At 44.1% G+C, this 72,089-nt stretch overlaps 3 protein-coding genes across 3 annotated transcripts; all 3 read left to right on the forward strand.

Annotated features, from left to right (window-relative positions):
• Positions 1-8,100: 8,100 nt before the first annotated feature.
• Positions 8,101-42,149, forward strand: tmprss3 (transmembrane serine protease 3). Its single transcript, XM_031896468.1, has 13 exons — positions 8,101-8,280; positions 10,684-10,825; positions 15,393-15,509; positions 18,766-18,882; positions 20,224-20,347; positions 25,944-26,072; positions 28,921-28,964; positions 29,054-29,225; positions 30,258-30,430; positions 33,343-33,438; positions 36,799-36,941; positions 37,928-38,080; positions 41,947-42,149. Exons 1-13 carry the CDS (start codon positions 8,263-8,265, stop codon positions 41,968-41,970), a joined length of 1,452 nt encoding a protein of 483 aa, XP_031752328.1. The 5' UTR covers positions 8,101-8,262; the 3' UTR covers positions 41,971-42,149.
• A 3,284-nt stretch (positions 42,150-45,433) lies between these two features.
• tff3.1 (trefoil factor 3, gene 1) lies at positions 45,434-51,649 on the forward strand. The gene is made up of 3 exons (XM_002940462.3): positions 45,434-45,576; positions 47,866-48,012; positions 51,430-51,649. Exons 1-3 carry the CDS (start codon positions 45,495-45,497, stop codon positions 51,435-51,437), a joined length of 237 nt encoding a protein of 78 aa, XP_002940508.1. The 5' UTR covers positions 45,434-45,494; the 3' UTR covers positions 51,438-51,649.
• Positions 51,650-54,449: 2,800 nt separating this feature from the next.
• tff3.2 (trefoil factor 3, gene 2) lies at positions 54,450-62,863 on the forward strand. The gene is made up of 3 exons (XM_004918207.2): positions 54,450-54,581; positions 60,402-60,548; positions 62,653-62,863. Exons 1-3 carry the CDS (start codon positions 54,509-54,511, stop codon positions 62,664-62,666), a joined length of 234 nt encoding a protein of 77 aa, XP_004918264.1. The 5' UTR covers positions 54,450-54,508; the 3' UTR covers positions 62,667-62,863.
• The last annotated feature ends 9,226 nt before the right edge of the window (positions 62,864-72,089 follow it).

Genomic DNA, 72,089 nt, shown 5'->3' on the forward strand with positions numbered 1-72,089 from the left:
ATATTGGTGCCTGTATGGTGGGCAGTTTAACTGAGACAGGGCAAGTATAATGGTCACTACTTTGAATATGACTTGCACGCACACTGTTAGGGTGAAGACACACAGAGCTACTTAGTAGCAGCTACTTGTCACGGCTACTAAATGCCAGAAAATCCCCTGCCATAGACAATACTGAGAATTGCCTCTGCTAAACACACGTAGAGACCATTATCAGTAAATGATCAGCATTGTCTATTTTAGTAGCCGTGACAAGTAGCTGCTACTAGTAGCTCTATGTGTCTTCACCCTTAGGATTTCACTTGTCCTACAAGGTACAGAATGAACTAGATTGTCTGTTAGCTGAGTGTTTGTGACTGACTGGGACACTGTTAGGGTGAAGACACACAGAGCTACTTAGTAGCAGCTACTTGTCACGGCTACTAAATGCCAGAAAATCCCCTGCCATAGACAATACTGAGAATTGCCTCTGCTAAACACACGTAGAGACCATTATCAGTAAATGATCAGCATTGTCTATTTTAGTAGCCATGACAAGTAGCTGCTACTAGTAGCTCTATGTGTCTTCACCCTTAGGATTTCACTTGTCCTACAAGGTACAGAATGAACTAGATTGTCTGTTAGCTGAGTGTTTGTGACTGACTGGGAAACGGTTAGGGTGAAGACACACAGAGCTACGTAGTAGCAGCTACTTGTCACGGCTACTAAATGCCAGAAAATTCCCTGCCATAGTCAATACTGAGAATTGCCTCTGCTAAACACACGTAGAGACAATTATCAGTAAATGATCAGCATTGTCTGTTTTAGTAGCTGTGACAAGTAGCTTCTACAAGTAGCTCTGTGTGTCTTCACCCTTAGGGTGAAGACACACAGAGCTACTAGTAGCAGCTACTTGTTACGGCTACTAAAATACCCTGTCATAGACATTACTGAGAATTTCCTCTGATAAAAAAACATGTAGAGACAATTATCAGTAAATGATCAGCATTGTCTTTTTTAGTAGCCGTGACAAGTAGCTGCTACTAGTAGCTCCGTGTGTCTTCAGCCTTAGAGGCTCATGGGTCAGAGGGCAGCTCACTGGGATTCCCTCCTCTAACATGTTCAATTGCAACCCCCAGTAATTCCCAACCACCCAGTGGAGCTCATGGATAACATGATATTTCACCTGCAAGCAGCATGGCAGCTGCCGCTCGAAGGGCTTTTATTTATACCTGCTGCTGCTGTTACTTTCATGCCACATTCCAACATCAACATCACTCAAGGGGTGACGAGGCAGCCTGATTCTGCAAAGAAATGAGCTCTAGGTTTTGGGAAAATAAATGTATAGGTTAGAAATTCCTCCATGTGTATCATTATTACCAGCCTTGCTTTGTTGCACAGGGATAATTATTTGCGCCTGTGACTCGTCAGCCGCCTCGTACATAATTAGCAGCTGCAGCCATCCTTCAGGCTCCCGAATGCTACAAATCAGGAACAGCCTTCTCCTCTTTGGCAGCATTGTAATGCTAATCATGGATGTTGTTTGTTTATCTGCGCCATTGGACACAGCTGTGTAGCCTGCCCCCTAGTGGTCAGTGAGCCAGTGCAAAGCTCGCAGCATTCCTTCATAGAGAGCAGCATAGGTATCTAACAAGACAGACAGTAGTATTGCCTTGGGCCTCCTCTCTGTCTCTTGGGTCTCCTCTCTGCAATGGGGCCTCTGATTGGAGTCCCCCTGTAGCTGCCTGATGGCAACCACCTTAAACCTATGACTTCCGGTAACCCTAGGGGTAACTCAGTACTTATAGGGGTTGTGCTGAAGGGAGGCTGCAATCAGTCAGAGCTGACTTTGATATCATGAAGAAACAGTTATTGCTTTAACATTCTTTAATCAGATTTTTATACACACGAAGACACACAGGGAGATTAGTCGCAGCAACTTTCAACTAACTCAGTCGCCGCAACTAATTGCGGCGACTTCCCGCACATAGAATCGTGAGCGCATATTCGTTGCACAGATTATTTACCGTGACTTTTCAAAAAAGTTGCAGCAACTAATTGCCCCACGTGTCCGCATGTCCGTCTGAGTTCTGTTAATTCTCTTTTGTGAAGTTTTTAATAAAAACACATAAAAACCCTAAGAAGGTTTTTGAGTCCCTAACCAGGGTGCAAAGATGTTGGTGTCTTCTAGAGCTGTCAAAGGGGTCTTTTAACAAAGTTTTAAAAATGATGTAGACTAGAGAGTGCTATTCCAAAACAATTTGCAATTGGTCTTTATTTTTTTTATCATTTGTAGTTTTTTTACCTGTTTATTTAGACTTTTTGCAGCTATCTGGTTGGTTGGCTAGCAAGCAGGCAGTGGTTTGAATGGGAAACTGGAATATGTATAGTAGGGGGGACTGAATTCAAATATATAAGTAAATTGAAAGTAACCAAATCAATAAAAAAGTTGTTTAGAATTGGCCAATCCCTTCTTCAGGCATGCAATGTGGCACCATTGCATATGCGCACAATGCCCCTATCGGGATACCCGGCCGCGTCCCCCGCACCCCCTAACCCCCTAACCCCCCGCAGAGCCTTCCTTACCCCCATAGAGCCTCCCTAACCCCCCGCACCCCCTAACATTCCGCAGAGCCTCCCTTACCCCCCACAGAGCCACAATAAACCCCCGCAGGGGCCCTTGCTGAGCCTTCCTTATCCCCCACAGGGGCCCCCGTTGAGCCTCCCTAACCTCCTGCAGGGTCCCCCACCCAAAATCTTCTCTGAGTGCGTCAGGGAAGGAACAGTTGGCCAGGGAAGTGCCAGCAAGGGTCGGGTCTGGGCTGCCAGGGGGCCCACTGGGTTTTTTCCCGGGGGCCCCCCAGCCTATACCGACCCTGCCTCTGGTCTTCCCTGACCTATAATTCATCCCGTGTCTGTGTCAATAAAAAACTGCTCATCTATTATGAGGCATAATTACCCCCTTTTGTAATAAAAAATGTGATTTTTGAGCCCAAGTTACCAGATCCAGCCAGTTTCTCCTCCCTTAGTCCTGTATTCTGCCTTATTTTTTAATCCCGCTAAATCTATTGAGAGCCAGGCAGCACAAAGGCAAATTTGTGCTGAAAACATAAAAATGTGACTTTTATGTACAGAATGAGGCCTAAAGCCAAGATGAATTGCGCATAAAGGATATTTATTTCTGCTGATTTTACCAACCCACCATGGCTGGAAACTGGCTGCACCCCAGAAAATAAATGAGCGGCCTGTAACGCAGCTCCAGCTTCTCATAAAAAAAGGAAAATAATAACTCAGGCTTTTCCGAGCCTCCATACAGAATGGTAAAGGCTTTTCTGTTGCTGCCACATAGTGGGTCTGCTTCTCATTTTCCTGAGGTTTTGCCGTCTCACAAACACCACTCTGTGCAACACTGTCCCTTCTCTATCCCTCCCAATGTCCTCCCTGCTCACCCCTCGCCCCACCGTGAAACTGCCAATAAAAGCTCTACTCTGTGCCTGCCACTTTGCTGTATGACCACTATTAAAGGGGCAGTTCACCTTTACATTGACTTTAAGTATATTATAGAATGTCCTATTCCTAGCAACTTTGCAATTGGTCTTCTTTATTTTTTTTTTTTATAGTTTTTAAATTCTTTGCCTTCTACTTCTGCATCTTTCCAGCTTTCCAATAGGGGTCACTGACCCCGGCAGCCAAAAAAACATATCTCTTTGATCTTAGACAGGGTCAGACCGGGACACCGGGAAAAATCCCAGTGGGGCCCGGTGGCCCAGACCCGACCATTGACGGCCAACCGTTCCTCCCCTGACGCGTTAAACTTATGCGTACTCAGGGGAGGATGTTGGGTGGGGGACGCGGGGGGGGGGGATGCGGCCCGGCAGGGGCACCCCCCAACCCTGATCTTAGAAATGTATTAGTATTGTTACTTTTTATTACTTATCTTTCTATTCTGTCTTTCTCCTATTAATATTCTGGTCTTTCATTTAACCCACTGCCTGGTTGCTAAGGTAAACAAGATCCTAGCAACCAGATAGCTGCTGAAATTCCAAATTAAAAAAAATAAGCTAAATAAGTGAAAAAAAAAAAAAAATGAAGACCAATTGCAAATTGTCTCTAAATATCTGTGTCTACATCATACTACAGTTGAATTTTAAGGTGAACAAGGTCTGAAAGGGCCACCTGATGCTGCTTATGCTGATATCATGATATGAAGAGTTAAACATTACTTTTCCTATTCCTCTCACAGTTACTCAGAAGGACCAAGGGAGTTGGAAAATGCAAGAAATAACAAACACCATGGATTCTATTTAGTTATATCAAGAAGTAAAAAGTATTGATTATCATAAGCCTTATACATTGGACTCTGAATACAGGTACAAATTGCTCTGTGTCTGGGTGGGTTTCCATCCACACTCCTAAAACATACAGGCAGGTTGATTGGCTCCAGATAAAACTGCCCAATAGACTTAATATACCATATCAAATGTTGGAACTGAGAAATTGTAGTATTCTCTGAAAAATATCTTCTTATTTTGAATTTGATGCAAGCAACACTTTTCGAAAATACACATATGGTCACAGACCCCTCAGTGACTGCTAATATCCTTATCATTTACAGTAGGGGGTACATTATCCCTTATAATACATGAGTGATACTCAGAGTTCCCTGTATAACTCAGCCTGCAGCCTTGTGCCTTTATATGGGCACAGAACCCCTCAGTGGCTGCTAATATCCTTATCATTTACAGTAGGGGGTACATTATCCCTTATAATACATGAGTGATACTCAGAGTTCCCTGTATAACTCAGCCTGCAGCCTTGTGCCTTTATATGGGCACAGAACCCCTCAGTGGCTGCTAATATCCTTATCATTTACAGTAGGGGGTACATTATCCCTTATAATACATGAGTGATACTCAGAGTTCCCTGTATAACTCAGCCTGCAGCCTTGTGCCTTTATATGGTCACAGACCCCTCAGTGACTGCTAATATCCTTATCATTTACAGTAGGGGGTACAGTATCCCTTATAATACATGAGTGATACTCAGAGTTCCCTGTATAACTCAGCCTGCAGCCTTGTGCCTTTATATGGGCACAGAACCCCTCAGTGACTGCTAATATCCTTATCATTTACAGTAGGGGGTACATTATCCCTTATAATACATGAGTGATACTCAGAGTTCCCTGTATAACTCAGCCTGCAGCCTTGTGCCTTTATATGGTCACAGAACCCTCAGTGACTTCTAATATCCTTATCATTTACAGTAGGGGGTACATTATCCCTTATAATACATGAGTGATACTCAGAGTTCCCTGTATAACTCAGCCTGCAGCCTTGTGCCTTTATATGGGCACAGAACCCCTCAGTGACTGCTAATATCCTTATCATTTACAGTAGGGGGTACATTATCCCTTATAATACATGAGTGATCCTCACTTTCCCTCATACTTTTTAGGTGAGCAGCCCCTGGTTTTAGCTGTGTGTGTATATTTTGTTTTTAAAATGAAATAGTGGTCTCTTAAGAGAAGGGCTGAACTTGATACAAACTCATAGAAAGGCACCTTGGAAAAAATACTTCCCCTTCTTCAGGCTCAAGTAAAAATCAGCCACAAGGGGGCAGCAGAGTTATTTTTTTAAAAAAATCATTAGGTTCCGAAAAAGTTCATGGAATTAAAACAACGAAATGAACCGGGATACAGATTTAAAGTAGATTTTGTAGCCTGATATTTTCGACCTCTTGATATTTGGCCATTGTAGATAGTCTGGGGGTGAAAATACAGTATAAATAATAACATGAAAGTAATCTGCCCCTGCAAAATCATTCAAAGGCCCCATGTTTCACAAACCTATATTAAATAAAGTATGTATTTTGTGCTCTCGATGCTGTTTTTTTTCTCTTCCATTATTTTTGTTTTTATTTATTAGATAACAATACCTATAGCCGCCCCTCCCCGCTGTGCGCATATCCCCTGCTGCTCTCCGCCATGTAAATAATTCAGCGCTCTTATCGTGTCTCCAGTTTAGCTTTCACAGATACTCTGAGTCTGAAGAGGGTCCTTAATATTATGTTCATCCCTTACCTGATTGAACATCGTATCGCGCCGATACTCCAGCTTCCCAGAAATCCCATTTGTCATTTATAAACTTCTTTTATGCACAGGGAAAGCACAGGTGGGAAGGCTTGTATTCGCCTGCTATGAGAAGGGTTATAAAAATCACATTTAAGGGGGACCTGTCATTGTAAGAAATAATTCCAAATTCTTTTTTATTGCGTTTCTAAAGCAAAATACAGTGACTAACACTATTATTATTAACATTTATTTATAAAGCGCCAACATATCCCGCAGCGCTGTACAATAAGTGGGTTTCATACACTGGACATACAGAGTAACATATAAAGCAATCAGTAACCGATACAGGAGGGGAAGAGAGCCCTGCCCAAAAGAGCTTACACTCTACAAGGAGTAACATATAAAGCAACCAGTAACCGATACAGGAGGGGAAGAGAGCCCTGCCCAAAAGAGCTTACACTCTACAAGGAGTAACATATAAAGCAATCAGTAACCGATACAGGAGGGGAAGAGAGCCCTGCCCAAAAGAGCTTACACTCTACAAGGAGTAACATATAAAGCAATCAGTAACCGATACAGGAGGGGAAGAGAGCCCTGCCCAAAAGAGCTTACACTCTACAAGGAGTAACATATAAAGCAATCAGTAACCGATACAGGAGGTAAAGGGAGCCCTGCCCAAAAGAGCTTACACTCTACAAGGAGTAACATATAAAGCAATCAGTAACCGATACAAGAGGTGAAGAGAGCCCTGCCCCAAAGAGCTTACAATCTACAAGGAGTAACATATAAAGCAATCAGTAACCGATACAAGAGGTGAAGAGAGCCCTGCCCAAAAGAGCTTACAATCTACTATATAAATAATATAAATCTTGTTTCCTTTAGTCTTGGAATTACACAATCACAACAAGCAGGGAGGTGCCATTTTGCAGACACTGTTATTAAGGCAATCTTGGTATTACCCCCAAAATTTTGTGTATGTACCAGAATGGGGGGGTCCTGATGCCCATGCCCAAGCATTGGCTACACAATTAAATGGTGAGGAGCGAGGGGGGAAAAGTGAGTGCTGAATAGAAAGTGAAAGTAATTTTCTGCCTAAGGCACAGAGTCGGACTGGGCTGCCAGGGCACCGGGAAAAAAACCTGGTGAGACCCGGCCCTTTTGGGCCCCAGTGGCCCAAACCTGGCCCCTGACGGTGCCCCCCGGCTGATGGTGTCCCTCCCGACCCGGCCCCTGACGGTGCCCCCCGGCTGACGGTGTCCCTCCCGACCCGGCCCCTGACGGTGCTCCCCCGGCTGACGGTGTCCCTCCCCTGACGCATCACTTACATGCGCTCGGGGGGGAACCCAGTGGGCCCAGTGGCCCAGACCCGGCCCCTGACGATGCTCCCCCAGCTGACGGTGTCCCTCCCCTGACGCATCACTTACGAGCGCTTGGGGGGGTAACCCAGTGGGCCCCAGCGGCCCAGACCCAGCCCCTGATGGTGCTCCCCCGGCTGACGGGCGGGGGCCCCTATGGGGGGTTAGGGAGGCGCGGTTGGGGGGGATGCGGCCAGTGCACCAAGGAGGGTGCAGGGCCTCTGGAGCAGCAGCCCCGGCGGGCCCTCACCCCCTAGTCCGACCCTGCTAAGGCATAGAGGCAGGGCAGGCAATATATGATTGACAGCTGAGATTTTTGAATGCCTTTATAATGGGTATGGATGTGTTAATAAAAAAAAGGAATTTGGGTTTCATTTTTAATTTGAAAAGTAGTGTTCTGGCTATTATGTTATACATCTGCTCACTCCAGCCTTTATAGATGACATTTTTGCCTAACTAACTAAAAACATTTTTTATTTTTATCTACCCTATTTCATTTTTACACTGAACTGTTCCTTCATACCTGTGTGTGTATTATGAGACTGTAACTTTAATGTCAAACTGGTTAATTGCCACAGACGTTTGTACTTCTGTTAACCCTTGAGGGTCACAGACTTGGCCTACATCTCCTTCTCTTTATATTCTAATCCATAGTGCTACTGATTTGCCCCTTTCTGGTCTCTATAGTGACCGGTGACCATGCTGCATATCGGATATCCCCGGCCGGCATCGGTTACAAGGTATCGTTTCCAGCAAGCCGGTTCATCCCTCCTAGATAGTGTTTTTATCAATTGAGAGTGCCCAGGCTTCCCATATGCTCCTGGTTTACAATGCAAGAAACGCTCGCCTTCAGGATTAAGCATGGACCCTGAGCAGAAGGTAAGCTCTGCCTACGAATGATAATAAAAACTGTTTTTCGTTTAAGTTTAAGTACTGTTTTCTGTTGTATATGTTGTAAGTGCCAGCTCTGGGGCCAAATGGATTATGAAGTTGACCTATGGCCCTACAACTAATAGGCTTTTGGTAAAAGGCTAAAATTTGGGCAAGATATAAAGTGCCCTTCTGATTCCATCACCTTTTTCAGTCCTACTGTCGGTTTTATGTCCTTTTGTCCCATCTTAACTTCTGTGCCTACCTACCTGGGCTCTCGTGGTCATTAGTATGGGTGGGGCCCCATGGCAGTCACCCCCATCTGAATCCCCCAAAGAAAGTTCTGCATTTAATAATAAGCAGGTTATATTACCTATATAAAAGGTAGCTCGGCTGCTTTCATATTTAGGTCAATGGAGGTGTATGTGTTAAAATGAACCTTTAGTATTAGACCAACTTTATCAAATAAGTCAAAGGGATTCTGGGAACAAATTTCTCCTAGAAAAATCCCATTTACATAGGTTTATCCTATAGGCCAGGGATCCCCAACCTTTTGAACCCCTGAGCAACAATCAAACATAAAAAGAGTTGGGGAGCAACACAAGAATGAAAAATGTACCCGGGGGTACCAAATAAGGGCTGTGATTGGTTATTTGTAGCCCCTATGTGGACTGGTAGCCTACAGTAGGCTCTGTTGGGCAATACACATGGTCTTTATGCCTCCAAACTTACCAATAAAACAAAAATTCACTGCTTTAAAAACCCAGTGGGTGAGCTTTAGCCTATAGGATAAACCCATGCAAATGGGATTTTTCTAGGAGCCTTAAGGAATTTGTTCCCAGAATCCCTTTGACTTATTTGCATACGTATGAGGCGGTCTCCTCAACCCGTTTGACTTGTTCATGAACCACCAACTTTATCCAATCACATGCCTTTTCATCTGTGTATACGATTGGCCATAACCATAACTGTTTATCCTCATAATCAATCCGCTTGATGGTTACTGGGGCCCATGGTCCATAGAAACAAGATTATATAGTAAATTCCAGTTTTGATGATAATAGACTAAGGAGTAATAGTTAGTCACACTAGGGGGTATATTTATCATGCTGTGTAAAAAGTGGAGTAAAACATTACAGGTATTGTTGCTGATAGCGGCCAATCAGATGCTTTGCTTTGGTTTTCTAACTGTTGAAATCTAATTGCTGATTGGTTACCCTGGGCAACATCACCGGTAATGCTTCACTCCACTTTTTACACAGCATGATAAATATACCCCTAGGTCTAGTAACCTATAGCAACGAATCAGAGGTAACCAGTAAATGCTGTCTGTTGATTGGTTGCTGTGCATACATAACTAGATTAAATGACTTGCTTTACATCACCAGCTACAGGATACGTGCAGGGGATAGAGATGTAGCGAACTGTTCGCCGGCGAACTAATTCGCGCGAACATCGGGTGTTCGCAAACTTTTCGTAATGTTCGCAATTTGGGTTCGCCTTAGGCGTTTTTCCACTGCGTTTTTTCGCTGTGTTTTTTCTCGGCCTAAAAACGCCGCACAAGCCACACATGGCGTTTTTCAGCCTAGTACTGGTGTAAGCAAATCCCATTTCCATGGTGCTAATAGTGCGAAATAGCAAAAAACGCCGCGTATTTCCGCTAGGTCTGCCAGCTGCCTTTGCGTATACATAGGAATAGCTTGCGTTTTTACGCAAGAAATTTTTGCCCTTGATGCCCCTCCTGCATGCCACTGTCCAGGTCGTGGCACCCTTTAAACAACTTTAAAATCAGTTTTCTGGCCAGAAATGGCTTTTCTAGGTTTTAAAGTTCGCCTTCCCATTGAAGTCTATGGGGTTCGCAAAGTTCGGGAATATTCGCACTTTTTGGCGTAAGTTCGCAAACGCGTTCGTGAACTTTTTGTTTGAGGTTCGCTACATCCCTAACAGGGGAATGTATTAAATATATATTCAGTGCAAACGATGTTTCCTCTGTGGATATTTAATAGGGATTCTTTTTATACCATTTAGGCCGCGTATGAGTTGTATTATATTCCTCCCAAAAGTTTAGGTTAACTTACCACTTTTATATGACCGGGGCATATGTTACTGATTATTTCTGTCCTTAACTGAACCTTTAAACTGTGCCCCCCCATTATTCCTAACTAGCTCATATTTCAGTGAAATGTAAAACTCTCGTGAACAGTTTGACTCATTCCCTTGCCATCTATTCTAAGATATTGTCTCGGAGATAAGGAAATTCCCAGTGAGTCAGATATAATTGCACCCCACAATTACACTGGGATTAAAGGGGAAACTGCATTATTGGGGTACACAGATCTGCCCCCCTCTGATGTATGCAATGCTATCTGCCCTCCCGACTACACTAACATTTTTACAATTATTAAATTCCAGGCCACAGAGAGCGCTCCTGCTATTGGCAGTTTGGAGATCGTGTCTGTTACCAGAGAAGAACTGCCAGGTGTGGATATAGCCTTTTCCTTCTTCAGGTTATTCTTTATCCAGACAAAAGTCAATCCTGGTACGGGGCCATCAGGTAGGTGGGATTCACTCATGTTACATAGTTACATAGGGTTGAGAAAAGACCAGAGTCTATCAAGTTCAACCCTTCCAAGTGTGATCAACAATATATCACTTGCTCATATACATTTATTAATTCTGCTGTGCTATAGGCACCATCTCTCCCTACTATACCTGCTATCCCACAGCCCCAGTCCCTTCCCAGAGGCTATTATCCCCCCACTGCTACTATAGGCACCATCTCTCCCTACTATACCTGCTATCCCACAGCCCCAGTCCCTTCCCAGAGGCTATTATCCCCCCACTGCTACTATAGGCACCATCTCTCCCTACTATACCTGCTATCCCACAGCCCCAGTCCCTTCCCAGAGGCTATTATCCCCCCACTGCTACTATAGGCACCATCTCTCCCTACTATACCTGCTATCCCACAGCCCCAGTCCCTTCCCAGGGGCTATTATCCCCCCACTGCTACTATAGGCACCATCTCTCCCTACTATACCTGCTATCCCACAGCCCCAGTCCCTTCCCAGGGGCTATTATCCCCCCACTGCTACTATAGGCACCATCTCTCCCTACTATACCTGCTATCCCACAGCCCCAGTCCCTTCCCAGGGGCTATTATCCCCCCACTGCTACTATAGGCACCATCTCTCCCTACTATACCTGCTATCCCACAGCCCCAGTCCCTTCCCAGAGGCTATTATCCCCCACTGCTACTATAGGTACCATCTCTCCCTACTATACCTGCTATCCCACAGCCCCAGTCCCTTCCTAGAGGCTATTATCCCCCCACTGCTACTATAGGCACCATCTCTCCCTACTATACCTGCTATCCCACAGCCCCAGTCCCTTCCCAGAGGCTATTATCCCCCCACTGCTACTATAGGCACCATCTCTCCCTACTATACCTGCTATCCCACAGCCCCAGTCCCTTCCCAGAGGCTATTATCCCCCCACTGCTACTATAGGCACCATCTCTCCCTACTATACCTGCTATCCCACAGCCCCAGTCCCTTCCCAGAGGCTATTATCCCACTGCTACTATAGGCACCATCTCTCCCTACTATACCTGCTATCCCACAGCCCCAGTCCCTTCCCAGAGGCTATTATCCCCCCACTGCTACTATAGGCACCATCTCTCCCTACTATACTTGCTATTCCCACAGCCACAGCTGGCTGCACAGTTAAAAGATAACAATATTGCTGTGCTACTTCCTATGTACAATTGTGGCTGTACATGGCATCTCTATAAGACAAGCTTAGACCCCTGTAAGGACAGCTCTGTGCTTAATGAGGACAGAAAATGGATTATGCCAAGTTTTCCGAGGTTGCCGGAGTCTGGCTGACAGCAGCTTGAGAAACAGACAAATTAATCTCATTGTAACCTCAACCCACCCGATTTCTTGTCAGAACAAGAGAAAATTAGAGGCGAATTGTGAATTCTAGACTTAACCTGCAGCAGCTTTTTAGCTTGGCCCTGCTGGGAGTCAAAAGCACAACAATGAAGAATGAGGCTTCTATGCAGTCAGTTCTCCCTTGATCCGAGGATAATAAAGGCACCCAGGGATGGTGTCACGGCAGAGGAAATGTATTGGGCTCCCATATGCCAACAAATGTCTCCATCTTACATGTGGGCACTGAGTACTGAACTACTCGCTCCCCCACTAATCATGCAGCAAACTGGCCTTGTACCCTTATTATCTGTTTTATTGATGAATTAAACCTACCTGTTACTAAAGCCGTATGACACACCACATTGGTCTGTAAAGGGCAACTAAATGTTTGTGGTACTAACCCACAGGGAGTTAGTCGCCCGTGATTAATCTCTGCTACCCCAAAAAGCCTTTCCACCCCTTTCCAATAATCTCCCAGTGGGGCATTACCCTTAATAGGTCCCCGGGACAGCATTTGCATTAATAACAGCATATAAATCAGTATATATGGGTTGAGGTGGCCATACATGGTCCAATCGGGCACAGTATTCAACCAAATTAAATGGGGGCTGGACTGATATATGTACAGACATGTATGCCCACCTTCCAGGTGTTCCTTTTGTTAGGTCTGACAGCTGTTATTCTCCCTAAATGTATGTAATATGTTATATGTGTAATATGTATGTATGTATATCTTTATTTATAAAGTGCTACTTATGTACCCAGCGCTGTACAGTAGAATACATTAATACAGACAGGGGGTTAATAAGATAATAATAGATAAATACAAAGTACAACAATAAATACAGATAAATACAAGATATAGTTGCAATAAGATAAGAGCCAAAGACACAAGAGGATGGAGGTCCCTGCCCCGTAGAGCTTACAATCTAGATGTAAAATGGGCTGTAATTTTCCATTTGTTGCACCCAAATCCCATATTCACTATTTCAAAACCTTACAAATACCCCATTAGTATAAATGCCTTTTCACTTTTAATCGCCGGACCTTTTATTTTCCTATAAAATTGCTTCGCTGAAAACAAAAGTTGTTTTTTTTTCCTTGAGAAACTGGGGACTGGGGAAATCTGTGCCATCCTGAAATCGTTTTCATTAACTTTCCAGCTGCTCGAGGGTTTGCATGGTGTAATGTGCTGGGCCGGCACGTACAGATGTTGCATTTCCAGACAGCCATAAAATACAGCTCTTCATCCCTTCCCATCTGTCCGCTCTCCTTTCCCCCCTCATTAATAGCAACTCCGGAGAAGGTAGCAGTGTGCTGTGTAAGGAGAGAGAAAGATCCTTACTGTATATGTGATGTAGTTCATGCACACAAGGTTAGTAGTAATGTCACCATTGGTACATCTAAAGTGGTCACATGTTGCTTAGCAAGCTGCCATCAGAGTATGCTAGCCCCGCCCAAAGCTTGAGTTACAGACATCCTTTCCACACCTATTAAACTGGCAGCCTAATATTCTACTTCCCACCCCTTGTAAACTTCCATCAGAGTATGCTAGCCCCGCCCAAAGCTTGAGTTACAGACATCCTTGCCACACTTATTAAACTGGCAGCCTAATATTTTACTTCCCACCCCTTGTAAACTTCCATCAGAGTATGCTAGCCCCGCCCAAAGCTTGAGTTACAGACATCCTTGCCACACCTATTAAACTGGCAGCCTAATATTCTACTTCCCACCCCTTGTAAACTGCCATCAGAGTATGCTAGCCCCGCCCAAAGCTTGAGTTACAGACATCCTTGCCACACCTATTAAACTGGCAGCCTAATATTCTACTTCCCACCCCTTGTAAACTGCCATCAGAGTATGCTAGCCCCGCCCAAAGCTTGAGTTACAGACATCCTTGCCACACCTATTAAACTGGCAGCCTAATATTCTACTTCCCACCCCTTGTAAAATGCCATCAGAGTATGCTAGCCCCGCCCAAAGCTTGAGTTACAGACATCCTTGCCACGCCTATTAAACTGTCAGCCTAATACACTAATTGAGTTATGAAGTTCTTCCCACCCCTTGTAAACTGCCATCAGAGTGTTCTAGCCCCACCCACTGCTTGAGTTACAGAACCCCTTCTCACCACTTGTAAACTGAGAATATTCTAGTCCCACCCACTGCCTACAAACTCCATTCCAACCCCCTACAAGTTTCCATAAGAATGTTCTACCCCCACCCCCTGCCTCTCCACCTGTTCAGGCTTTTTATACATATCTATATATATATATACACTCCATAAATAGCACTCACGGCTTGTAAATCAAATAAAAAGCTTTTATTGATATTCCATATCGACGCGTTTCGACCCGCTAGGGATCGTCATCAGGATCCTGATGACGATCCCTAGCGGGTCGAAACGCGTCGATATGGAATATCAATAAAAGCTTTTTATTTGATTTACAAGCCGTGAGTGCTATTTATGGAGTGGATGTAAGATTTGATATGCACCCGGCTCCTGCTCTCTGCGTATGGTGAGTGCCGCTAAATCGGACTTTATATATATATATATATATATATATATATGTGTGTGTGTATTACGGTTGCCACCTCTGCCGGCTTCCTTCTTCAGGCAGCGGGCGGGGGGTTAAGACACAGGAGGCGGGGAGGGGTAGCCAGTGACATCACAGGGGTCGGTTGGTGACATCACAGGGGCGGGCTATGCTGTGCCGATTGGAGGTTGCCCGATCTGCGCCAATTCAAATTAGGAAAACCAGGCAGGCGGTTTTGAACCGGACAGCCCTTCTAAAAACCAGGCTGTCCGGGTCAAAACTGGACAGAGGAGCACAACCCTTTACAAACAAGCCAACGCCCTGGGTGCAGGTCAAAACATAAATATATAGAGACAGAGCACCAAGAGCGCCCTTCCTCAGGGACAAACCTATAATTATTTTCAATAAATGTCCAATAAAAGTCCCCGTGCTTGCACTACCTGCTGATTGGTTGCTATGGGTTACTGCTCTTGGGCAAACTTAGTGCCTTTTACTACATAACCCCCCCTTGTGTATTTACCAAGAGCAGCCAATCATCATTTATATTAGGTCAGTCAAGAACTGAAAGCATAGACCTGATTGGTTGCTGTGGGGAGCAGCCCTGGAGTTATTTACTGTGCTCATAAGTGGGTCCCTCTGCCTTTTTTTACAGAAAACAGTGGGAACGATGAGTCGCCCAAGTGCCATCCTATTCTGCCGGCCAAGTACCTGATCCTCATTGTGGCCCTTCTTCTCCTCACTGTGTTGGCGGTGGCCATTGGTCTAACAGGTGGGTGTATATTGACTAATGTAATAGGCTCTTTATACTTTTACTAGCCAAAATGAATTGGCCTACAGACCTGTCTCTGCTGAATCCTAAGCCAGAGACTCTGGAGCAGCAACGTGAGTTACATCACCAAATTACCCACAATGCATGTAGAACTGCAGTGCCACTGTTGGTAGCCACCATCTTTGGCCACGTCACTTCCGTTCCCAGCATGGATCTAAGTGATCAGGGGATCTATGCTTAGCAACACGGCAGTTCTACATGCAGTACGGGGGCCTGTCTTTCCCATAAGTGCAATATTAATTTTAGTCCAGCTGGGGTACCATGGCATTTAAAGGGGACCTGTCACCCTAAGAAATAATTCCAAATCCTTTTGAATCGGGTTAGTAGAGCAAAATAAACTTTACTTACACTATTTCAATGATTGAATTTATTTTCCCTTCAGTCTTGGAATTAGTAGTCACAGCCAGCAGGCCGGCGCCATTTTGTGTGAAAAGCTTTGTATCATGCCAAAATCTTATGCATTTGCCATTTAGGTGATGTATAGGAAGTGCTGAATGGAAAGGTAAAGTAATTGTTACTAAAAATCTGAGCTGTCAATCATATATTGCCTGCCCCGCCTCTATGCCGCAGGCATAGAGGCGGGGCAGGCAATATATGATTGACAGCTCAGATTTTTAAATACATTTATAACAGGTATAGATGGTTTAATAAGCACAGACAGTCTTCAGTTTCCTATCAGGTCAGCCTAGCTGCTGATTGGTTCCTATCCTACAGTGCCGCCACCCCCCTGCACAGCCTGGGAAAGGAAGCAGCAGGAAGTGGAACAGATGGGCGGGGCTAGTGGGGTTTTTGGATACATTTTTCAATAAATCAGCCTGAAACATTACTTTTTAAAGCCCATTCCTTCTGTATTTATATGAGTACAATTCATTGGCACAATATTCTTTTTCCACGCCAAATGTCCCCTTTAAAATGGGCAAATATAGGGTAACACAGCCGTCCATTTCAAGCCAATCAGCCGTCTGTTAGCTCTCGCCGCTCGGCCTCATTTAGATATTCCTTCATCTCCGCTGTGAGTAAATTTCAGAGTAATTGTGTTCCGAAGTCGGAGAGAGAAATCAATGGCAGCTTAATTAGTCAGACGCCAGGGACCTTTTCCCTCTCTTTTCTTGAGTTAAAACAACTCTGTAAAGCGGGCGAGCGGCTCAGATACGGCGCAGATTGCTTGGGCTTCGGCTGAATTCTCCGGGAATTGCCGGTCGCGCAGCACAATCCTGCTCCGTAATAGGGACTATGGGGCACAGCGGAGAGATTAAGTCTAGGCTATATATCCTACCTAATAAACTGGGATTAAAGGGAAAGTAACAGTGAAATACATCATCTGGTTATTTCTGTGAAACAATAGTTTGATCCCAACTAAGATATAATTACCCCCTATTGGGGGCAGAACAGCCCTATTGGGTTTATTTCATGGTTAAATGATTCCCTTTTCTCTGTAATAATAAAACAGTACCTGTACTTGATCCCAACTAAGATATAATTACCCCTTATTGGGGCAGAACAGCCCTATTGGGTTTATTTAATGGTTAAATGATTCCCTTTTCTCTGTAATAATAAAACAGTACCTGTACTTGATCCCAACTAAGATATAATTACCCCTTATTGGGGCAGAACAGCCCTATTGGGTTTATTTAATGGTTAAATGATTCCCTTTTCTCTGTAATAATAAAATAGTACCTGTACTTGATCCCAACTAAGATATAATTACCCCTTATTGGGGGCAGAACAGCCCTATTGGGTTTATTTAATGGTTAAATGATTCCCTTTTCTCTGTAATAATAAAACAGTACCTGTACTTGATCCCAACTAAGATATAATTACCCCTTATTGGGGCAGAACAGTCCTATTGGGTTTATTTCATGGTTAAATGATTCCCTTTTCTCTGTAATAATAAAACAGTACCTGTACTTGATCCCAACTAAGATATAATTACCCCTTATTGGGGCAGAACAGCCCTATTGGGTTTATTTAATGGTTAAATGATTCCCTTTTCTCTGTAATAATAAAACAGTACCTGTACTTGATCCCAACTAAGATATAATTACCCCTTATTGGGGCAGAACAGCCCTATTGGGTTTATTTAATGGTTAAATGATTCCCTTTTCTCTGTAATAATAAAACAGTACCTGTACTTGATCCCAACTAAGATATAATTACCCCTTATTGGGGGCAGAAGAGTCCTATTGGGTTTAATTAATGTTTTATTAATTTTTAGTAGACTTAAGGTATAGAGACCCAAATTACGTAAATACCCCTTATCCGGAATACCCTTGGTCCTGAGCATTCTGTATAACGGGTCCTATACCTGTAATGGCCCTCTGGGTAACTGGGGCCCCTCAGTTGGGAGCCCTGCCAACAAGCAATGCCTCTTACATGAGTGGTAGCACCAGGGCTCGTCTTATAATTGGGACCATTTTGTCCCCTACACAAGGTGTTGGCAGCTGGCACAGGGGGGGGGGCAAATAGTCCCTCCCTCTCGCTTTTTCCATGTAACGGATGGTGTAACCCCGCCTTTTCACCTCTCTTTCTCTTGTTCCATTGGCCCCCAACATTTCATGGCACAATGTGGCGCCCAAGTACTGGGCACACTAAGCATACTATATACTATATACTATCCTGCCCTATTGGGCCCAATAGGTCCAACTGACCTAAGGCTGGCCCTGTGTAGGACCCCTGACACCCTCAGATTAACCCAACACTTTGTCCATGTTCCCCAAACTCCGCCCACTCCCCTACACAAGCCCTGCCCCTATCATGGTCTGCAAATCTTGCTTTTTGATAATTGAACCGCTGAGTGCAGTACCCCCTGTAACCCCCTGATGGCAGCTTTGAGTCTGCACACTAATAGTGCGCTGGGTGGATGTTTTGGGAGAAATCCCTCTGTGTGGGCACTGCCAGGCCGATGCATTAAATGGCATTAGACTCTGACTGTCATGGGGGTTAGTGGCATTTCTTAACCTGCATTTTTGTGTGAGCAGAAAAAACACTGCAGGAAGGGGGCGTATTTTCTATTTAGACACCCACGGGCACATACCTATGGCTACCGCTTTAGAGGCATGGCCCTATAGCCAAAAACCTATATTCATCATTATAGTAATCCCTTTATTAATTATTATAGGAATCACTGTACCACTCGCTACATTAATGACTATATTAATGACTATATTAATGGCTACACATTGATCTTTCTCTCCAGTTCACTTCACTTGCCCAGGAAAGATTCGCTGCCAGTCGTCCTCTAAATGTATAAAAAGAACAGAAAGGTGCAACGGGGTTTTCGACTGCCCAGAAGGAGATGACGAATACAGATGTGGTATTGTTCCTGCCCTGCCTCCCCTCCAATACCCACCTTTTGCCCCCCATTAGCAGGCAAATTAATTGCACCCTACCTACTACAGACTGACGTTATGATGGTTTCTGCACATAAAATGGCCACAGCTGCCATACTGCTTGTCTCACTTGAGGCATTCTTTGTCACCCAGGGATTCTTTACCTTTGGGTTACTAGTCAGCGCATCTCACCATGATTGCATTTTAATGGGGCGGTACACCTTTAAGTTAACTTTTAAAATGTTATACAATGGCAAATTCTAAGCAACTTTTCAATTGGTCTTCATTTTTTACCTTTTTATCGTTTTATTTTTTTTTTATAGTTTTATGAATTATTTACCTTCTTCTTCTGCTTCTTTCCAGCTTTCAAAAGGGAGGGGTCACTGACCCCGGCAGCCAAAAAAATATATCTCTTTGAGGCTCCAGTTTTATTGTTATCGTTACTTTTTATTACTTATCTTTCTATACAGCCCCCTCTCCTATTCATATATCAGTCACTCTCTCAAACCGCTCCCTGGTTACTAAGGTAAGTTGGACCCTAGCAACCAGATAGCTGCTGAAGTTTCAAACTGGAGAGCTGTGGAATAAAAATCATTACAAAACTACCATTAATAAAAAGTAAAGACCAGCTGCAAATTGCCTCAGAATATTACTCTCTACATCATACTAAAAGCAAACTCCCCCTTTAAACCATGAAACATGTAGTTCAATAACAGAAATATAAACTCTCATAACAAATGCATGTAAAATTGCTCGGACTGCACAGTTTACAGTTAATTATTTTTTCCCTAGTTTTCAATATATTAGCAGTTTTTATACTGCTAAATGTGTCAGGTCAGCTAAATTGACATCAGGTGGCGCTGTTTAAAATTCATTGTATTGGGTATGTGAAACTCCTAACATCTTGAAAATTAGGGAAAAAAATAACTGCAAATGTGCTTAGGGTATGATTTATTTGTTTTGGGGTTTATCTTTTCTTTCTTGTTGTTGTTGTTATTGTTATTATTAATGATAACAACAACAACAACAACAACAATAATAATAAAAAAAAATTAAGTAAATCAAAAACTAGCCAAAACATGACTCCCATTTGGACCATTTAAGCTATTGAATGTAGTACCAGTCAGGCTGTTTATATTTTCTGCACTACTGGTTCTGACTCCTGAAACAATGTAGAAAAACCAGCTAAATACTATAGACAGGGTAACCATACTTCTGGTACATTGTTCCCAAAACAGTCTTTGGGTGTAGTTCCCCTTTAATGACACTTTCTGCCCTACGTGTCCCGTTCCCTCGCCCATACCCCTGCCCACGTTCTGTTTCAGCGAGGCTGAGTGGAAGGAATTCCGTGCTACAAGCTTACACAGCGGGGTCGTGGAGAACAGTCTGCTCGGATGAATGGAAAGGCTTGTATGGGAATCTGACGTGTAAGCAATTAGGTTTCTCAAGGTAATAAGCGGTACTGCCGCTTTAATGATCTTGCTGAATGTCCCTCTGTTCGATGGGGAGGAACGTGCTGTAACTTTCAGCAAAACCTGGGAGACCCACAGAGCGGTAGCCATTTAAAGGGCCACTATATTGTGCATGTATGAGCTTAGGGGGCTGTTCCTGCTGAACTGTTCTCAGTACATCCTACTGATGCTTTCACTCCCTTCTCTCCTCTTGTACCTCTCTACCCTCTTCTGTGCTTTATCCCACTTTCTTCCTTTCTCCTTTATCTCACTTGAAAGCCAATCCTGTACCTGGGGGTTAATGAGAGCCATTCTGGTACCTGGGGGTTAATGAGAGCCATTCTGGTACCTGGGGTTAATGAGAGCCATTCTGGTACCTGGGGTTAATGAGAGCCATTCTGGTACCTGGGGTTAATGAGAGCCATTCTGGTACCTGGGGTTAATGAGAGCCATTCTGGTACCTGGGGGTTAATGAGAGCCATTCTGGTACCTGGGATTAATGAGAGCCATTCTGGTACCTGGGATTAATGAGAGCCATTCTGGTACCTGGGGTTAATGAGAGCCATTCTGGTACCTGGGGTTAATGAGAGCCATTCTGGTACCTGGGGTTAATGAGAGCCATTCTGGTACCTGGGGGTTAATGAGAGCCATTCTGGTACCTGGGATTAATGAGAGCCATTCTGGTACCTGGGGTTAATGAGAGCCATTCTGGTACCTGGGGTTAATGAGAGCCATTCTGGTACCTGGGGGTTAACGAAAGCCATTCTGGTACCTGGGGTTAATGAGAGCCATTCAGGTACCTGGGGTTAATGAGAGCCATTCTGGTACCTAGGGGTTAATGAGAGCCATTCTGGTACCTGGGGTTAATGAGAGCCATTCTGGTAGCTGGGGTTAATGAGAGCCATTCTGGTAGCTGGGGTTAATGAGAGCCATTCTGGTACCTGGGGTTAATGAGAGCCATTCTGGTACCTGGGGGTTAACGAAAGTCATTCTGGTACCTGGGTTTTAATGAGAGCCATTCTGGTACCTGGGGTTAATGAGAGCCATTCAGGTACCTGGGGTTAATGAGAGCCATTCTGGTACCTGGGGTTAATGAGAGCCATTCTGGAACCTGGGGGTTAATGAGAGCCATTCTGGTACCTGGGGTTAATGAGAGCCATTCTGGTACCTGGGGGTTAATGAGAGCCATTCAGGTACCTTGGGGTTAATGAGAGCCATTCTGGTACCTGGGGGTTAATGAGAGCCATTCTGGTACCTGGGGTTAATGAGAGCCATTCTGGAACCTGGGGGTTAATGAGAGCCATTCTGGTACCTGGGGGTTAATGAGAGCCATTCTGGTGCCTGGGGTTAATGAGAGCCATTCTGGAACCTGGGGGTTAATGAGAGCTATTCAGGTACCTGGGGGTTAATGAGAGCCATTCTGGTACCTGGGGGTTAATGAGAGCCATTCTGGTACCTGGGGTTAATGAGAGCCATTCTGGTACCTTCGGTTAATGAGAGCCATTCTGGTACCTGGGGGTTAATGAGAGCCATTCTGGTACCTGGGGGTTAATGAGAGCCATTCTGGTACCTGGGGTTAATGAGAGCCATTCTGGAACCTGGGGGTTAATGAGAGCCAATCAGGTACCTGGGGGTTAATGAGAGCCATTCTGGTACCTGGGGGTTAATGAGAGCCATTCTGGTACCTGGGGGTTAATGAGAGCCATTCTGGTACCTGGGGTTAATGAGAGCCATTCTGGTACCTGGGGTTAATGAGAGCCATTCTGGTACCTGGGGGTTAATGAGAGCCATTCTGGTACCTGGGGTTAATGAGAGCCATTCTGGTACCTGGGGGTTAATGAGAGCCATTCTGGTACCTGGGGTTAATGAGAGCCATTCTTGAACCTGGGGGTTAATGAGAGCCAATCAGGTACCTGGGGGTTAATGAGAGCCATTCTGGTACCTGGGGGTTAATGAGAGCCATTCTGTTACCTTGGGGTTAACGAAAGTCATTCTGGTACCTGGGGTTAATGAGAGCCATTCTGGTACCTGGGGGTTAACGAAAGTCATTCTGGTACCTGGGGTTAATGAGAGCCATTCTGGTACCTGGGGTTAATGAGAGCCATTCTGGTACCTGGGGTTAATGAGAGCCATTCTGGTACCTGGGGTTAATGAGAGCCATTCTGGTACCTGGGGTTAATGAGAGCCATTCTGGTACCTGGGGGTTAATGAGAGCCATTCTGGTACCTGGGATTAATGAGAGCCATTCTGGTACCTGGGGTTAATGAGAGCCATTCTGGTACCTGGGGTTAATGAGAGCCATTCTGGTACCTGGGGTTAATGAGAGTCATTCTGGTACCTGGGGTTAATGAGAGCCATTCTGGTACCTGGGGGTTAATGAGAGCCATTCTGGTACCTGGGATTAATGAGAGCCATTCTGGTACCTGGGGTTAATGAGAGCCATTCTGGTACCTGGGGTTAATGAGAGCCATTCTGGTACCTGGGGGTTAACGAAAGCCATTCTGGTACCTGGGGTTAATGAGAGCCATTCAGGTACCTGGGGTTAATGAGAGCCATTCTGGTACCTGGGGGTTAATGAGAGCCATTCTGGTACCTGGGGTTAATGAGAGCCATTCTGGTACCTGGGGTTAATGAGAGCCATTCTGGTAGCTGGGGTTAATGAGAGCCATTCTGGTACCTGGGGTTAATGAGAGCCATTCTGGTACCTGGGGGTTAATGAAAGTCATTCTGGTACCTGGGTTTTAATGAGAGCCATTCTGGTACCTGGGGTTAATGAGAGCCATTCAGGTACCTGGGGTTAATGAGAGCCATTCTGGTACCTGGGGTTAATGAGAGCCATTCTGGTAGCTGGGGTTAATGAGAGCCATTCTGGTACCTGGGGTTAATGAGAGCCATTCTGGTACCTGGGGGTTAATGAGAGCCATTCAGGTACCTGGGGGTTAATGAGAGCCATTCTGGTACCTGGGGGTTAATGAGAGCCATTCTGGTACCTGGGGTTAATGAGAGCCATTCTGGAACCTGGGGGTTAATGAGAGCCATTCAGGTACCTGGGGGTTAATGAGAGCCATTCAGGTACCTGGGGGTTAATGAGAGCCATTCTGGTACCTGGGGTTAATGAGAGCCATTCTGGAACCTGGGGGTTAATGAGAGCCATTCAGGTACCTGGGGGTTAATGAGAGCCATTCTGGTACCTGGGGGTTATTGAGAGCCATTCTGGTGCCTGGGGTTAATGAGAGCCATTCTGGAACCTGGGGGTTAATGAGAGCTATTCAGGTACCTGGGGGTTAATGAGAGCCATTCTGGTACCTGGGGGTTAATGAGAGCCATTCTGGTACCTGGGGTTAATGAGAGCCATTCTGGTACCTTCGGTTAATGAGAGCCATTCTGGTACCTGGGGGTTAATGAGAGCCATTCTGGTACCTGGGGGTTAATGAGAGCCATTCTGGTGCCTGGGGTTAATGAGAGCCATTCTGGTGCCTGGGGTTAATGAGAGCCATTCTGGAACCTGGGGGTTAATGAGAGCCAATCAGGTACCTGGGGGTTAATGAGAGCCATTCTGGTACCTGGGGGTTAATGAGAGCCATTCTGTTACCTTGGGGTTAACGAAAGTCATTCTGGTACCTGGGGTTAATGAGAGCCATTCTGGTACCTGGGGGTTAACGAAAGTCATTCTGGTACCTGGGGTTAATGAGAGCCATTCTGGTACCTGGGGTTAATGAGAGCCATTCTGGTACCTGGGGTTAATGAGAGCCATTCTGGTACCTGGGGTTAATGAGAGCCATTCTGGTACCTGGGGTTAATGAGAGCCATTCTGGTACCTGGGGGTTAATGAGAGCCATTCTGGTACCTGGGATTAATGAGAGCCATTCTGGTACCTGGGGGTTAATGAGAGCCATTCTGGTACCTGGGATTAATGAGAGCCATTCTGGTACCTGGGGTTAATGAGAGCCATTCTGGTACCTGGGGGTTAACGAAAGCCATTCTGGTACCTGGGGTTAATGAGAGCCATTCAGGTACCTGGGGTTAATGAGAGCCATTCTGGTACCTGGGGGTTAATGAGAGCCATTCTGGTACCTGGGGTTAATGAGAGCCATTCTGGTACCTGGGGTTGATGAGAGCCATTCTGGTAGCTGGGGTTAATGAGAGCCATTCTGGTACCTGGGGTTAATGAGAGCCATTCTGGTACCTGGGGGTTAATGAAAGCCATTCTGGTACCTGGGGGTTAATGAGAGCCATTCTGGTACCTGGGGGTTAATGAGAGCCATTCAGGTACCTGGGGTTAATGAGAGCCATTCTGGTACCTGGGGTTAATGAGAGCCATTCTGGTAGCTGGGGTTAATGAGAGCCATTCTGGTACCTGGGGTTAATGAGAGCCATTCTGGTACCTGGGGGTTAATGAGAGCCATTCAGGTACCTTGGGGTTAATGAGAGCCATTCTGGTACCTGGGGGTTAATGAGAGCCATTCTGGTACCTGGGGTTAATGAGAGCCATTCTGGAACCTGGGGGTTAATGAGAGCCATTCAGGTACCTGGGGGTTAATGAGAGCCATTCAGGTACCTGGGGGTTAATGAGAGCCATTCTGGTACCTGGGGTTAATGAGAGCCATTCTGGAACCTGGGGGTTAATGAGAGCCATTCAGGTACCTGGGGGTTAATGAGAGCCATTCTGGTACCTGGGGGTTAATGAGAGCCATTCTGGTGCCTGGGGTTAATGAGAGCCATTCTGGAACCTGGGGGTTAATGAGAGCTATTCAGGTACCTGGGGGTTAATGAGAGCCATTCTGGTACCTGGGGGTTAATGAGAGCCATTCTGGTACCTGGGGTTAATGAGAGCCATTCTGGTACCTTCGGTTAATGAGAGCCATTCTGGTACCTGGGGGTTAATGAGAGCCATTCTGGTACCTGGGGGTTAATGAGAGCCATTCTGGTGCCTGGGGTTAATGAGAGCCATTCTGGAACCTGGGGGTTAATGAGAGCCAATCAGGTACCTGGGGGTTAATGAGAGCCATTCTGGTACCTGGGGTTAATGAGAGCCATTCTGGTACCTGGGGTTAATGAGAGCCATTCTGGTACCTGGGGTTAATGAGAGCCATTCTGGTACCTGGGGTTAATGAAAGCCATTGCGGTACCTGGGATTAATGATCTGGGGGTTAATGAGAGTCATGGTGGTACCTGGGGGTTAATGAGAGTCATGGTGGTACCTGGGGGTTAATGAGAGTCATGGTGGTACCTGGGGGTTAATAAGAGTCATTGTGGTACCTGGGGGTTAATGAGAGTCATGGTGGTACCTGGGGGTTAATGAGAGTCATGGTGGTACCTGGGGGTTAATGAGAGTCATGGTGGTACCTGGGGGTTAATGAGAGTCATGGTGGTACCTGGGGGTTAATGAGAGTCATGGTGGTACCTGGGGGTTAATGAGAGTCATGGTGGTACCTGGGGGTTAATGAGAAGTCATGGTGGTACCTGGGGGTTAATGAGAGTCATGGTGGTACCTGGGGGTTAATGAGACTGCAGTAAGAAGCTTTACTATTATTTATTTTCTATCATTTGTTGAATTTTGTGTTGCTGTTCTGATACCGACTGTCACTTTGCAGCTACGTGAGTTCTATTTATTTGCCTGTGGAGGCTGTTGAAGAACAATTTAGGAGACATTTTGTCTCGGTTACACCATCTCCAAAGTTTGCTGGCCAAACCAGTTTGTTACAGCAGCTAATAAACCCAAGGTAAGATTGGTACTGATAAGGAACATAAAGAAATAGATTATTATATTTGCATAGTTTTATGGTATCTCTCTGTACTTAGGGGGCTGTCCCTGCTGAATTGTGCTTAGTACAGGGGGAATCCCTATGTGCCATAGTTTTATGGTATCTCTCTGTACAGGCTATGAGCAAACTTAGGGGGCTGTTCCTGCTGAATTGTGCTTAGTACAGGGGGAATCCCTATGTGCCATAGTTTTATGGTATCTCTCTGTACAGGCTATGAGCAAACTTAGGGGGCTGTTCCTGCTGAATTGTGCTTAGTACAGGGGAATCCCTATGTGCCATAGTTTTATGGTATCTCTCTGTACAGGCTATGAGCAAACTTAGGGGGCTGTTCCTGCTGAATTGTGCTTAGTACAGGGGAATCTCTATGTGCCATAGTTTTATGGTATCTCTCTGTACAGGCTATGGGCAAACTTAGGGGGCTGTTCCTGCTGAATTGTGCTTAGTACAGGGGAATCCCTATGTGCCATAGTTTTATGGTATCTCTCTGTACAGGCTATGGGCAAACTTAGGGGGCTGTTCCTGCTGAATTGTGCTTAGTACAGGGGAATCCCTATGTGCCATAGTTTTATGGTATCTCTCTGTACAGGCTATGAGCAAACTTAGGGGGCTGTTCCTGCTGAATTGTGCTTAGTACAGGGGAATCCTTATGTGCCATAGTTTTATGGTATCTCTCTGTACAGGCTATGAGCAAACTTAGGGGGCTGTTCCTGCTGAATTGTGCTTAGTACAGGGGAATCCTTATGTGCCATAGTTTTATGGTATCTCTCTGTACAGGCTATGAGCAAACTTAGGGGGCTGTTCCTGCTGAATTGTGCTTAGTACAGGGGAATCCCTATGTGCCATAGTTTTATGGTATCTCTCTGTACAGGCTATGAGCAAACTTAGGGGGCTGTTCCTGCTGAATTGTGCTTAGTACAGGGGAATCCCTATGCTGCCATAGTTTTATGGTATCTCTCTGTACAGGCTATGAGCAAACTTAGGGGGCTGTTCCTGCTGGAAGGACAGAAACACAATGGGAGATAATGGAGGTTTGCGTAAGAATGAAACTGCCAGTTCAGTAACAGCACTGGATACCCCCTTGATTTCTTTAATCCTCCCCAACCAGGGGGGAGACGCACATTTCCTACACAGCTTGTCTCCCCCCAAACTGCCACAAGCGACAATCAAAGCTCCCAGTCGCCTTTGTTCCCACAGAAATACAGACGTTCTGAAGCCGTTTCAGATAAAAATGGAAATGATGATATTCAGTGGAACTGCATAAATCCCCGGCGCTGCTGCCGTTACCCTCACAGTCAGGCCGCTGCCAATAGAATTCCGTGAATAATCCGCCAGTCCCGCTGCCTGTTCGCTAACTGCCTCCCGTGGGCTCTTATTGAGAGCGAGGGGGACATTCTGCTTCTATGGAGAGATTTAACAACATTTATACAATTTCCCAAGCCATAAATATTTTTTTAGTAATCAAAATGCCTTTTTTTCCTATAAATATCTGCAATTGGGGCCTCACTTGTCAAGGCTCTTTTACTAATACAGGTTCGGGATCCCTTATCCGGAAACCTGTTATCCAGAAAGTTCCAAATTATGGAAAGGTCGTCTCCCATAGACTCCATTATAAGCAATTCATTTTAATTTTATAAAATGATTCCCTTTTCTCTGTAATAATAAAACAGTACCTGTACTTGATCCCAACTAAGATATAATTACCCCTTATTGGGGGCAGAACAGCCCTATTGGGTTTATTTAATGGTTAAATGATTCCCTTTTCTCTGTAATAATAAAACAGTACCTGTACTTGATCCCAACTAAGATATAATTACCCCTTATTGGGGGCAGAACAGCCCTATTGGGTTTATTTAATGGTTAAATGATTCCCTTTTCTCTGTAATAATAAAACAGTACCTGTACTTGATCCCAACTAAGATATAATTACCCCTTATTGGGGCAGAACAGCCCTATTGGGTTTATTTAATGGTTAAATGATTCCCTTTTCTCTGTAATAATAAAACAGTACCTGTACTTGATCCCAACTAAGATATAATTACCCCTTATTGGGGCAGAACAGCCCTATTGGGTTTATTTCATGGTTAAATGATTCCCTTTTCTCTGTAATAATAAAACAGTACCTGTACTTGATCCCAACTAAGATATAATTACCCCTTATTGGGGCAGAACTGTCCTATTGGGTTTATTCAATATTTAAATAATTTAAAAGATCCCCATCTGGAAAACCCCAGGTCCCAAGCATTCTGGATACCAGGTCCCATACCTGTACTGGCTAATCTGCAACCAATCAGGTTTTTACTTTTATTCCCCTACCTGAATTTAGTTGAGCACTGTTTGGTTGCTAGGGGTTACTGCCCAGGTGCAAACAGGTGCAGTGTTAGTGGATGAGCTTTAGTTTAGATTAATTTTCTTTTCTTCTGGGACAGATTTGCTCATTACAACCAAAAGAAAACTAGTTACAACCAAAGAAAAGTAATTAATCAATCAAGATATTTTTGGACTTTGCCACGCCCCTGATCATTCCATTCCATTCATTCTGTTCCATTCAGCATTAGTATTATGAGACCCAGACTCCAAATCCACCCACGTGATTGGCCACAATTGCAAAACCAGCCCTTAGGGCCCAGGATTGGCTGACAAACCACGGTGGCCCTTGTCTCCCCTAGGCCAGAGGATCAGTTGGTCTGGGCCTGTATAGAGAGATAGCAAAGCAGCAGCGACCGCACCTACTGACCCACAATGTCACCATTTGTACATTATTTGTGTAGCGGAAAAGATTATTTTGTTTTTGTTTTTGCTTTGTTAGTGAATATTGCTCCTCGGGAAATGTCATCACTCTAAAGTGTGTCGGTAAGTACTGACTAATAAAAAATAAATATTGGCAACTATGTAGCACCCCCTCTGGATGTTGTCTGTAACTACACTTTCTCTGTTTGCAGTATGTGGCCTTAGGCCCAGTTACACATCTTCAGCCCGTATCGTTGGTGGCAATGTGTCTGCCGTGGGGCAATGGCCGTGGCAGGCCAGTCTCGTCTTCCAGGGCGTCCATCTGTGCGGAGGGTCCCTCATTACCCCTCAGTGGATCGTAACAGCTGCCCACTGTGTTTATGAGTATGACACTGAGGACGAGTCTCTTTTAAAGGGCAATTTACCTTTAAATTAACTTTTAATATGATCTAGACATTATATTTTTTATGGTTTTTCAGTTTTCATGATCCTAAATACATTATACAGTGAGGGGCAGAAGTAGTGGCACCTAAAATACATTAATTACAATGAGAGACAGAGGGTGCTGGCACCAAAAATGTATTAAATACAGTGAGAAGCAGTGGGAACTGTATTGCCTCTCATTGTATTTGGAGCTAATTACCCTTCCATAAAGCAGGTTTCTTGAAGTCTAGATAAGATTCAAACATTGTAGAAATCAAAATGAAGGCAGAAATTGTTTGAATTGCTAAACATGCTCACTTACTGGGCACTGGAGGAAGCAGCGGGATGTTGGGGGGAGCAGGAGGATGCTTGGGGGGATGCCTGGGAGAACCAGGAGGATGCTGGGGGGGATGCCTGGGAGAAGCAGGAGGATGCTTGGGGGGCCCTGTGGGAAGTAGGAGTATTCTGGGGGGAGCTGAAGGATGTTTGGGGGGGCTGGGGGAAGCAGGAGGATGCTGCGGGTGCCCTGGGGGAAGCAGAAGGATGCTGGGGGGAGCTGGAGGATACTTGGGGGCCCTGGAGGAAGCGGGAGGATGCTGGGGGGAGCCAGAGGATACTGGAGGACGCTGGGGGGGAGAGGAAGGATGCGAGGGGGAGCGGGAGGAAGCTGTAAGGAAGCAGTGGGGAGCGGGCCATAGTATGAGTAATTTGGGGAGGACCACCAATGTTTTAGGGGGCCCTGGGCTAGCTAGCAATGTTTTAGGGGTTACCTGCCCTGGCACCAATGCAAAATGTAACCCCTGGCTACCAATGTTTTAGGGGGCCCTGGCTACCAATGTCTATGTGTCCTTTGTATTGATGGGAGGAGTCACTGGGGGAGGAGCCATTGGGGCCGTGGGAGGAGGGGGGCCCAGAAAATTTTATTGTGAGGGGCCCCGTGATTTCTGATGGTAGCCCTGCATGACAGAATCCCTTTAATCCATCTGCCCACAGCCTGCTTTACCCTGAATGGTGGCGTGTCCAGGTGGGGCAGGTGAGCCAAGCCTCTGAATCAGCCCAGACTGCGGTGCCGGTGCAGAAGATCATATATCACAGCAAATACAGGTCCAGCACCATGGCCAACGACATCGCCCTCATCAGACTCGCAAGTCCGTTCACATTCAACGGTAAGATTCCCGCAGCAATAGGGGCAACGCAATAAGGGCCTATGGACTGTAAGAACCGATACTGAACTGGACCCCAACCCTATTTACAGATAGTGTGATTGTACATTCCTGCCTCAAGCATCACAGACCCAGGAACAGCCATTAAATATATATGAATATCAGGTTGGGTCTGAAGAAGGACCATGGGACCAAGGCTGTAGTATCTACGTTTGTGGTCAGCTCTATTCTGTGCTAGTGTTTCCTTGGCAACAAGGAGTAGCTTACACTAAAAGGTTTAACATGCTGATTAAATATCAATTTCCCTTATGTGTACATTATAAAAAAAGGCATTTAGTTGGGTTAACTTGCCCTTTCAGTTTTATCTCTTGGGTTTGTGCACCACCTATAATAATTTTTGCCATCTGTGTCTAGCCCTGCACTGGGCCACCGGGACACTGGGAGAAGAGGGGTGGTTCTGTGGCAGGGGGAAGGAGGGGTAGTTCCGTGGCAGGGGGAAGGAGGGGTGGTTCTGTGGCAGGGGGAAGGAGGGGTAGTTCCATGGCAGGGGGAAGGAGGAGTGGTTCCGTGGCAGGGGGAAGGAGGGGTGGTTCCGTGGCAGGGGGAAGGAGGGGTGGTTCCGTGGCAGGGGGAAGGAGGGGTGGTTCCGTGGCAGGGGGAAGGAGGGGTGGTTCTGTGGCAGGGGGAAGGAGGGGTGGTTCCGTGGCAGGGGGAAGGAGGGGTAGTTCCGTGGCAGGGGGAAGGAGGGGTGGTTCCGTGGCAGGGGGAAGGAGGGGTGGTTCCGTGGCAGGGGAAGGAGGGGTGGTTCAGTGGCGGGGGGAAGGAGGGGTGGTTCCGTGGCGGGGGGAAGGAGGGGTGGTTCCGTGGCGGGGGGAAGGAGGGGTGGTTCCGTGGCAGGGGGAAGGAGGGGTGGTTCCGTGGCAGGGGAAGGAGGGGTGCTTTTGGTGGTCAGGGGTGGTAGGTGGAAGCAGGACCTTCAATGGGCCCTTGGGTCTCCAGTCTGCGTGTAACTTCACTAGGTGCAGTTGAACCAATCCATTAGCTGATCGTAGTATAAGAATATGTTCAGGACTGGATCCCCCTGCAACCAATCAGGGAATTAGAATATTCAAATCCAAGGACAATTTATACCCAATCAGAAAACCGCACCTTTGCAACACAATGGCCAAATAGCAAATTTCTCCTCCTCCTCGCCACAATTAGATAAACTATAAAGGGAATAGAATTGGAGAATCAGAGGCCTCTGTCCCCAAGAGCTTACAGTCTAAAGCAGTGATCTCCAACCTTTGGCTTGTAAGCTACATGTTCCCCACCACCCCCTTTGATGTTGCTCCCAGTGGCCACAAAGTAGGTACCATTTTTAAATTTCTGGCTTGGAGAAGCCCAGAGACACCATTTAACTCCAAGCAGAGCCTCCTGCAGGCCAGCAGTCCCCATGGGGCTACTAAATAGCCAATCACAGCCCTTATTTGTCACCTCCAAAGAACTTTTTTCATGCTTGTGTGGCTCCCCAACACTTTTGAATGAGGTTGGGGATCCCTGGTCTAAAGAAAGTGGAACAACAAACAGACACAGCTACACATTATATCAATATATGTTCCAGATTGGATCAGACTGCAAAGAGGTGCTACGTTTAATGGACTTGGCACAGAAATGCCCATTTTATGAGTTCTCACAGGGGTCCGGAGAATGGAGGTTTTAAAAGACATTCACTGATCCAACTGTTATTGTTTAAAATGATCAGACAGGGAGTAAGTCATGCACTCATTAGAGTTGGTCCATTGTGGCTGCTGCCTGTTCAGTTGCACAGTGCCATCTAGTGGCCAGTAAAGGCCAGTGCAGAACATTGTGGGAAATCATTAACAGCAGCAGATAATAGTGGCAAGAAATGTGTTTCATGCTTTGATGAAAAATATTCAATTTTTCGTTTTCCTTTTTAACATGTTAAGGGCTATAGGGATCATAAACAAGTGCAAAAGAATGCTGCTTTTTACAGTAAAGTGTGCCTGAGTCTGAGCTTTCAGCCAGCGCTACACATTAGAACTGCTTTCAGCTAAATTATTGTTTCTCCTACTCCCATGTAACTGGAGGAGTCCCAAGCCGGACTTGGATTTCTTACTATTGAGTGCTATTCTGATACCTACTGGGAGCTGCTATCTTGCTCCCTTCCCATTGTTCTGCTGATCGGCTGCTGGGGGTGAGGGGGGGGGATATCACTCCAACTTGCAGCGCAGCAGTAAAGTGTGCCTGAGTCTGAGCTTTCAGCCAGTGCTACTCATTAGAACTGCTTTCAGCTAACCTATTGTTTCTCCTACTCCCATGTAACTGGAGGAGTCCCAAGCCGGACTTGGATTTCTTACTATTGAGTGCTATTCTGATACCTACTGGGAGCTGCTATCTTGCCCCCTTCCCATTGTTCTGCTGATCGGCTGCTGGGGGGGAGGGGGGGATATCACTCCAACTTGCAGCGCAGCAGTAAAGTGAGACTGAAGTTTATCAGAGCACAGGTCACATGGCTGTGGCACCCTGGGAAATTAAGAATATGGCTAGCCCCATGGGAAAAACAGATAACAATGCAGGATTCTGCTGGAGAAGCTCTATTAACTGATGGGTTTGAAAAAAAAACACATTTCCCATGACAGTATTGCTTTAAACTCTAAACTCTGAAGGAACAATATGGCAGCTCCTGCCCGATGCCTAAGTTTTTTAAAATTTAAATTAATGTCACTGCGCCAAACCCTCCAATTTTATTGCGAATTAAAATGAATATGAATGAGTTAATAGATTCAATGGCTGACTAAAGCAGAGAACCAATCACAAGCCAGCGAGTACCCTAAGCATTATTTACTGTGTTCCATAACTGCGGGTTTAGCTGCAGATGCTCCTGAATAAATATGTGTTTATGTAATTATTAGGCTCCATACAGCCAATCTGTCTGCCAAACTACAGAGAGGATTTTCCGGAGGGTAAAATCTGTTGGATATCGGGCTGGGGAGCGACAGAGGAAGGGGGTAAGTACCTCCCAGCTATTAGTATTGTTTAACTGTGTATGGAGAACACTGCTCATTCATAGAACCATATACATTAATATACAGGTATGGGACCCATTATCCAGAATGCTCGGGACCTGGGGTTTTCGGGATAAGGAGTCTTTCTGTAATTCAGATCTTGTCTACTAAAAAAATTAGTTAAACAGTAATTAAACCCAATAGGATTGTTTTGCCCAATAGGATTAATTGTATCTTAGTTGGTATCAAGTACAGGTACTGTTTTATTATTACAGAGAAAAGGGAATCATTTAACCATTAATTAAACCCAATAGGGCTGTTCTGCCCCAATAAGGGGTAATTATATCTTAGTTGGGATCAAGTACAGGTACTGTTTTATTATTACAGAGAAAAGGGAATCATTTAACCATTAAATAAACCCAATAGGGCTGTTCTGCCCCCAATAAGGGGTAATTATATCTTAGTTGGGATCAAGTACAGGTACTGTTTTATTATTACAGAGAAAAGGGAATCATTTAACCATTAAATAAACCCAATAGGGCTGTTCTGCCCCAATAAGGGGTAATTATATCTTAGTTGGGATCAATTACAGGTACTGTTTTATTATTACAGAGAAAAGGGAATCATTTAACCATTAAATAAACCCAATAGGGCTGTTCTGCCCCAATAAGGGGTAATTATATCTTAGTTGGGATCAATTACAGGTACTGTTTTATTATTACAGAGAAAAGGGAATCATTTAACCATTAAATAAACCCAATAGGGCTGTTCTGCCCCAATAAGGGGTAATTATATCTTAGTTGGGATCAAGTACAGGTACTGTTTTATTATTTCAGAGAAAAGGGAATCATTTAACCATTAATTAAACCCAATAGGGCTGTTCTGCCCCAATAAGGGGTAATTATATCTTAGTTGGGATCAAGTACAGGTACTGTTTTATTATTACAGAGAAAAGGGAATCATTTAACCATTAAATAAACCCAATAGGGCTGTTCTGCCCCCAATAAGGGGTAATTATATCTTAGTTGGGATCAAGTACAGGTACTGTTTTATTATTACAGAGAAAAGGGAATCATTTAACCATGAAATAAACCCAATAGGGCTGTTCTGCCCCCAATAAGGGGTAATTATATCTTAGTTGGGATCAAGTACAGGTACTGTTTTATTATTACAGAGAAAAGGGAATCATTTAACCATGAAATGAATGAAACAGATGACCAGTAAATTATGCCTGCTTATTGGTTGCTATGGGTTACTGCTCCTGGGCAAACTTAGTGGCTTTTATTACATATGGGGGTCTTTTGAGCCGCCATTAATTCATGCACCGAATAGAAAGTGCTAAAATGGGTGCAAAGCTGAGTATGCGTCGACCTATTCACTAAGGTTCTTGCTTCCATACAGACGCCTTAGCGACTTGTGCCCCACCCAGTGATTTGCATGCAATGTATTTTGCCTTTGTGAATATTTGTGAATGAGCCCTACGTGGCCATTCATATGTTTGGTGCCCCAGTTACGATTATGATTGGTCAGCACTTCCCCCCGCAATCTAAACGCCACGTGTACCTGACCCTCACAGTGGCTGCGCAGCCTAACGCCATTGGCCGAATTGCCCATTTAAGGCGGATAAAGAACGCCACTTAGTGCAATATAATTTCCCCCAGTAGTAAATGACTTTTTTAATATTTATTTTTGAACCCCACAAAGCTTCCATTTCTGCCATCGTGCTGCGATTTTTCTGTCGAGCCCCCCCTCCCTCTACGTCGGCCATTGTTAATTGACATGCTGTAGAGTCCGCCTTTGTGGCACGTATTTAAATGAGCTATTAAGCTCCGGCTGCTGCTTAACGTCGGCTCCTGGATTCATCGCATCTCCGGCAGTTGCCATGGAAATGACTGTATTATTACGGATTCAGAAAGAGCGATGGCAGCGCAGCGGGGGGCAAAGTTAGCAAGATGGTCAGAAGGTTTCGCTGGTGATAAAGGGGGAAAAAAATATGTGAAGCGCGGGGTTGTTTGTGCGCGGCTCGTCTGCGGCCTCGGCTGGGAAATAAATGGCTCGGTGACCATTGGACCGAATGCCCCTATATAATGTATAGATGTAGTATAATGATTAGTAACACACACATATATATATATATATACATGTTCCCTATGTTTCCTCATCCTCCTCATCTAATCATTCCTCACATCATTTCAACAAAACAGCCTGGCGCTCAGTGGCTACATAGGGTTAATTATCTATTCTGCCCCTGCGTGTGGGTGCTGGACCTTCTCCCCAGGACTGGGACCTTGACTACGGTTGCCCAGGCAGGGGGCGGGTGGTGACATAACGGGGATACGTGATGTCGCATGGGGCGGGGAAGAGGTGGGGCAGTGACATCACTGGGTGGGGCTATGACACAGCAATCCGTGATTGGCTGATTGCTGCGTTAATCTCAATGAGTCTTGCCCGGTTTCCTAGTTTGGAAAACTGGGAAGGAGGTTTTGACCCCGAAAGCCCTTCTGAAAACCATGCTGTCAAGGTCAAAACTGGACAAAAGATTAGGTAGACAAATAGATAGGTAAGTATAGATTGTGGGTGCTGGGTTTACTTGGAAGGGTTGAACTTGATGGACTCTGGTCCTTTTTCAACCCTATGTAACTATGGACAGGTGGCAACCCCAACCTTGACCCTAAATGGGAGTGCACCCCGCAGAGAGTTGGGTGGGTTTGTGCTGACCTCGGCACACCCTTTGCGGGTCGCTTACACTGCCAGCTTGCTTCTTCCGGCTTCTGTATTTATAGGCGCACACCTACCATGCCCCGCCCCCTTTGTGAAGCCATCGTGGGCAGGGTGGGCACGGGTCTATAGATAGAGGGAAGAAGCCGGGTTGGTTGGGTTGGGAGTGGACTGATTAGGGCTTAACCCTACCTGTATGAGTGTGCAAGAAAAACTCGATCCCCACGTCACTAATGGAGATGTAGGGGATGAGGCTCACACACTCATACTATGTAGGAGCCCTATGGTAGGAAACATAAATGGCCAGGAGATTAGCCTTATGGAATATTAGGGGCAGGAGGAATAGGGGTAGGCAGAGGAGGCTTGTGTCTAGGGTAGAGGGGGGAGAACGGGTTGGTGCAATTGGCAGCAGGGGTCTCTCTGGGGCGCCCTAGCCACCCAGTCCTGCACTGATTAGGGGCATCATGGGGGTGTGTCTGATTAATACCCCAAGTGCCCGCCGTACCCAGCCCATCTCCCATTCAGGTTGTTTCTCAGAGGGTATGAAGCGCTATAAAGGACTCACCTTAGTGCCGTCTCTTGACCATGGGTGGCGCTACAGTCACTGGCTCCTTAACTTTTTGTTTTCTTTTGATGCTTGTGTAGGTGACACCTCTCAGACCATGGATTACGCTGGGGTCCCACTGATCTCCAACAGGGTCTGCAACACAAAGTACATCTATGGGGGCGTCATTAAGCCCTCTATGGTCTGCGCGGGGTTCCTAGAAGGTGGAGTTGACACCTGTCAGGTACGTGACCGTGGCTAAAATTGTCTGGTAGCCACTCTGGCACGCAATTAATGCATTATGGGTATTTTTACTCCCCAGCAGCTCCCCATCTTGGATTACGTTAGGCATCTTTTATATGTCAGTGGCTCTGCACATGCTCAGTGGGCTCTGGGCTGCTGTTGGGAAGTTAGGGGTAAGGGAATAAAGGGGTAAGGGGTCATGGGAATTTATCAAGCAGAAAGAGAGTTTTTTTTCTGTTGTAGAAACTGATGCTGCAGAGATAGTTTTTTCATTCATTGCCATTTAATGTGAATCTGAATTAAATAAAGGGCAACTCCACTCAAACACAACTTAAGCTTTTTGAAAAGTAAACATAATTTCAAGCAACTTTGCATTATACATATTTTAAAAAATATTCAGCCCTTTCATGATGTTTAATGTAATAATATGGTTTGGAACAGTTCCCTAAGCCCCACCCCCTGTTCCATAAGCCCCACCCCATGTTCCCCGGCTGATCTGGCTGACTACTTTGTGACTCAAATAAAATGTAACAGTAGCGCCTGTCCCTCAGCCTGCCTCCTCCCAATCCCACAATTCCCTGCTGCACACGTGATGTCAATAAGGAAAGGAACATCCCAGTGCAATGCATTGTGGGTTATGTAGTTCCTGCATGCTGTCTGTAAGCTGTGGGGAAGTTGTTACAATTTGTAACATCAGTGTTTTAGTCCCTCCTCCCCTGCCAGGATTACAAATGATGCAGAAAGAGTAGAACAGTTTTGCAGCTGGATTTCAGCATATAAAATGGGATTTATTCCTACTGTTTGAAGGAACAGATTACAGGGATAGGGATATTAGGGGTCTCTGTGCTGTGTGGGGCTCTTAAATGAAGCCGGAGTTCCCCTTTAATGATTAAATTGTATGTGTTGCGGCAATACTTACTCCTTACAGTGATTCAGGAGGAATAAATATATTTCACTAGGGACCGGTTGCTTTCTGTCTCCCTGTAGGGGGATAGCGGAGGCCCTTTAGCCTGTGAAGACAGCAATGTGTGGAAACTAATGGGAACCACCAGCTGGGGTATTGGCTGCGCCTTGAGGTACAAGCCCGGGGTGTATACCCGCATCAGCTCCTTTCTGGACTGGATCCATATTCAGATGGAGGTATGTGCAACCAGCCTATAGCCAATCATGACATTGCTTCTAGCCCAGTGAAGATATCAATCTACATCCAATCAAAGCATAATACCAGACTCCACTAGACCACTCAGACTATCCAATGGTTGAGACCAACTCCATTCATTAGGGAAACACAAAATGTTAACCTTTACCATTCCATACTCAATGGAGGTCTTCAGTTCAGCTTATTGATATGCTGAGCCATTATGATTCTTGAAGCAATATACATTATTGCAAATGTATATGATATGGGCAGAAGTATCCGGACCCCTGCCTGTCCAACATCTCATTCTTAAACCAAGGGGGTTAGTATCAGGGTCGGACTGGGGGGTAAAGGGCCCACCGGGGCTCCCGCTCCAGGGGCCCTGCAGGTGCCCCCCGCCGGCCGAGTCCCCTAACCCCCCCCCTAACCCCCTCTCAGGGCCCCCCCAACCCCCCTCTCAGGGCCCCCCACCCAACGTTCAACCCAAGTTCCTAGATTTAACGTGTCAGGGGAGGAGCGGTCGGGCAGGGGGAGCGCCGGCAAGGGTTGGGTCTGGGCCCCCTGCAACAGCAGTGTCTGCTTCCTACATTGTTGCATATAAATTCCGACTCTCATTGACCCCCACATTGACACTGATGTTGGGGATCAGGTCTGGCTCACAGATGGGGAGTTAGTTTAACTCCCCAGGGGTTCAGTTAAGTATGTCCATAGGGATATAGGGAGAGTGGAATGGAGACTTCCATGTCAAGAGTGTCATTGTACGTTGTAGCCTTAGGCTGAAGACACACAGAGCTACTAGTAGCAGCTACTTGTCACGGCTACTAAAACAGACAATGCTGATCATTTACTGATAATTGTCTCTACGTGTGTTTAGCAGGGGCAATTCTCAGTATTGTTTATGGCAGGGGATTTTCTGGCGTTTAGTAGCAGCTACTAGTAGCTCTGTGATCTTCTCCCTTAAGGTTTGATTTCAATGGAACCAGGTGCCCAAACCACAGAGCAGTGATCCCCAACCAGTGGCTCCATCAACATGTTGCTCCCAGCTCCTCCAAGCAGGCTTTCATCTTTGAATTTCTGATTAGGAGTTAAGTTTTGGAGGCATAAATACCTTGTGTACTGTCAAACAGAGCTCCCTCTAATCTGCCAGTCCACATTGGGCCACCAAATAACCAATCACAGCCCTTATTATCACCTCCTAGGAACTTTTTTCATGCTTGGGTTGCTCCCCAACTATTTTTTTATTTTAAATATAACGACCCTGCTGTAGAGCATCGGGAGATAACTAGCAGCATTTACTGTCACTGCCAATATCATAAAATTGTGGCAGCATAAGAAATACAGGTATGGGGACCCTTATCTGGAAACCCATTATCCAGAAAGTTCTGAATTACGGAAAGGCCATCTCCCATAGACTCCATTTTAAGCAAATAATTCTAATTACTGAAAATGATTTCCTTTTTCTCCATAATTATAAAACAGTACCTGTACTTGATCCCAACTAAGATATAATTACCCCTTATTGGGGCAGAACAGCCCTATTGGGTTTATTTAATGGTTAAATGATTCCCTTTTCTCTGTAATAATAAAACAGTACCTGTACTTGATCCCAACTAAGATATAATTACCCCTTATTGGGGCAGAACAGTCCTATTGGGTTTATTTCATGGTTAAATGATTCCCTTTTCTCTGTAATAATAAAACAGTACCTGTACTTGATCCCAACTAAGATATAATTACCCCTTATTGGGGCAGAACAGCCCTATTGGGTTTATTTAATGGTTAAATGATTCCCTTTTCTCTGTAATAATAAAACAGTACCTGTACTTGATCCCAACTAAGATATAATTACCCCTTATTGGGGGCAGAACAGCCCTATTGGGTTTATTTCATGGTTAAATGATTCCCTTTTCTCTGTAATAATAAAACAGTACCTGTACTTGATCCCAACTAAGATATAATTACCCCTTATTGGGGCAGAACAGCCCTATTGGGTTTATTTAATGGTTAAATGATTCCCTTTTCTCTGTAATAATAAAACAGTACCTGTACTTGATCCCAACTAAGATATAATTACCCCTTATTGGGGGCAGAACAGTCCTATTGGGTTTATTTAATGGTTAAATGATTCCCTTTTCTCTGTAATAATAAAACAGTACCTGTACTTGATCCCAACTAAGATATAATTACCCCTTATTGGGGGCAGAACAGCCCTATTGGGTTTATTTAATGGTTAAATGATTCCCTTTTCTCTGTAATAATAAAACAGTACCTGTACTTGATCCCAACTAAGATATAATTACCCCTTATTGGGGGCAGAACAGCCCTATTGGGTTTATTTAATGGTTAAATGATTCCCTTTTCTCTGTAATAATAAAACAGTACCTGTACTTGATCCCAACTAAGATATAATTACCCCTTATTGGGGGCAGAACAGCCCTATTGGGTTTATTTAATGGTTAAATGATTCCCTTTTCTCTGTAATAATAAAACAGTACCTGTACTTGATCCCAACTAAGATATAATTACCCCTTATTGGGGGCAGAACAGCCCTATTGGGTTTATTTAATGATTAAATGATTGTTAGCAGATGTAAGTTATGGAGACCCCTTATCAGGAAAACCCCAGGTCCCGAGCATTGTGGATAACAGGTCCCATACCTGTTGGTTTATTTTTTGGCATTTTATTGCTTCAAGAATAACCTTGCATTTGTTTAGCTAAAGACGTCACGCAGAATGGTATTGTTTTCTCCATGTTGTACATAGTGAGTCAATACAGTGTAATTTGGTGTTGAACTAAGCTGAATATCTAAAGGGACGAAAAATCAAATGCTGAGTATAGAGAATGGGATCAAATGACGTTTGACATCCAAATCCTTCCAAAGAACCCGGCATGACTGCATTCTATCCAGGGGTAGTAAGCAGTGTTTGCCATAGGGGCACATCAATCATCCATTATTATATATGAATACAAGCATCACGCAAGCGACATACATACAATACCCAGGGCCCATGGGAGTCCTACTGCATAAATACACAGTATAAGGAGGCATGGGTGTGCCATTAATATTTACCTATAGAAATGAAACACGCCAAACCAGCTCTCTCCCTCTGAACTCACAGGTTCATGGGCTGAGATACGGCACGCAGGAGATAGGCGCTATCGGCCGCCCAGGAGATAAGATTGGAGGTGTTTGCATTGCAGGGCCGGGTTATTTCTCTTTCTATAAAACTGATTAAGGGACTTAATACCCACAGGGGAATAGGGAGAGTGGAACGGCGGCTTCCAGCTGACTCACTGAGAACCCTTGGGGCTTATATCGGCCTGGCTCAATGGTGTTGGCAGTATTTCATTTTTAAGTTGGCCATTCACGTCGCCAAGCGAGCAGATCTTCTCCCAATATCTCCTCCTACAGGTGGGCAATGTCGGGGGGAATTTAGGCTAATTTGGTCGTATTGCCCTGGGGCCCAACGCTTGAATTAGAACGTAATAGGCGCAGTGTATGACTGATGACATCATAGGTTTGTGGGTGCTGGGTTTACTGGGAAGGGTTGCACTTGATGGACTTTGGTCTTTTTTCAACCCTATATAACTGTGCACCATTTATAAGGATATAATTTACATAGAGAAATGACCAAACTGTATATTATATATAAATAAATATATACCTTGTGTCTCATACCCCCTTCTGCATTTCAGTTTCAGCTCCAATGGGCAGAGCCCTCTTTAACTTCTGTACAGACTGGTATTAGTATGTTTCATGCTGGTAATTTATACATAATAATAATAATAATAATACATGCATTGATACTATAGACTCACTGTAGCCTAAACCCAATCCCGTGTGCTGATGAATGTTCTTCTCTTTCAGAAAGAAGAGAGAAAGTCGAATTAGCGGTTTCACGCTGAATATGGTCTGCGCTTGTATTTATTACATCTACGGATTCCATTATAAACAAAAATGTAAATAGAAATTTTCTTCAATGGCCATTTTACTGACCCAAGTGTCCCAGTATAGTCCCAGTATAGTCCCAGCATAGTCCCAGTATAGTCCCAGTATAGTCCCAGCATAGTCCCAGTATAGTCCCAGTATAGTCCTAGTATAGTCCCAGCATAGTCCCAGTATAGTCCCAGCATAGTCCCAGTATAGTTCCAGTATAGTCCCAGTATAGTCCCAGTATAGTCCCAGTATAGTTCCAGTATAGTCCCAGTATAGTCCCAGTATAGTTCCAGTATAGTCCCAGTATAGTTCCAGTATAGTCCCAGTATAGTCCCAGCATAGTCCCAGCATAGTCCCAGTATAGTCCCAGTATAGTCCCAGTATAGTCCCAGCATAGTCCCAGTATAGTCCCAGTATAGTCCCAGTATAGTTCCAGTATAGTCCCAGTATAGTTCCAGTATAGTCCCAGTATAGTTCCAGTATAGTCCCAGTATAGTCCCAGCATAGTCCCAGCATAGTCCCAGTATAGTCCCAGTATAGTCCCAGTATAGTCCCAGCATAGTCCCAGTATAGTCCCAGTATAGTCCCAGTATAGTCCCAGTATAGTCCCAGTATAGGCAGAGATGATTTAGGGAGATGAGGGTATACAAATAAATATTTTGGCTAAAGTCAGTACTGTATGTATCCTATAACTGGGTCATTTCTCAATATTACAGATAATCAAACTGCGAGTTTGCAAAGTTCTTTGTGTCAGTGAAAATAAAGATTTTTGTATTAAACTTTTGTTTGTGAGCAATAAAAAATATAAGCATTATGGGTGAAATGCAGGAGATGTGGGAGTCACATACAGGGTCGAACTGGGGGCCCACCGTACCTGCCGCCTGTCGCAACATCAAACCCCCCTCGCCCCACAGTGTTCCACACTTTCTCCTTGTGGTTGCAATGGGGGAGATGGGGGCCTCGGCAGTTGGATGAGGGAGTTGACTGCAGGGACCCACGAGGGCCGGGCCCACCGGGTTTTTCCAGGTGCCCTGTTGGTTCAGTTTGCCCCTGGTAACATATGAGGCCGAACAGGATCTGCCCTGGAAGAGCGTTACCCCAGGTTCTCTTTACCCAGTATATAAGGTAGTGCTGTCAAACCTATTACAGGGAGTGGGCACTTATACTGTATTTAGCATTCAGCCCAGTTGGACGGCCCTGATATAAGGTAAGGATACAAGAAGGGACCCACAATACAGAGTTATGTGCACCAACTGAAGGGTGCAGTTGTGTCAAGGCAAAGGTGAATTGAGGTGTTTTGGGGCATGTGTTGAAATGTGGCACTGGGGGGTCAGGAGGGAGGTTCCAGCACCCATCTGGTACTATTATGGTCTATTTGAGCTCCATTTAAACCAACCAATCTTAGATATACATGGTGGAGCATACCTGAGCAATCGGAATATCCTATAGAAGATGAGAAGCAAGTGAGGTCACTCAACCAAAGCCTGTTTGGAGATACTGTCAGGTCTGAGCTCCATTTAAACCAACCAATCTTAGATATACATGGTGGAGCATACCTGAGCAATCGGAATATCCTATAGAAGATGAGAAGCAAGTGAGGTCACTCAACCAACACCTGTTTGGAGATACTGTGAGGTTTGAGCTCCATTTAAACCAACCAATCTTAAATATACACGGTGGAGCATAACTGAGCAATCAAAATATCCTTTAGAAGATGAGAAGCAAGTGAGGTCACTCAACCAACACCTGTTTGGAGATACTGTGAGGTTTGAGCTCCATTTAAACCAACCAATCTTAAATATACATGGTGGTGCATAACTGAGCAATCAAAATATCCTTTAGAAGATGAGAAGCAAGTGAGGTCACTCAACCAACGCCTGGTTGGAGATACTGTCAGGTCTGAGCTCCATTTAAACCAACCAATCTTAAATATACATGGTGGAGCATAACTGAGCAATCAAAATATCCTTTAGAAGATGAGAAGCAAGTGAGGTCACTCAACCAACATCTGGTTGGAGATACTGTCAGGTTTGAGCCCCATTTATACCAACCAATCTTAGATATACATAGTGGAGCATAACTGACCTTATTTAAGACCAAATGAAGAGATATCACTTATATGCAGATGACACCCAGATATATTTAGACACCCCTTCACTAACCACTGATGTTCAAACCCAGATTGGTAACTGTCCCCTGGCTATCTCCTCCTGGGTGAACCAACGTCACCTCAAACTTAACCTGGCTAAACCTAAGCTCCTGGCCTTCCCGCCCAAACCTGGCCCTTCTCCTCCTGTCACCATTACTATTGATGGCATGACCATCAACCCTGTTAATTCTGCACACTGTCTGGGGGTTATCTTTGACCAATCCCTCTCCTTCTCTAACCATATTAATAACAGTGCAAAACCTGCTACTGGTCTCTCTGTACATTCCTGGTCTACCCTCATGGGTATCTCAAACATTTAAAACCTGGCAGTACCCAAGGGTCAGACATGAGACCATAGGTGACTATTGGTCAGGTACTACTTTCCAATTGTTGGCACCCTTGCCAACCTGATGGGTATCTCAAACATTTGAGACCTGGCAGTACCCAAGTAACCAATGGTCAGACAGAAGATCATAGGTGACTATTGGTCAGGCACTACCTTCCAATTGTTGGCACCCTTGCCAACCTCATGGGTATCTCAAACATTTGAGACCTGGCAGTACACAAGTAACCAATGGTCAGACAGAAGACCATAGGTGACTATTGGTCAGGTACTACCTTCCAATTGTTGGCACCCTTGCCAACCTCATGGGTATCTCAAAAATTTGAGATCTGTCAGTACCCAAGTAACCAAGGGTCAGACAGAAGACCATAGGTACCTTTGGTCAGGTACTACCATCCAATTGTTGGAACCCTTGCCAACCTCTGAGATATCTCAAACGTTTGAGACCTGGCAGTACCCAAATAACCAATGGTCAGACAGAAGACCATAGGTGACTATTGGTCAGGTACTACCTTCCAGTTGTTGGCACCCTTGCCGTATACCCTACAATAAATCCCATAGGAATGAATAGAAAGTAGGTGAATATTTCTGTGGTGAGCTCTAACCTCACATTTTGACAAATCTGCCCCAAAGTGTCCCCCCTCGATGGGCAGTCTTTGCAATTTCAGTTATGGAAAGATTCGGGTTGGTCCACATTACAGTATTGACTTTGGCGGTACCGCGGAGATCCAATGGAAGATTGTCGTGACTCACCCAATGATGTTGGGCAGTACCAGATCTCCAGCCGGCCAAAGCAAAGCTCTGGCACAGGAAATCACTGTATAGCTAAGGTGTGGGGCCCTGGAAGCTCCTCTGGGCACAACCCCAAGTATTTTATCGAATGGCAGAGAGCAAACACAGCCAGGAGTATATAATGGCTTAGCATTAGGGGTCAGTCCCACATTCCGACTACCATTTCCAAGGCGAGACCTACACCAGAACACTGCAATGGACTACAAGGTTTTCTGCTTGGTGGCCATTGCCCTAATTGTGGGCTCCATCAGCTCGGCCAATGGACAGGCAGCATATAGTAAGTTGACTTTGCAATGAGGTTATTACAGAATCAAGATAAGATGTTCTGTTACTATTGTTTTAACTGTTATTGCACTACAACTCCCAGTAGCCTGTGCAAATCTAATGTTAAAAGGGGATTTCATAATTTCTAGATTCACTGGGGGTCATTTATCAATAATGGGCAAAATTGCCCATGGGCAGTAACCCTTGGCAACCAATCAAAGTGTTGCATTCATTGTTCTACCTGCAGCTTACTGGAAAAAGCAACTTGCTGATTGGTTGCTATGGGTTACTGCCCACGTGCAAATTTGCCCAGTGTTGATAAATGAGCCCCACTGTCTGTAGCAACCAGGGAGAATGAAAAGACTGTTCATATTATCTGTTAGTGGGGGTAAATACCACCAACCCACCAACCCAGAAAGAGAATTAAATGGCATGACGTGGATAGGGGAGGGCCTGAAGAAAGAATGTATATTTATGGGTCTAGTAACTCATAAGTGGGTTGCATATATTGGTCACCAGTTTAAAAAAAAAGCCTCTGTTGGTTGTTATGGGTTACTGGACCTGATGCATTACATTACTCCTTGAGAAAGTTGAGCATAAATAAATCTATTATTACCTGTTCCAACTGGGATACATCATAGCTAAGTTTATACACTGCTACTATTTTATCCATAAAGCAGGGCAGGACTGCTGCTTACAATGGGGGGATCAGATAGGATCTGTGCCACTGTGACAGAATGCTCTGTTATACAGATAGCTAGAATCTCAGCCATAAAGCAGGGCAGAACTGCTGCTTACACTGGGGGGATCAGATAGGGTCTGTGCCACTGTGACAGAATGCTCTGTTATACAGATAGCTAGAATCTCAGCCATAAAGCAGGGCAGGACTGCTGCTTACAATGGGGGGATCAGATAGGATCTGTGCCACTGTGACAGAATGCTCTGTTATACAGATAGCTAGAATCTCAGCCATAAAGCAGGGCAGGACTGCTGCTTACAATGGGGGGATCAGATAGGATCTGTGCCACTGTGACAGAATGCTCTGTTATACAGATAGCTAGAATCTCAGCCATAAAGCAGGGCAGAACTGCTGCTTACACTGGGGGGATCAGATAGGGTCTGTGCCACTGTGACAGAATGCTCTGTTATACAGATAGCTAGAATCTCAGCCATAAAGCAGGGCAGGACTGCTGCTTACAATGGGGGGATCAGATAGGATCTGTGCCACTGTGACAGAATGCTCTGTTATACAGATAGCTAGAATCTCAGCCATAAAGCAGGGCAGGACTGCTGCTTACAATGGGGGGGGATCAGATAGGATCTGTGCCACTGTGACAGAATGCTCTGTTATACAGATAGCTAGAATCTCAGCCATAAAGCAGGGCAGGACTGCTGCTTACAATGGGGGGGGATCAGATAGGATCTGTGCCACTGTGACAGAATGCTCTGTTATACAGATAGCTAGAACCTCAGCCATAAAGCAGGGCAGGACTGCTGCTTACAATGGGGGGGGATCAGATAGGATCTGTGCCACTGTGACAGAATGCTCTGTTATACAGATAGCTAGAATCTCAGCCATAAAGCAGGGCAGGACTGCTGCTTACAATGGGGGGGGGATCAGATAGGATCTGTGCCACTGTGACAGAATGCTCTGTTATACAGATAGCTAGAATCTCAGCCATAAAGCAGGGCAGGACTGCTGCTTACAATGGGGGGGATCAGATAGGATCTGTGCCACTGTGACAGAATGCTCTGTTATACAGATAGCTAGAATCTCAGCCATAAAGCAGGGCAGGACTGCTGCTTACAATGGGGGGATCAGATAGGATCTGTGCCACTGTGACAGAATGCTCTGTTATACAGATAGCTAGAATCTCAGCCATAAAGCAGGGCAGGACTGCTGCTTACAATGGGGGGATCAGATAGGATCTGTGCCACTGTGACAGAATGCTCTGTTATACAGATAGCTAGAATCTCAGCCATAAAGCAGGGCAGGACTGCTGCTTACAATGGGGAGGGGATCAGATAGGATCTGTGCCACTGTGACAGAATGCTCTGTTATACAGATAGCTAGAATCTCAGCCATAAAGCAGGGCAGGACTGCTGCTTACAATGGGGGATCAGATAGGATCTGTGCCACTGTGACAGAATGCTCTGTTATACAGATAGCTAGAATCTCAGCCATAAAGCAGGGCAGGACTGCTGTTGAAAATAGGATTCAGACCTATCAGTCTGGATATGTCAGAGATATGTTTTTTGAGTTTATGTGAAAGTGAATTAAGTGATATTTGTTCCCCTGTAGCTGAAGAGCAATGCACCGTGGAACGACTGGCGCGTGTGAATTGTGGGTATTCGGGTATCACGGCAGACGAATGCACCAAGCACGGATGCTGCTTTGACAGTAAAGTGGCAGATGCCATTTGGTGCTACTATCCTCGTGCAACTCCTGGTAAGTTATTTTCTCTTCTTTTTTATTATTATATTACTGACAAATATTATTAAATATTATAATGATTCGACCAGGAATATTAAAGGATAAGTAAACATTATTATAAAATTACTTACAATTGTTTACTGTGTTTATCTAAGCAGATTTGCAATTTACATTGTTATTAACTGTCAATATAATGCATTTTTGTAACATTGGCGCCACCTGCTGGACATTTTCTATAACTGTACCGTCAGAGAGAGATAAACGTTCTGAAGGAAAACAGAGAAGAGTTCTGATGTTGCTGCGCTCACAGATCTGAAGCCTCAGATGCCCTTTTCCATCTCCTCCCTGAGTAGAGAAACATCAGAACACTTCTCTGTTTCCCTTCTGAAAGGATATCTGTACAGTTACAGGAGCTGAGGAGGCTGGGAAATATTTGAAGCATCTGCTGCTATAATAAACCTGTCACAGTGGGTTCCTGTGCCTTAATGTTCCAGTAACTTGGTCAGAGGGGCCTCCCCTCACCCTCATATTTGCCATTACAAGTAGCGGAGACCAACATTGTGAATTTTACTTGAGGTTTATTTAAAAAATGGCATTTTGTCACCTTCGGGTTCATCCCTAGTGGTAGAAGATTTGGACTAGCAATGTGCCTAATTCTAGTTTAATTCTGTAGTCCTGAGTGTGCAGTCATCTCAGCTTCTCATTGGCCTCTCCTTGGCCTATTCCTGATCCTGTCCCTGCTCCTACCACCTGCTACTACTTGTACCCCGACAAGTGACTATCTGGTTTTTATTTTTGGGCTGCCTCTGGCTGTTTGACCACTTGCCCACTCTTCAAGCCTCTCATTTTGGTTGTCTTGCTGTTGACCCGGCCTGTACTGAAGATGCTTTTTACTCCCTTCCAATCCTTGGCACCCTTGGGTATCTCAAACATTTAAGACCTGGCAGTACCCAAGTAACTCTCTCTTTAGGAGACCTTATTTAAGACCAAATGAAGAGATATCACTTATATGCAGATGACACCCAGATATATTTAGACACCCCTTCACTAACGACTGATGTTCAAACCCAGATTGGTAACTGCCCCCTGGCTATCTCTTCCTAGGTGAACCAATGCCACCTCAAAAGTAACCTAGAACCTGAGCTCCTGGTCTTCCCACCCAAACCTAGCCTTTCTCCTCCTGTCACCATTACTATTGACAGCATGACCTTATCCCAGTTAATTCAGCACGCTGCCTGGGGGTTATCTTTGACCAATCCCTCTTCTTCTCTAACCATATTAACAACACTGCAAAGCCTGCCACTGGTCCCCCTGTACGTTCCTTGTCTACCCTCATGGGTATCTCAAACATTAAAGACCTGGTAGTACCCAAGGGTCAGATGTGAGACCATAGGTGACTATTGGTCAGGTACTACCTTCCAATTGTTGGCACCTTTGCCAACCTCATGGGTATCTCAAACATTGGAGACCTGGCAGTACCCAAGTAACCAAAGCATCTTCAGTACATGCCGGGTCAACAGCAAGACAGTGAAAATGAGAGGCTTGAAGAGTGGTCAGATAGCCAGAGGCAGAGACTGGTAACAGAGAAGAAGAGAGAACAAAGAAGAAGCATACTTATCAATGGGTAAAGGTTGGAGTTCACCATTTGATACATACGTGTCAAAAAATCTGTTTGGCTGTTTGACCACTTGACCACTCTTGGTTGTCTTGCTGTTGACCCGGCCTGTACTGAAGATGCTTTATACTCCCTTCCAATCCTTGGCACCCTTGCCCAAGTAACCAAGGGTCAGACAGAAGACCATAGGTAACTATTGGCCAGGTACTACCTTCCAATTGTTGGCACCCTTGCCAACCTCATGGGTATCTCAAACATTTAAGACCTGGCAGTACCCAAGTAACCAAGGGTCAGACGTGAGACCATAGGTGACTATTGGTCAGGTAGCACCATTATTCTAGTCAGTGTGAGGCTGGTAACAGAGTAGATGAGAGAACAGAGAAGAAGCAAGGGTAGGCAAGGGTGCCAAGGATTGGAAGGTAGTAAAAAGTATCCTAAGTACAGGCCGGGTCAACAGCAAGACAACCAAAATGAGAGGCTTGAAGAGTGGTCAAGTGGTCAAACAGCCAGAGGCAGAGGCTGGTAACAGAGAAGAAGCATACTTATTAATGGGTAAAGGTTGGAGTCCACTATTTGATACATACACGTCGAAAAATCTGTTTGGCTGTTTGACCACTTGCCCACTCTTCAAACCTCTCATTTTGGTTTTCTTGCTGTTGACCCGGCCTGTACTGAAGATGCTTTTTACTACCTTCCAATCCTTGGCACCCTTGCCTACCCTTGCTTCTTCTCTGTTCTCTCTTCTCTGTTGCCAGCCTCACACTGACTAGAATAGTGACGCTACCTGACCAATAGTCAACTATGGTCTCACATCTGACCCTTGGCTACTGCCAGGTCTTAAATGTTTGAGATACCCATGAGGGTAGGCAAGGGTGCCAAGGATTGGAAGGGAGTAAAAAGCATCTTCAGTACAGGCCGGGTCAACAGCAAGACAACCAAAATGGGAGGCTTGAAGAGTGGTCAAGTGGTCAAACAGCCAGAGGCAGAGGCTGGTAACAGAGAAGTAGAGAGAACAGAGAAGAAGCATACTTATCAATGGGTAAAGGTTGGAGTTCACCATTTGATACATACACATCAAAAAATCTGTTTGGCTGTTTGACCACTTGCCCACTCTATCTCAAACATTTAAGACCGGGCAGTACCCAAGGGTCAGACGTGAGACCATAGGTGACTATTGGTCAGGTAGCCAGTGTGAGGCTGGTAAAAGAGAAGAAGAGAGAACAAAGAAGAAGCAAGGGTAGAATAGAATATCCTATAACTGCTCTGTCTGGGTTTTCATGTTCTACTCAGGACTTGTTGGGTTCCCATGATGAGTTCATGACACTTTTAACCATGATATGCTCATGTACCCAATGCCCTGGGAAAGACAATGTTTGACACAGTCTGGAATCCCCATACAGTGCAGTTTTCGCACCAGCATGTGACCTTATCTGGTTGCAGTTGGTCTATGTATTATGCCATCAGCGACTCCCATCAAAATGAATTCTGAGACAGTGCTAGGTATGGTCAGTGTGTACAACCTTTAGTATGTATTGTAGTTATTGGGTATTAATGGCAGATCCCAGGTATTATCATCCATTAGCAGTGGCCTTGGTTGCACAACCCAGTAGGTGACCTTCGGCCTATACAGTATTCCAAGAAAGTGAAAAGTTAAGGAGAGAAACCTTCTTCCTTCTCAAGATCTCTACCGTTTTCCATATAAAAGAAGCAGCCCTTACTAATACTTTGATCCAAGTTATTGCAATGAGAACGTTTGTGATATAATATTTATCAAAGTCCGGCCGTAGGGCTTAACCCTGATATCTGTCTCCCTACAGAATGCTGAGGAAATGGAATTTTCTAAAGAAAACAGCTTTTACCAGTGGAACAATGCCACCAAGGACGGACCTTCAATCAAACGTGTCCGTTGTATCCAGGAACCTTGAATTCTTTCTGTCGTGATCAGTTCTTCCCCCCCCCTTGAAAGGACTTTCTCTTTATGTATTAAAATACGATACAGCCAGGTACTTGCGTAATAAAACTGCAAATGGAAACAATGATGCGACTGGTAAAGTGTTATCAGAATGGTATGTAAGGGCTGGGGCACACCGCGCTCATCATAATAAAATGTAACAGTAGTCGCCAGTCCTCAGCCTGCCTCCTCCCAATCCCACAATCCCCTGCTGCACACGTGATGTCAATAAGGAAAGGAACATCCCAGAGCAATGCATTGATATAGTGCATACCTGCCTAGGGTTGTGCTCTGAATTTTGCACAAGGGAGCGGCTACAACCTGTGCCTGCTGGGGCCTTATAGTAATTTAACCCCTTCCATGTTTCTGTTTTGGATTTCACTTTGCACCCTGCCCTACACATATACACCAAACGCTAAATGGGTCATGTACTCTCATCTGTCAAACGTAAGGGGAAACCCCCAGCCCCTCCAACCTAGTAAATAGCAGAAGAGGCCAATGTATACACAGACTAGAAATGTCAATAACACAATTGTTATAGAAGGTCCTGAACTACAATGCCCTACCTTTCTCTCAGTACAATGTCCTCAACTGGGCCTTTCCCTAAAGGTGCCCATACACGGGCCGATTCTAGCTGCCGATATGGGTCCCTTAGACAGATTCGGCAGCTAATCGGCCCGTGTATGGGCACTACCGACGGGCCTGACCGACCGATATCTGGCCTGAAATCGGCCAGGTCTCGATCAGGCAGGTTAAAAAATCTAGTCGGATCAGGGATCTCATCGGCTCGTTGATGGGGTCCCTGAACCGACTTTGCCTATACCCATCGTTATAATTGGCCCCGGGGCCTAACGATCAAATTAGCCTGGATTCTCCCAATATCGGCCACCTGTAGGTGGGGATATCGGGAGAAGATCCTCTCGCTTGGCGACATCGCCAAGCAAGCGGATCTGAAGGTGTATGGGCACCTTAAGGCAGGGATCCCCAACCAGTGGCTCAGGAGCAATCCAGCAGCTTATTTACCCATGAATGGGGGCCCCCATCTGCCCTACCTGACTGATATCTTGCCAAAAATCGGGCAGGTGTCGATGGGCAGGTTTGGGGACCAAGTTGGGTCCTTGCTCCGACCACTATCTCCGACTTATCTCTGTCGTTGTATTTTGATCATTTGGCCCTAGGGTCAAACATTGAATTAGACCAATATCGGCCACCTTAAGGATCTTATAAGGCCCCCTTAAGGATCTGTATGTATGTATGTATAACTTTATTTATAAAGCGCCACGAGGGTACTCAGCGCTGTACAATCTTACAATATACACAATTACACACAGGGAGGACAAGTCTTATAATAAATACAATAAATAAGTATAAATACACAGGGAATATGTGCCATGGGGTATGAGACACAGTAGGAAGGGGGTCCCTGCCCCGTAGAGCTTACAATCTAAGTGGTTGGGTAACATACAGGCACAAACTAGAAGGTAAGAGTGCACCAGGTATGGTCCCTGCCCCGTAGAGCTTACAATCTAAGTGGTTGGGTAACATACAGGCACAAACTAGAAGGTAAGAGTGCACTAGGTATGGTCCCTGCCCCGTAGAGCTTACAATCTAAGTGGTTGGGTAACATACAGGCACAAACCGGAAGGTAAGAGAGCACCAGGTATGGTCCCTGCCCCGTAGAGCTTACAATCTAAGTGGTTGGGTAACATACAGGCACAAACTAGAAGGTAAGAGTGCACTAGGTATGGTCCCTGCCCCGTAGAGCTTACAATCTAAGTGGTTGGGTAACATACAGGCACAAACCGGAAGGTAAGAGAGCACCAGGTATGGTCCCTGCCCCGTAGAGCTTACAATCTAAGTGGTTGGGTAACATACAGGAACAAATTGGAAGGTAAGAGTGCACTAGGTATGGTCCCTGTCCCGTAGAGCTTACAATCTAAGTGGTTGGGTAACATACAGGCACAAACTGGAAGGTAAGAGTGCATCAGGTATGGGCATTTGCCATTAAGCACTATCAGGATCTTATATATTATAAGAGTGAATCTAATAATATATGGCCACCTTAAGGATCACTTGGGGGTAACTAAGCCAATAAGGTGGCACATATCCCCCAGATCAACCTTCACTGCTATCCACCATTAGTCCCAGTGGTGTAACCTCATACACACGTGCAGTCGGGGCCGGGAGGTGGGGATAAAAGACTGGTTGTGCTGGGCCTTCTCAAAAGCTTTCATTGCAGGGGGGCCCAAGTTACGCCACTGGTTAGTCCCTGCTTTAATGTGATTATTCACTAAAATCATCTCATATGGCACTAAAAAAAAGTGCTACTTGCCTAGAGAGGCGACTGCTATATAAGGGCCTATACAGGGGCATTTTTTTGTTTATTTTTGTCTAATATTTAGACTTTTTAGGCCATAGGGAAAGGCCCAGCTAAGGGTTTTGTACTAACAAAGGGTAGGGCAGTGTAGCACTAAATCCCCTATACAATTGTAATATTGACACTTTAGTCCATGTATACACCCGCCTCCTAAATTTATGCTGGATGTAACATTCTTTTGAGAAAATAAAATATGAAAAAAACTCCCTTTTCATAAACAAGAAAAGAATTCGGTGTACTTAGCCTTTGGTTGTTGATTTATTGCCCTTAATGACTCAGGACTCCCTACTGGTGTTTTCTAACCCACAATACATTTTCTGTGTAATTCTCGCAGCTGATTGATAACCCACACAGGTAGCAACAATGCCGCTGCCACAATAACCAATATAAAATATATGTACGGTGCCTTATCTGCGGCTACAGACAACTGCACTTTGTCACGATATTTTAGTCATGTATAATTCCACCTATAATAAGGCAGGAGTCCCTCCCAGACCTTATCTGAAAGCAAATAACTCTGAGGATATATAATAACCCCCATAGTTATCCCTTCACACGAAGACCTACCATGGATTACAAACTGGTTTCCTTGTTGGCCCTGATCTTGGCAGTTGGGATCAGCAATGTGGCAGCTGAGTTTAGTAAGTAAATGGGCTGGGGGGGTCATTGCCTAAAAACAGCTGCATTGTGGGTAACCGTACGTCTTTCCTTTGTGGGATTATATTGGAATTCTCATACATATTTCTCTAAATGTTCTCCTATGGTTGATGGAGTTAAAATCTGTAGCTGGTTAATGGAGATCCCTATGATTGTCCTGGTCCCACTGGAGAGCCCAGGGCTGTTCCAGTTTCTTCTTCTGGGGTTTATTGACTGTAAAAAGCAAAATTATTTAGAGATATTGTGACCTGGGCCCTAGTGACTGATACTCTCATTGGATTTCAGCAGAAAAGGACCTTTTTGTTGTTGATTATTATGTTCCTGGATGCTCTTTTTTTGTGTTCTACTCACCCACCTTCTTTGTGACTTTTTTGTGGGAATTTTTTGTGTTTGTGTTTTATTTTAAAAATCCCCTTTACAACAACACAGAGCACAAAATAAATGCAATGGCAAGTTCATTTTAAGTACAGTGCCAGTTTCCTATATAATACCCCAGAACACAGGGCAGGATAAATGCAGTGCTAATTTCCTATATAACGCCGCAGAACACAGGGCAGGATAAATGCAGTGCCAGTTTGCTATATAATACCCCAGAACACAGGGCAGGATAAATACAGTGCCATTTTCCTATATAATACCCCAGAACACAGGGCAGGATAAATGCAGTGCCAGTTTCCTATATAATACCCCAGAACACAGGGCAGGATAAATGCAGTGCCAGTTTTTCTATATAATACCCCAGAACACAGAGCAGGATAAATGCAGTGCCATTTTCCTATATAATACCCCAGAACACAGGGCAGGATAAATGCAGTGCCAGTTTCCTATATAATACCCCAGAACACAGGGCAGGATAAATGCAGTGCCAATTTGCTATATAATACCCCAGAACACAGGGCAGGATAAATGCAGTGCCAGTTTTTCTATATAATACCCCAGAACACAGGGCAGGATAAATGCAGTGCCAGTTTTTCTATATAATACCCCAGAACACAGAGCAGGATAAATGCAGTGCCATTTTCCTATATAATACCCCAGAACACAGGGCAGGATAAATGCAGTGCCAGTTTCCTATATAATACCCCAGAACACAGGGCAGGATAAATGCAGTGCCAATTTGCTATATAATACCCCAGAACACAGGGCAGGATAAATGCAGTGCCAGTTTCCTATATAATACCCCAGAACACAGGGCAGGATAAATACAGTGCCATTTTCCTATATAATACCCCAGAACACAGGGCAGGATAAATGCAGTGCAATTTTCCTATATAATACCCCAGAACACAGGGCAGGATAAATACAGTGCCATTTTCCTATATAATACCCCAGAACACAGAGCAGGATAAATGCAGTGCCATTTTCCTATATAATACCCCAGAACACAGGGCAGGATAAATGCAGTGCCAGTTTCCTATATAATACCCCAGAACACAGGGCAGGATAAATGCAGTGCCAGTTTTTCTATATAATACCCCAGAACACATAGCAGGATAAATGCAGTGCCATTTTCCTATATAATACCCCAGAACACAGGGCAGGATAAATGCAGTGCCAGTTTCCTATATAATACCCCAGAACACAGGGCAGGATAAATGCAGTGCCAATTTGCTATATAATACCCCAGAACACAGGGCAGGATAAATGCAGTGCCAGTTTTTCTATATAATACCCCAGAACACAGGGCAGGATAAATGCAGTGCCAGTTTGCTATATAATACCCCAGAACACAGGGCAGGATAATACAGTGCCATTTTCCTATATAATACCCCAGAACACAGGGCAGGATAAATGCAGTGCCATTTTCCTATATAATACCCCAGAACACAGGGCAGGATAAATGCAGTGCCAATTTGCTATATAATACCCCAGAACACAGAGCAGGATAAATGCAGTGCCAGTTTCTTATATAATACCCCAGAACACAGGGCAGGATAAATGCAGTGGCAGTTTCCTATATAATACCCCAGAACACAGGGCAGGATAAATGCAGTGCCAGTTTTTCTATATAATACCCCAGAACACAGGGCAGGATAAATGCAGTGCCAGTTTGCTATATAATACCCCAGAACACAGGGCAGGATAAATACAGTGCCATTTTCCTATATAATACCCCAAAACACAGGGCAGGATAAATGCAGTGCCAGTTTCCTATATAATACCCCAGAACACAGGGCAGGATAAATGCAGTGCCAGTTTTTCTATATAATACCCCAGAACACAGGGCAGGATAAATGCAGTGCCAGTTTGCTATATAATACCCCAGAACACAGGGCAGGATAAATGCAGTGCCAGTTTTTCTATATAATACCCCAGAACACAGGGCAGGATAAATGCAGTGCCAGTTTGCTATATAATACCCCAGAACACAGGGCAGGATAAATGCAGTGCCAGTTTCTTATATAATACCCCAGAACACAGGGCAGGATAAATACAGTGCCATTTTCTTATATAATACCCCAGAACACAGGGCAGGATAAATGCAGTGCCATTTTCCTATATAATACCCCAGAACACAGGGCAGGATAAATGCAGTGCCATTTTCCTATATAATACCCCAGAACACAGGGCAGGAGAAATACAGTGCCATTTTCCTATATAATACCCCAGAACACAGGGCAGGATAAATGCAGTGCCAGTTTCTTATATAATACCCCAGAACACAGGGCAGGATAAATACAGTGCCATTTTCTTATATAATACCCCAGAACACAGGGCAGGATAAATGCAGTGCCATTTTCCTATATAATACCCCAGAACACAGGGCAGGATAAATGCAGTGCCATTTTCCTATATAATACCCCAGAACACAGGGCAGGATAAATACAGTGCCATTTTCTTATATAATACCCCAGAACACAGGGCAGGATAAATGCAGTGCCATTTTCTTATATAATATCCCAGAACACAGGGAAGGATAAATACAGTGCCAGTTTCCTATATAATACCCCTGAACACAGGGCAGGATAAATGCAGTGCCAATTATATAGACATCCCAGAACACATAGCATGTTACACACAGTGCTAATTCCATTAATATTGCCCCCATAGCATATGGTAGTATAAATATAGTTTCAATTTAATGAATAAATACCCCAGACCTAATGGCAGGATAAATACTGTGTCAGTTTAATAAATAATAACCTCAAAACACATGGCAGATAAATGCAGTACCAGTTAACTGAATAATAACCCCAGAACTCATGGCATGTTACACACAGTGCCAATGCCATTGATAATGCCTCCAGAACACATGGCAGTATAAATACAGCGTCTATTTCATAAATAATAACCCCAGAACACATGGTAGTATAAATACGGCGTCTATTTAATAAATAATAACCCCAGAACACATGGTAGTATAAATACGGCGTCTATTTAATAAATAATAACCCCAGAACACATGGTAGTATAAATACAGTGTCTATTTAATAAATAATAACCCCAGAACACATGGTAGTATAAATACAGTCTCTCATTAATAAATAATAACCCCAGAACACATGGTAGTATAAATACAGTCTCTATTTAATAAATAATAACCCCAGAACACATGGTAGTATAAATACAGTGTCTATTTAATAAATAATAACCCCAGAACACATGGTAGTATAAATACAGCGTCTATTTAATAAATAATAACCCCAGAACACATGGTAGTATAAATACAGTGTCTATTTAATAAATAATAACCCCAGAACACATGGTAGTATAAATACAGCGTCTATTTAATAAATAATAACCCCAGAACACATGGTAGTATAAATACGGCGTCTATTTAATAAATAATAACCCCAGAACACATGGTAGTATAAATACAGTGTCTATTTAATAAATAATAACCCCAGAACACATGGTAGTATAAATACAGTCTCTCATTAATAAATAATAACCCCAGAACACATGGTAGTATAAATACAGTCTCTATTTAATAAATAATAACCCCAGAACACATGGTAGTATAAATACAGTGTCTATTTAATAAATAATAACCCCAGAACACATGGTAGTATAAATACAGCGTCTATTTAATAAATAATAACCCCAGAACACATGGTAGTATAAATACAGTGTCTATTTAATAAATAATAACCCCAGAACACATGGTAGTATAAATACAGCGTCTATTTAATAAATAATAACCCCAGAATACATGGTGGAATAAATGCATTGCCAACAAGCATAATACCCCTATTTTGTAGGAAATTAATTGATTGGTTTAGAGATGCTTAGTCCATAATCTCCACCCTCTCTACCCATAACTGTAAATATAACAACCATCAGTATTTTTTTTTGATAATCTACCCTGTTATCTCTGTGTATTCATTCATTTATATAGATCATAAGTATTTCGGGGACTTATAAATACTGAGCTCCAACGCCTGACACTTTCGGTACTGTGACTTCCTTGAGTATTAGCACGGGGGCACCCTCTGCCCCACAACTGCAAACACAACAACTAAATGCAAAAATGTGCGGTGGGTTTAGGTTTAATATCTAGTACTACTACTAACAGTGCTTAGAGAGGCGAAACCCTGATGGAGAAGGACCCTGGGATTAACATTAACCTTCAAATGGATGTATATCAGTGAGTGCCAATCCCTACCATATGCTATTTTATGATATGAGCATGGGCGTCTGTCCCTTTTCAGTTGTTTTAGTACAGGGGAATCCCTATGTTCCATAGTTTTATGGTATTTCTCTGTACAGGCTATGAGCAAACTTAGGGGGCTGTTCCTGCAGAATTGTGCTTAGTACAGGGGAATCCCTATGTGCCATAGTTTTATGGTATCTCTCTGTACAGGCTATGGGCAAACTTAGGGGGCTGTTCCTGCTGAATTGTGCTTAGTACAGGGGAATCCCTATGTGCCATAGTTTTATGGTATCTCTCTGTACAGGCTATGAGCAAACTTAGGGGGCTGTTCCTGCAGAATTGTGCTTAGTACAGGGGAATCCCTATGTTCCATAGTTTTATGGTATTTCTCTGTACAGGCTATGAGCAAACTTAGGGGGCTGTTCCTGCAGAATTGTGCTTAGTACAGGGGAATCCCTATGTGCCATAGTTTTATGGTATCTCTCTGTACAGGCTATGAGCAAACTTAGGGGGCTGTTCCTGCTGAATTGTGCTTAGTACAGGGGAATCCCTATGTTCCATAGTTTTATGGTATTTCTCTGTACAGGCTATGAGCAAACTTAGGGGGCTGTTCCTGCAGAATTGTGCTTAGTACAGGGGAATCCCTATGTGCCATAGTTTTATGGTATCTCTCTGTACAGGCTATGAGCAAACTTAGGGGGCTGTTCCTGCTGAATTGTGCTTAGTACAGGGGAATCCCTATGTGCCATAGTTTTATGGTATCTCTCTGTACAGGCTATGAGCAAACTTAGGGGGCTGTTCCTGCTGAATTGTGCTTAGTACAGGGGAATCCCTATGTGCCATAGTTTTATGGTATCTCTCTGTACAGGCTATGAGCAAACTTAGGGGGCTGTTCCTGCTGAATTGTGCTTAGTACAGGGGAATCCCTATGTGCCATAGTTTTATGGTATCTCTCTGTACAGGCTATGGGCAAACTTAGGGGGCTGTTCCTGCTGAATTGTGCTTAGTACAGGGGAATCCCTATGTGCCATAGTTTTATGGTATCTCTCTGTACAGGCTATGAGCAAACTTAGAGGGCTGTTCCTGCTGAATTGTGCTTGGTAGAGGGGAATGCCAGACTGGTAATCTTTACCTAATATTTTGCTTTGTGACCCACTGTTTGAAGAGGCTGAACCCTAAATACACTATACGTATTTTGTCTCTACCTCAGCTGCTGCTCAGTGCGAAATTGAACCCAAGGCACGGATTAACTGCGGCCCCCCCGGCATAACCCCCATCGAGTGCAACACAAAAGGCTGCTGTTTTGACTCCAGCATTGTCGGTGTGATCTGGTGCTTCTACCCCAAGGCCGAGCAAGGTAATATCATTGCAGTAATGAGTCCGAAATGGGACCATGGAGTGAAATAGGGGCAGGGTATGTACGTAGGCATTTATTTATATAGCCGTATTAGCTCCCATTATACAAACACAGGGAATTTAGTGTTTGGAGAAGGTTTTTAACCCATAATGGGACATTTTCCTTGGAAAACCAGCTTCATTATGGGGGCCCAGGTTAACCCCTGCTGTGCTGACTCCACAACACAGGCATTCCCAACAATTCAAAACACCCAACAATTCAGCATAGTAATTAATGGGGGAATGTAATATAGGTCGCCAACGGAAACGACAGTTGCAATGGGACAAAACGCGAATAATTTTACCTTTGCGCACATATAAAATACCATTTGCCCCCCTGGCGACAGTAGCTTAGCGACTGCAAATTTTTTATTTGTACCTATAAAAAAAACAATGAAAAAGTCGATTCTTTCCCACAAACATTTATCTTCAAGCATGTCTTAAATATCTGCAATAAAAATTCGCAATTAGCGATGAGCGAGTTTTTTCACCAGACATGGATTCGCAGCGCACTTCCGCATTTCGCCATTGGCGAATTGTTTTGTGAAACTTTAGTGAAAATTCACAGCGCGTCAAAAAAAAAATCGTGGTTGTGTCAAATTGGGCGCAGTCATGTAAAAAAAAAAAAAGACGCGGACAACAAACGCGTTTCGCTGATTTTTCACCGTTCCGCGAATTTTACGGTGAAGCAAAACGGGACAGATTCGCTCATCACTTATTACATTGCCCCTAAAGAGTTTTCCTCTGTAACGTTGCCCAAAAGGAGCCAAAGGTTTAAGGGTCCCAATGCCTACAGAACTGCTTATAATAAGGAGCTGCTGGAATCTTCTCCACGGTACTTTGGTACCATTATTCCTGTAGGGACAGTACTTGCACACACAGGGTCGGTCTTATAAACTACGGGGCCCAACTGGGACCATTTTGTCCCCTACACAAGGTGTTGGCAGCTGGCACAGGGTTCCAGGGCTGGGGGGGCAAATAGTCCCTGCCTCTCGCTCTGTGGCTAATGGTATAGCCCTGCCTTTTCCCCTCTCTTTCTCTTGTTCCATTCCCCCCCCCCCATTATTCCTGTAGGGACAGTACTTGCACACACAGGGCCGGCCTTATAAACTACGGGGCCCAGTTGGGACCATTTTGTCCCCTACACAAGGAGTTGGCAGCTGGCACAGGGTTCCAGGGCTGGGGGGCAAATAGTCCCTGGCTCTCGCTCTCTCCATGTAACTGATGGTGTAACTCCGCCTTTTCCCTTCTCTTTCTCTTATTCCAGTGGCCCACAACATTTCATGGCACAATGTGACCCCCAAGCACTGGGCACTAACACTAAGGCGCTGATTTACTAAGACACGAATTCGAATCCGAATTGGAAAAATTCCGATTGGTAAACGAACATTTTGCGACTTTTTCGTATTTTTTGCGATTTTTTCGGCGACTTTACGACTTTTCGGAAATTATCGCGACTTTTTCGGTACCAATACGATTTGCGCGAAAAAACGCGAGTTTTTCATAGCCATTCCGAAAGTTGCGCAAAATCTTGCGATTTTTTCGTAGCGGTAAAACTTGCGCGAAAAGTCGCGCCTTTTCCGTAGCGTTAAAACTTAAAAGGCGCGATGTTTCGCGCTTTCGGAATGGCTACGAAAAACTCGCGTTTTTTCGCACAAATCGTATTGGTAACGAAAAATCGCAAAATACAGATCATTACGAAAAAAACGCAATCGGACGCATTCGGCCCGTTCGTGGGTTAGTAAATGTGCCCCTAAGCATTCTATATATAGAGTGATTATTGCCTGGGAAGCTTTATGTGCTTATTCTAGGCTGCCAGTTCATTCTTCAAAGCAAATACAAGTTAGCACAGAGTAAGTGGTGAGAGACATTGGGGGGGCCCAGTCAGCCCAGTATTTTATTTTTTTTTACTTTACTTCTCCTTTAATAATACACCTGTGTCAGCAACAGGCTCCATTAATTGCCTGGAAATTATTGACAATATTGTGCATTTAGTTAACTATATCATTTATTGTTTGTATTGTTTATTATTTCGATTCTTAATTAATTTCTTTTTCACTTTACAGATTGTTTTATATGAAAATGACGGGCACCGCCGGCAAATTCTGAATAATACACCTCCCTTCAAGCTTCAGCGTTATTTTCTTGAAACAAACCTGGAATTAAACCGACACTTCCCAGCCCGTGTCCCCCAAACCCCCCTGCATGGAACCCCCCATCTCTGTATAACACTGCCATTCTCACTGTTTATTAAAGAAAAACACCCTCTGCCTCCGAGACCCTGTCATTTTATCCCTTTCTCTCCGTGCCTCTGGGGTACCAACCAATTCTCTTACTTTTGGACTGTTGAAATGTCCTAAAATGATGATATTTCGCGGCATATTCTATTTTGTATTTTTTTCGTGAAATTAACTTTTTTTTGTTAAGTGAAGTACAAGTCTTCCCACTAAAATACATGATACAGGTATAGGATCCATTATCTGGAAACCGTTATCCAGAAAGCTCCGAATTACGGAAAGCCTTTCTTCCATAGACTCCATTTTAATCAAATAATTAACATTTTTAAAAATGATTTCCTTTTCTCTGTAATAATAAAACAGTACCTGTACTTGATCCCAACTAAGATATAATTACCCCTTATTGGGGGCAGAACAGCCCTATTGGGTTTATTTCATGGTTAAATGATTCCCTTTTCTCTGTAATAATAAAACAGTACCTGTACTTGATCCCAACTAAGATATAATTACCCCTTATTGGGGCAGAACAGCCCTATTGGGTTTATTTAATGGTTAAATGATTCCCTTTTCTCTGTAATAATAAAACAGTACCTGTACTTGATCCCAACTAAGATATAATTACCCACACTGGGTCAGTGCTATAGACATAGAATTTTGAATTATTTCTCAGGGGTGACAGGTCCCCTTTAAATACTGAATTAGGTTCATTTGCATTGTACTTGGTCAGATGAAGAGCTCCACCATCCCAGGGTAAAGGGCTACGAGGAACCCCAGGGTCTGTGGTACGAGGCTATGAAGGCCATGGAGAATTCACAATCCAGGCACGTAGTTCTATGTAGTTCCAATGGTGTTAATTCTGGTAATTCTGTGGTTACATTTATTGTCTGACATAAGCTAAGGGTCCAATGTAATTCAGCCAATCCCCAGCAGGTGGCATCAGGGGATACGTTTTTAAAAGGAAAAAACCAAAAAGAACATTCAGACCGTATTGTCTCATTAAATGGGTTGTTCACCTTCAAATTAAGTTTTTGTATGATGTAGAGAGTCGTATACTGAGACAATTTGCGATTGGTCTTCATTTTTTTATTATTTGCGTTTTTTTTACTTTTTTGTTCAGCAGCTCTCCAGTTTGGAATTTCAGCAGCTATCTGGTTGCTAGGGTCCAATTTAACCTAGCAACCAGGCAGTGGTTTAAAAGAGAGACTAGAATATAAATAGAGTAGGCCTAAATAAAAAGATAGGTTATAAAAAGTAACAATAACAATAAAACTGGAGCCTCACAGAGCAATAGGGTTTGGCTGCCGGGGTCAGTGACCCCCATTTGAAAGCTGGAAAGAGAGGAAGGCCAATGAAAAAAAATTATGAAAAATAAATGATAAAAACCGATTTTAAAGTTGCTAGGAATAGGCCATTCTATAACAGACTAAAGATGAACTGCCCTTTTATTTATATTTTTTCTGCCAACCTAATACTCTAAACGTCACCCATCCACAATGGGTGACGTTACAGATGGAGCCGGACGAACCTCAATATATTTAGAGTTATGGATCTAATTGGTCTACATTCTGATTTTAGTGGTTTTTAGAGTTTTTTGAAACCATGAAAAACCTCATTGCTACTAAAACCATGAATGTCTACTTATTACATCCGCCCACTCCAGCCTTTATATATTACATTTTTGCCTAACTGTATTACACAGTTTTCCGAATGTAAAAATACGCCATCTAAAGGCCATGTAGACCTAGACAAAGAGAACCTATGGCCAATGGAATGTGATGATAGACCTCTCTATCCTGGAGCCATGGGGCCGGCTAGTATTCAATGACTTGAGGAGCCAATCAGCATGTCCAGTGTCTCTGACAATGGCTTCTATACAAGTCTATGTAATACCCTAAATACTTGTTACATGAAAAGAATATAAAATAACGGTCCAGGATCCCTTGTAACTCCAGCGAATGCAGCGAGGAAGAGTTAAACATTTATAGCCTGGCTTTGTTTCACTAATATCCTTATTTACTCAACTTATTTATCTGTCTATAAACACTGATTGCACTCCGGTGTCATGAGTTCTCCCAGTCTGCTCTGTCAGCAATCAGCATTTTACTTTGTTTTCTAATTTGATCCCTAAAGGGTGATTGCTCCCTGGCCCCCCTGCAAAAAAAATTTCAGAGGGGCCCAGTGTGCAATGCAAGTACTACATGTCCCTCCCCCTCCCATTTTGCACCCGCCCCTCCCTCACATTCCAACTCCCCACCCCTCCCTCACATCCCAACTCCCCGCCTCTCCCTCACATCCCAACTCCCCACCCCTCCCTCCCTCACATCCCCCCATCCCCGCCCTCTAGCTCTCAGGTAGGAGAGTGGTGAGAAGGGGGGTTCGCTAAAGCTAAAATTATAGGTGGATACCCCAATGTCTGGGGATAGGGGGGCCTAGACCACAGGGTCTGCTACTTCTATAGCTTTAGCGAACCCCCAGGGCTGAAACTAGGGATAGGCAGAAGAGGCAGCTGCCTAGGGAGGTAATGATTGGGGGGCACCAGGCAAGAACTTCTCTTGCCTACCCCTAGGGGCTGATTTACTAAGACACGATTTCGAATCCGAATTGGAAAAATTCAGATTGGAAACGAACATTTTGCGACTTTTTCGGTAATTTTGCGATTTTTTCGTATTTTTTGTAATTTTTTCGGCGTCTTTACGATTTTTGCGTAAAAACGCGAGTTTTTCGTAGCCATTCCGAAAGTTGCGCAAAGTCGTGATTTTTTCGTAGCGTTAACACTTAAAAGGCGCAAGTTTTAACGCTACGAAAAAATCGCGATTTTGCGCAACTTTCGTAATGGCTACGCGTTTTTACGCAAAAATCGTAAAGACGCCGAAAAAATCGCAAAAGATACGAAAAAATCGCAAAAGATACGAAAAAATTGCAAAATTACCGATCATTACGAAAAAAACGCAATCGGACGCATTCGGCCCGTTCGTGGGTTAGTAAATGTGCCCCCTAGTCTTTGATCTGTTTTGCGTCACTTCGTATCGCACATCGACCCCCCCCGCGCTTGAACTGCGCATGCGCGCCAGTTCGAGCACGGGGGAAGGGGGGTGGGGGTTGGTGCGCGATGCATGTGCAGGGGTGAGGTGGCCGACCGAGTTGCCTAGGGTGCCCGGTCGGCTCGGCCCGCCACTCCGAACCTTCCTCCCCATGGCTCTTCTACCTGAGAGCTACCTCATACCTCCCAACATTTTGGAAATGGAAAGAGGGACAAAAAGAAATGGCGTGCATAGTGCTGCAATTTTTTGACCACACCCATTTTTAAAACCACACCCCCTAAATACCACTCCTATTTGACTGTCAAAAGAGGGATTGTCCCGTGAAAATTGGGACAGTTGGGGGGTATGCTAGCTTCCTCTATAGTTACTCCACTGAACTTACTGGTCACACAATGCCATTGCTTTCCATGCAGGAGTATGGGTGGGTTTTATCAGTACTTTGGTCAGCTCTATGGTCAGCTCTATGGTCAGCTCTGTCTGTTTCATGCCCAGGTTTTATTGGTTTTGTATAATTACTGGAATTAGAAATGTACTGGTGTTTCTGTCTCTCATTGCCGGAGATTTTTCCCTTCTCTAGCTTCAGTCTTCTTGGCCCCCACACTATGGGCAACCACTCAGGCTAACGATCTTCATACTCATCAACAGAAGTTTTGCTTCCATTGTTTCTCAGGCCACTCATAAAGTGTGTATAGGTATAGGTGTAGGTATAGGTGTAGGTGTAGGTGTGTATATTTACAAGGTTATGAATATTATTCATGCAGACAAACCTTAGCAAAACACCAACCTGCCATTCACCACCTGGCAAATTGCCTTCTCCATTATGTATTGCTCATCTCATACAATAAATAGATCAGGTCCTCTATTGCCCCACAGAATGGTCTTTGATTTATTCAGTTGTTTACACAAGGGGAGAGACAAGCTGACACCCACCGACCATACAATACCCTTAACAATAAGTTGTCTTTGATAATATGGTTCCCAAGCTATGTAAAGGGGGCCAATCATATTATATTTTCCTGTAAATACATGGGTAATTATATGCTTGTATAGATCTATAGTATCTCTTTTTACAGGCTATACATGGATTATTCTTATATTAATATAGCTAGAAAAGGCGTATTTTATATACTGAACTTACTTCACTGGCCCAGTGGTTCAGGATCTCTTTAGAAGCAACAACTTAGGCCTTTAGACGTGTCACTGATATCTTGGATTTTGTTAGGAGTGTCAGTGGCACCACACATGCTCAGTGGGCTCTGGGCAGCTGCTGAGAAGCTGAACTTAGGGGTGTCGCAAATGATCAAGCAGAACATGAGGTTGGCCTGTCATAGAAGCTGATGATTCAGGGCTGACTATTATATTCTGCTAACTGCACTGGTTTTATGTTTAGCATTTCTAGCCTACTTCTTCCATTAGCTTTAGTTCTCCTTTAATTGTGCTTAGTCTAGGTGAATGTCTATGCTGGTAATTTTATGAGATTAAGTTAAATTGTGCTTAGTATATGGGGAAAAAGACACCTTAAATCTATGCCTAGGCACAACCCAGCAGGGAAATTTTGGATTCAGTAACTATTTCAGGCAGGGGAAACTAACTGACCTTATCCTACTGAAAAATGCCTTTAATGCAACCAGGGTGTCTATTTCCAGTAATCTCCTAAAGACCCCAGCCATACTGCGGTTACAACTGCCAAATAGGGATGAGCAAATTTTTCTCACCAGGCATGGATTTGCTGTTGCGTCAAAAAGGGTGTTGTCATGTAAAAATAGGTGTGGTTGTGTCAAAAGGGGTGTGGTCATGTAAAATAGGCACTGTCACGTCAAAAAGGGCGTGGTTACGTAAAAATAGGCGCTGTCGCATCAAAAAGGGTGTGGTTGTGTAAAAATAGGCGCTGTCGTGTTAAAAAGGGTGTGGTCATGTAAAAATAGGTGTGGTTGTGTCAAAAGGGGTGTGGTCATGTAAAATAGGCACTGTCACGTCAAAAAGGGCATGGTTACGTAAAAATAGGCGCTGTCGCATCAAAAAAGGTGTGGTTGTGTAAAAATAGGCGCTGTCGTGTTAAAAAGGGTGTGGTCATGTAAAAATAGGTGCTGTCATGTCAAAAAGGGCATGGTTATGTAAAAGTAGGTGCTGTCACGTCAAAAAGAGTGTGGTCATGAAAATGGGTGTGGTTGTGTCAAAAGGGGTGTGGTCATGTAAAATAGGCACTGTCAAGTCAAAAAGAGTGTGGTCACGTAAAAACAGTCACTGTCACACCAAAAAGGGTGTGGTCATGTAAAAATAGGCACCGTCGCACCAAAAAAGGGTGTGGTCATGTAAAAATGGGTGTGGTTGTGTCAAAAGGGGTGTGGTCATGTAAAAATAGGCACTGCCATGTCAAAAAGGGTGTGGTCATGTAAAAATTAGGCGATGTTGCGTCAAAAAGGGTGCGGTTGTGTAAAATGGGTGTGGTTGTGTCAAAATGGATGTGGTCATGTAAAAATAGGCACTGTCACGCCAAAAAGGGTGTGGTCATGTAAAAATAGGCAATGTCACGTCAAAATAGGTATTAGGTGTGGCCACATAAAAAAAGGGTGTGGTCAGGTAAGAAAAGGGCATGGTAAAGGTAAAAGGTAAATAGACGTGCCCTAGTCAAATAGGGGCGCAGTTGTGTCAAAAAAGATGCGTGCATCAAAAAAATTGTGTGCGGCAGAAAAGACAAACTTTTCCATGGTTTTGCACATTTTTCGGCAAAGTGAAACGGGACAGATCCGCTCATCACTACTCCCACGATAACCTGCTTTATCTGAGCTTTCTATCCACTTTATGGGTTGCGCAGCGCTAAACATTCTATCCATGAGAGTAGCGAGTGACACATAATAATTGCCTGTATTATCTCCCAGCAGCCATACAATCAGCAGTAACAATGGCAGCTACAAGTGAAATACAAGAAGGAACATGCTATCTTACATGTTATGCAGTAAAAGAGTGTAATTAGTCACATCTAAATACTAAAGATAATTATCATGCCGTTATTATGCAATACTGCTCAGTATTACTGTACTTTCCTATGTTCACATATAGCACAATGCACAGCACCCAATGGCAGGGGCTAAAGGGCAGTAGGGATTGAATGAATAGGGGTTGTGCTAAACCTACTTTCCACCAGCCATTTTGATTAAATCAGTGGTTTTTATTAATTCTTGAACTAAACAGAGCAAACATGTTTGGAACGTGTGAGGCAGATAATTAAATTGCCAATGATCCGCCCCATCACCCTTTGTTATGACTGTTTTATTAGGAGGTGTCAGTTATGCAAGGGGATTATCTTATCTAATTATGTTCCTCGCAAGGACCAAACATGGAGTAGCTTCAGTTTCCCTGTTTAGTTCATGAAATAACAATAATATATATATAAATTGTAACTATAATTTTCATGATTAAAACAGTAGGCAGAAAGTACATTCAGCACAAGGCTGTTTCATTGGCCTTTATAATGGAGACTGGCCAGCCCACATTTTATTAGCCATGGAAAGGCTTAAGCAAATTTACAGCAATTAAAAGCCTTGCTTTTTTTTTAGAAGTGTTTATCTAAAGCAACTATTATGAGACAAATTTATTATTATTGCTCTTTGTTTTTATTGCACCAGCGTATTTACAGGGAGATAATCATTTACGTCAGTCCCTGCCCCAATGGAGCTTGCAATCAAACTTATAAATTCCTCTTGTTTCCCCTAGTTTCTTAGATATTGACCCTATCTAAAGCCCTATCTAAAGCTGGCGACACACAACTGGGCAAGAGAGGTCAACAAACAAGCAGATCTCCACCCAATGTGCCCACTGATGATCCTGGTCCTGAAATGGTGGGACTTTCAAACCTGTCATATAGATACTGTATCTGGCTGATTTTTGTCATGCAGAGCATAAGTTAGGGTGGGTTGCCAAACAAGTTACCAATGTGCAGGCCCAGCAGCAGGTAGCACCAAGCCCACTGCAGAGCCTATATAAGGAGGTGCATTAGCTGTGGACCTTTGCTTTTTTGGCCTGATAAGGTCTGCAGAGAGACGGACATCACTGAGTAGGATCCAAGTGGCTACTCACACCTTATTAGGACAGGTAGACAGGTAGAAGGAGAAACTCCTCCTAGCTCATTCTAGGAACAAGAGCTTGACAGGTTAGCTAGTAAGGACAGCTTGGGTCCCCACGAAGAGTAGTTAGTTAGGGTAGAGCCCCAGTGGTGATTGTACACCAGACAGGGATTGTAAGTGTGTAGGGATTGTGAGGGGCTGTTGAGAGACAGTTTGGGTGAAGCTTGGGCACTATTAGGAGATGGGGGACCTGGAGGTTTTAGAGAAGGTGGGCTGTAAGAAGCTTGGTCACTGTAGGAGATAGGGGTCCTGAAGGCTTCTAAGGAGATACGCTGTATAAAAGTGTGTGCGTAACTTATACTCATAAGAGAGAAGGTTTCCTGGTTGGTTTACTCCAGTCTGTCCTGATTTGCACACTGAGAAGCCTGCAATGAAGTCATATCTGTTGCAACGCACTACTTTGAGGCCAGGACTAATGTTCTCAGGGAAGGCCTTCACTGGTCCTGGGGGGAAAAGGTAACAGCCCTGACTACCCATGTTACATGACTACCAGGAAATTCATTTTCCATGAAGACAGAGACAGGGATTACAAGTTATAGTCTCAATAGTAAATGACCTCCAGGAGGGTAAATAACATGAATAACCAAGATTAAACTGTAAATTATAACTTGGCACAGACACATTCTGATACGGGTTTATATAGCAGAAAGTATTGCGACCCGATGCTAAATAGCACCCTATGGCTGCATAAAATACATTCAACATTCACATGTCTAGTGAATAATACTATGGGCTTATTTATCAATATTCTAGTTTGTAAATTTGAGTTTATTTTTCTAAATCTGATAAACTTGCACATTGAATGCTCACTCATTTATTAATAAGGAGAATTTGTTTGAATTAAAAAAATCGAATATCTTGGATTTTTTTAGTTTTACAACCTCTAAAAACTCAAAAAATTCTTTGAGAATATGGTTGACCATAGAAGCTCACAAGCTTTTACATGATGAATTTTTAGATTTGAGTTTTTTTCACTTAATAAATACCAGACATTCAAGTTTTCGAACCGTAACGTGAGTTTGAGTTTTTTAAGTGCAAAACTGGAAATGAGGAAAAAAAGTAAATTCGACCATTGATAAATCCCCCCCTTAGTGATATTGTAAGGCTTTTAAACAAAGTTGAGCAATATTTCTACTCTAACACCCTAAGTTGTCCCTTGACAAACTCAACACACAGTACAGGTATTGGACCCCTTACCAGAAACCTTTTATCCAGAAAGTTCCAAATTACGGAAAGGTCATCTGCCATAGACTCCATTGTATTCAAATAACACACGCTTTTAAAATTGATCTCCTTTTTCTCTTAAATAATAAAACAGTACCTGTACTTGATCCCAACTAAGATATAATTACCCCTTATTGGGGGCAGAACAGCCCTATTGGGTTTATTTAATGGTTAAATGATTCCCTTTTCTCTGTAATAATAAAACAGTACCTGTACTTGATCCCAACTAAGATATAATTACCCCTTATTGGGGGCAGAACAGCCCTATTGGGTTTATTTAATGGTTAAATGATTCCCTTTTCTCTGTAATAATAAAACAGTACCTGTACTTGATCCCAACTAAGATATAATTACCCCTTATTGGGGGCAGAACAGCCCTATTGGGTTTATTTAATGGTTAAATGATTCCCTTTTCTCTGTAATAATAAAACAGTACCTGTACTTGATCCCAACTAAGATATAATTACCCCTTATTGGGGGCAGAACAGTCCTATTGGGTTTATTTAATGGTTAAATTATTCCCTTTTCTCTGTAATAATAAAACAGTACCTGTACTTGATCCCAACTAAGATATAATTACCCCTTATTGGGGGCAGAACAGCCCTATTGGGTTTATTTAATGGTTAAATGATTCCCTTTTCTCTGTAATAATAAAACAGTACCTGTACTTGATCCCAACTAAGATATAATTACCCCTTATTGGGGGCAGAATCTCACTTTCCATGCTAAAAAGTTATCTTTCTGCACCCAAATAATTGTGTGATCCCCCTTAATTTAGCCCAGTAGAGCTTGATCTCACAAAGTGAGTCTATAAATCCAGGCTCAGGCTTAACGTTAGCTCTGCTAATAACTTTACTATCAGTCAGGCATAGACAGT

Source organism: Xenopus tropicalis, chromosome 2, assembly GCF_000004195.4.
Source record: "Xenopus tropicalis strain Nigerian chromosome 2, UCB_Xtro_10.0, whole genome shotgun sequence".
Lineage (NCBI taxonomy): Eukaryota > Metazoa > Chordata > Amphibia > Anura > Pipidae > Xenopus > Xenopus tropicalis.

What these genes read in the sequence shown, in the direction of transcription:
- tmprss3 (XM_031896468.1), top strand. An exon ending in GGTGGCCATTGGTCTAACAG is followed by an intron (nt 15,510 to 18,765) that starts GTGGGTGTATAT and finishes CTTTCTCTCCAG; the next exon opens with TTCACTTCACTTGCCCAGGA. An exon ending in GCTGCCCACTGTGTTTATGA is followed by an intron (nt 29,226 to 30,257) that starts GTATGACACTGA and finishes ATCTGCCCACAG; the next exon opens with CCTGCTTTACCCTGAATGGT.
- tff3.1 (XM_002940462.3), top strand. Translation starts at nt 45,495, where the DNA reads ATGGACTACAAGGTTTTCTGCTTGGTGGCCATTGCCCTAATTGTGGGC. An exon ending in CAATGGACAGGCAGCATATA is followed by an intron (nt 45,577 to 47,865) that starts GTAAGTTGACTT and finishes GTTCCCCTGTAG; the next exon opens with CTGAAGAGCAATGCACCGTG.
- tff3.2 (XM_004918207.2), top strand. Translation starts at nt 54,509, where the DNA reads ATGGATTACAAACTGGTTTCCTTGTTGGCCCTGATCTTGGCAGTTGGG. An exon ending in CAATGTGGCAGCTGAGTTTA is followed by an intron (nt 54,582 to 60,401) that starts GTAAGTAAATGG and finishes TCTCTACCTCAG; the next exon opens with CTGCTGCTCAGTGCGAAATT.